This window comes from Magnolia sinica, chromosome 16, assembly GCF_029962835.1.
Source record: "Magnolia sinica isolate HGM2019 chromosome 16, MsV1, whole genome shotgun sequence".
NCBI lineage: Eukaryota > Viridiplantae > Streptophyta > Magnoliopsida > Magnoliales > Magnoliaceae > Magnolia > Magnolia sinica.
In genome coordinates, this window is record NC_080588.1 from 12,403,141 (window position 1) to 12,475,229 (window position 72,089).

A 72,089-nucleotide genomic window follows, 5' to 3' on the forward strand; every position below is an offset into this window, starting at 1 on the left:
TTGTGGATGGTTGTAATTTTCCTTTTTACATTTGTGAAAAACGTTATAATCCTTATGTGGATGTGTGGGAATGTTGTAATAGATTAGATTTCCTTTCTTGCTATTTATTTCTTTATTCCTCTATATCAATTTGAGTTTTTGATTCACAGACCTTTCTAGGAATCAAGTTGTCCTACCATAAACCTTGGTTTTTAGTGTAAGGTTGTCCTTAGAACAATATCTGTATTAATCTCTCAATACTCTCACATTTAAGGTTGTATTTAAATTAAGCATTGTGAGATTGTTTATGTGCTATTGTTATTTATTTTGTTTAAATTCTGCTGTTAAATTTTAAATTTGGCATAGTCCTATTCACACCCCCCCCCCCCTCTAAGACATAAAGCTCGGCTTTTTCATTCATGACTTATGTCGTCCATATCAACACGAGTATGGCCATTAAGTGCTACTTATCGTTAATTCGAGGTGGTGTGTGGTCCACACCCATGCTCAGCTCATCTTGCTAGTGAGTCACCTAGGGCCACTATTTATTTAAACTGATATTATTTTAACCAGATGGGTCACACAATGTTTTCTCCTAGGTTCAACTATGATTTTCATCCAACCGACGGTCTAATCGCTCCCAAACTAGACCATCAGTGATCCTTGGAGGTTGATATTGACAGTGGATGCTTTAATCTATCCATTAAGGTGATTTATAGGGATGGATCGCCCAAATATTGGTTGTAGGTCTAAGAAATGGTGAATGTAGTGACTTAAGTCATGCAACCGACTCTCCACCGTTTAATCAGGCTAATAGGACGTCATCTAACGTTTTACCCCAATTAGGTTCCTAGAACTAAGCCTCATGAAATTCAATGCGGGTCTTCAGGTGATGTGATGGTCCAACTTGAAATTTTATGGTAGGATGATCCATCTTAAAAGACAACAGGTGGATTTAAGGGCTGATTCTTATAGTCCAGTCGTATATCATTTACCCTCAAATTTCTTAGACTAATGGTTAAAGGATTCAACGATCTGACACCGAAGCCTACCAATGGATGGTTAGGCTCATCTATGAAGGAGGTAAAGTCCTAAAAATAGGTTTTTCAGATTAGTGGATGATTAACTTAATATATGGATGGGATAATCATGGTTGGATTTAAATTGGAAATCAGGTGAACATTCAAGTAAACTAGGTTAGTGTTTATACTACGTTATGTTACGCGGTAACACCTGAGTATGGAAAAATACGGGGTGTTACACAAGATTTAAGAAAACCAACTGGAGAAGGAAAGAAGTCGAAAGAACACGTGCAGTATTCACATTGACTGTGTCATCGATCACCGTTCGATGACATCAAAGCTACCATTCAATGACATCAAACACGGGTCGATGACATCGAAATTATGAAAGAAAATCGAGTTGGTTGCTAGACGAATTGAAGATGTTTTTTGATGACTCGAGGACTTGTTTGATGACTCGAAGCTTTGCTCGATAACATCGAATTTTCTGTGGATTTTTGGCAAAACTCACTGGACTGTTTTGGACGCATTATCGATTCCTCGAACAACGTTCGATGACATTGAAGGTAGGTTCGATGACATAGAAGATTACGCAATCCGGATGAAGTTACGCAGCGTGGAAAAAGCATGTACAAAAGACACCTTTGATGACATCGAAGGCAGTTCGATGTCATCGAACGACTTATGCAAAGTTACGCAGAATTATGCGGAGTGCGTAAATTTGAGGCAGTTACTATATTTTTTCAAGGAGGTGTTGCACATTTATAAATAAGAATCCCCAAGGCATTCCTAGGCATCTACCTAGGGTTTAAAGGAGCAAAGCACGTGGGTGGAGAGCCGTCGCCAAGCATTTTCTTCTTTCTTCCTTAGTTTTTCATGTTTTCTTTTAGGGTTTTAGATCCAATCATCTCTATGGTTAGCTAAACCTCTTAGCTAGGGTTAAGAGGTGAAGCTTGTAGCGTGATGGGATGTTTCTGTTGCTTTGATTCATGTTTATGTTGAATTCTCTTTGATTCTACTTTGATATTTGAGGAACACTTTCAGTTTTTAATGGTTTGTTGGATCTGCAATAGCTTTAAGTATCTTCTTTACATGTATTGAGATTGTAAAGTTAGTATATCCTATTGTTCACTATCGTCCCTTGGTGTCAGGCCCCAGATGTGGCAATCGGACTCATAAGGAATCCGATGGCCGGTTCTGACCGCAACAACCTCCGTAGTACCCAATTTTTGGCTCCTGTGATAGTTTCCTTTCCTAGGATCCTACAGGGAGGATTTCCATATCAATATAATCATTCCGATACGAGTATAACCAAGATCACAGCAAGTATATCTGAGAATAACGAAGGCACACACCACAAAATCCACTATGAATTTGAACTTTTACAACTTCCAGAAGGTCTAAAAGGACATACAAAAATGATAGGAGATGGAAAATTAGCGACATTGGGTCCTCAAGCTCAACTCAACTCCACACTCAATAGATACGATGCCTGCCTAAAGTCTCCTGCACGCATCAATCCTACATAAGCTTATAGAAGCTTAAAGGGTAGTGAAAGTGTGTGACAATGGTGCACAGAAGAATAGTATGAGGTACAAGGAGAGAAGCATGATCAATGCGAATGTCACTAGCCTTACCAGGGCTTATCATGAATATGATGCAATGAGTACTGGACGCTATACTAAGGTAATGCATGAAGGGCTTATACGGCCAATGCTAATGCAATGCAAGTAATGCTAGTACTCATATCCAAACCACATATCAAGTACATTTTCAATTATAAGGAAATCACTGAGGTCCATTACACTGCTGAATGACCGCCGCTCTACAGACTTGCACAGTCGAATGAGCATAAGAGACCCACTACCTGCCTATGGACAGCCAATCACTAACAAGGCCAGGTGGTAGCGGACCCATTTTATGAGTCGGTCAGACTCAGCTTAATAATGCCTTCCCTCACAGGTGGATAAGGCCACATCCCTACCCAACTGACTACACGACAGTGGGAGTCACGGCCTAATGGTATAAGGCCCTCGTGCGCTCATAATTTCCACTCGGTCACGACGTTAGGGCATTCCCTTGGTACCATGGAAGTTTTGAAAATTTCACCCATGGGCATCCTATGCACCTGGTATGCTCAATTTATATTTCCAGTGTCCACACATATGGTCATCCACGAACATCCCTGTGGAGGCAAGCCCTGATGAAGCAAGGGTAGTATCATCATGAAATGCGATGCCAATACATGAGTCACACATACAAATCATGCACTAGCCACAAGCACACAATGTGCACGGGGGGAGAAACTCCATCCCTCAATGACCACCATATAATGCAATCAATTCATACAAATGATGCGTATGGATCATTTAAGTGTGCTACCTATAAAATATAAAATCCTCTGTCCTAAGGAGGGACAGGGTCTAGGCACATAAACAGGTGTTCTAAGGAGAAGAGAAATCCTCTAGTGGGGGCCCATTAGTCAAGGACGGCCCACAAGCTAAGAGAGTCATGATCCTGAAGAGGAACGGTCTTAGCCTAGCCCAAGGTGGGCCTTCAACCACCTATAAGGGCCTCTATGGGCCAACCTTAGGGCCACCAAGGAGGACATCTAACCTCAAGTGGGTCCTAAAAGGTAGCCCACTATGCATATAATGTAAGGTCTAAAGCCTAAGCAATGTATGGTCTAATGGGCCATACTCCAAGCCCAATCTCATAGGCCATATAGTGAGCCCTAAAGTGAGGTTTGGGCCCAACCTTAAAAGTCTTAAATCCATTATGTTGTGGTGGGCTTCATGGGCGGCCTGGTAGTTCATCTGCATGGGCAATTTTCACATTTAACACAAGTGAGTTGGGCCTCACTTTTTAGCCCAAATATAGGGTCAATTTTAATGGGGGGCCAAGGGCCCAACTTTTTGCATATTCTTATCCTAAGCCCATCACAATAGATGGGAGAGTATAGGCCCAAGATCAATAGGCCTATCTAAAGGACTTAGTCCACAAGGCCTAATTACCAACACAAAAGGGCGGCCATGCATATATATAATATCACATAATGGGCCTTGAGGAAATAGCCCAAAAACAAAAGCCATTCAATTCCTACATTATGATGGATTTTAGGGCAGCTCATAAGCCCAAGAATACACATGGGCAAGACCTATACCGACAAGGTGGGCCTTGCCACATCAGCCCAAAGACTTAGCAAGGCCCTTCACAATATGCATTTATGTGGGCCTTGCAAGTCAACACATAATTAAGCATTTCATGAGGGCATCAATGCTAATAGATCCACATGATCAGCTTGCAGATGGCCCATTGGGCCTGTAAAATAATAAGGCAGGACCTGCACGATCTTGGGCTCAAGGAATAGATTTCCAGCCAAAAAGTCCCATAAAACTACCAAAAATCTGGTTAAGGTTAGCCCATATTATCACCTCAAAGATGGGCCTGAAGAGCCACTAATTATGCCTAAAAATGTCTAAAGAAAAAAGGCAACGAGTGTGTGCAACACTCCTTTAAACCTAGTGGGCCACAACAGTTTCCAACACAATCAATCATATAACAATTTTGGGCCCCTTGTTGGAAATCCAGCCCACCCACTTCCTGAGCCTGTTGGAGTCCAGAAATCTATCTAATTTGGATGAGTTACTGACCCATGGTGACCCACACTCATCACAGTGGGCCCCACCAGATGAATGAGGTGAAGAAAACACATAAAACAGGGTGGGCCTGCTACTAGATTGAAATTCTAGCAACGCCCAAAAAATCCTGGATGTCCCAAGGGCCTAGATGGCTGCCCCTTTGTAACCTCATGGTGGGCCCCACTTGTGGGCATCCTTCAAGAGAGGTGGACCACTTCTAAGGGAGGCCACATGGTGGAGGACGGCCTGGGGAAATACATACATCATAGTGGGCCACAGACATGGGATGGCCAACCCATCCTTGGACGTCCCAAGGGTGGGACGGGTGGCCCATTTTAACCTCAAGGTGGGCCCAAAAACTCCTAAAATCTGATGGTTCAGGTGGCCCCCATGCACCTGAGATAGACCCCCATAAGGTGGGCCATAAAATGGGTAAAGGGGAAGGCCATAAATATTTTAAATAAATTTTTGTACAAATGGACAGCAAGGTCTAGATTTTATTTTTCTGCTGCAGCAATGCTGTTGTCCCTAACTTTTGCACCCCGTTTGAGTGGGCCCAGGTCTATGTAAATTTTGAAAAATGCAAGGCCAACCTTCCTATACAAGTATACTGCAAGGTGAGGTCCACAAAGGTGGCCCACCATTTCAAGATCAGGCTCCTAAACCCAATTGTTCATATACTGAGAAAGGAATCAAATTAACACTCGCTCCCAAGTCAAGAAGTGCATGCTTAATCTGGTGATTTCTAATTATACAGGTGATAGTTGGGCTACCAGGATCTTTATATTTTTGTGGCATATCTTGATTAAGGATGGTACTCACTTTTTCTGTCAAAAAATTTTTTTCTTTTAAATATTTTGTCATCTCTTGGTTATACATAAGTCTTTTAGAAATTTGGCGTAAGAGGGGATTTGTTTCACACCGTCCAGCAGAGAGATGTTGACTTTCACTTGTTTCAACACCCCTAGAATATCCTATGAGTTAGCTAGAGGTTTTGGTGCAATCAACCACTAGAGGAATGACGTAATCGGCTTACTCACTTTTTTCAGTTCTTCCTTATGTGGGGCATTGCTAGGTCTATCATTCTCAATTTCTTTCGGATCCATAGGCTTTTCGGCCTTCACCGGAATGGTTTGGTTAATAATCTTCTCACTCCTAAGAGTGGTGATAGAATTAGCCTGCTCCATCTAATTTGAAGAGCTTGGATCACTTATTTTATATTGCGGTTTTGGATTGGGGAGAGGCTGAGCTGGAAGGATCCTTTTCTCCCCAATCAAATTTTATGTTTCAAGCCCTTGTATGGCCTTTAAAGGGTCTTGAAAGGCTTGCAACATACCTGGACTAAAAAGCTCTTGGTTTTGTATATGTTTTAAGACCGGATCCTCTTAAGGTTTCCTTAGATTTAGAAATTGGTTAAGGATCCCTTAAGGAGTAGCAGTTTGTCCATTCCTCCAACTGAAATTTGGATGGTTCCTTTAACTTGAGTTATGTGTATTTGAGGTGGGTCCATTAAAAGGTCTTTGGTAATTGTTTACGACATTTGATTGCTCATTCAATATCTCTTGAAAAGCAAGAATTGTTAAATAATTTTCAGTTACATGTATGTCACAAGTAAAAATTCCACAAACAACTTCCATAACCTTTTCGGGTTCTGCCTTCTTAAGTTCCATAGCCTCAACTTTTCCTGTAAGTTTGGCCACTCTTACATTTATATCATCTTCCTCTTTTAAAACATAAATTCCTTCCATTTCCTTTGATTGAGTAGGTTTAGAAGTGGTGGTTCTTGAGGAGGTATCCCATGATTGCGTGTTTTCAGCGAGTTTATCAAAATAATCCCACGCATCATCAGCTTCCTTGTTCATGAATTCTCCATTACACATCATCTCCACAAATTGGCGCATGGATGAGGTCAATCCTTCATAGAAAAAGCTCGTTATTCACCATGTTTCGTAGCTATGTTGTGGACATGAATTTATGAGATCCTTAAATTGCTCCCAACATTGGAAGAAGGTCTAATCTTTTTTTCTTCTTTTTTTTGCAAAATTCATGATTGTTTTACTTAAGGTATTCATTTTATGATATGGGAAGAACTTTTTAAGGAACTCCCTTGTCATCTCAGCCTATGTGTCAATGGACCGTGGTCTTAAGGAATGTAATCATGACTTAGCCTTTTCTTTCAAAGAGAAATGAAACAATTTAAATCTTACTATGTCCTCAGACACGTTCGGGAAGTGTAATGTAGATAGTATCTCATCGAACTCTTTCATATGCAAGTATGGACTTTCAAATTCTAGTCCATAAAACTTAGAAAGGAGTTGAATCCCCTCGGTTTAACATCCATGGTTCTTGCATTCAATGGAAATATCATGCAGGAAGGTGTACTCACCCCCGCCAGTTGTAAATAATCACGTAGAGTATGAGGCGGGTTGCATTATGTATCTCATTCTCATCCTGGCCTCCTCAACTGGGTGTTGAGGTTGATGTGCAGCCATAACTTCTACTGACTCAAAGGATCTTAAGTGGTATCTAATCTGGTAATGGATAGGTAACCCTTTAATTAATCCTCTTTCACTCTAGAGACAGAGAGTGCTATTACGAACCCACTTGGGCATAAAACACTCGCGGCCCTTAAACAACTAAATAATTAAAATCTAAGAAAAAGAAAGCTAAAACCTACAACAAATAAGAAATCTAAAAAGATAAGAGAGAGTTGGAGAGAAGTTACCCGATTAGGGTTGCCATCTTAGGATTCTACAAAATAGAAAACAAACTTAGTTTCTAAAAACAATTTTAGAAAAATCATAACATAAAAATAAAAACTTAACCCTAATCCTAAGCTAATTATAATACTAATTAATCTCAAAAAAATGCAGTAACAGTCCCTGACAACGGTGCTAAAAACTTGTTCACAACGCCAAGTGTAGGGTCGTGATGTAATAACTCGATGAGATCGTGGTCGAATCCACCAGGACTAAACTTGTACTTATTCTGAAAATAACTACAACTAGAAAAAAAAAAGATCTAAATTGAAATCTAAAATAGTTAAGAGAAATTGTGAATTAAGTATCAATAATAAAAAGAAAACTAGAGCGCCAAGGATCCACTTGTAGCTATCAAGATGCTAATTTACTTGATTCAAGAAACACAATTAGAATCGGAATCATATCCTATCCAATTAGAAGATGAAGTAATTAAACCAAATCTGAACTTTTCATTGACCTAGTCACACATGATAGAGTATTGTGATGATTGGAAGAGATTCCATCATCCTACCATGCCCAGTAGATGATGTTGAACAACTGGATTTACCGATCTCACAATCTCATAATAGAAAAGAAGATATTAAAAGCTATTATAACATCTATTGTAATTTGAGTCACAATAAATCATAGAAAGCTGAAAATATTCCTTAAATTCAAATTATAAATCAATGAGGTTCAAGAAAAATAAAAATTAAATCAAGAAAATCATCCCAACAAGCTACAAGCTTCACCTCCTAGCCCTAGCTAAGAGGTTTAGCCAGCCATAGACATGATTGAAACTAAATCTCCTAAAGAAAACATTAAAAATAAATAAGAAAAAAAAAACTCTTGGGAGGCTGCTCCACCCTTTGGTTCTACTTCTTAAAACCTAATTCATGTTTAGAACTCCTCAAAGAACCCATATTTATAACCTTAGTCCGACCGTCTTCGAAAATCACCTCAAATTTACAGACTTTGCATAACGCCTTCGATGTCATTGAACATAACTTGAATCTAGAAGTCGCGCCTTTTCACACTACATAACTTTTCATGTCATCGAACATAATTTCGATGTCATTAAAGGGTGTTCGAGTAATCAAGAATATGTCTAGAGTGTTCCAACAAGTTACTCCGAAATTCTACAAAAATCTCAATGTCATCGAACTGCCTTCGATGTCATCAAGCAGGTCTTCGAACAATTGAACAAGGCTTCGATGTCATCGAGAACTGCATCCAATTTGTTTAGCAACCAAACTTGATTTTATGTAATTCTTCAATGTCATCGACCTGTGTTTGATGTCATCAAACACTGACTTCAATGTCATCGAACAGTGGTTGATGACATAGATAGTGAAGTTTAGATTCTTTGAATTTTTGCACTTTGCACTTTCGACTTCCTTCCTTCTTCACTTGGTTTCCTTTAATCTTGGGGTCTTGAAATCTTCAATCTTGGTCTCCTAAGATCCACCCCTTTCCTTGGTGATTCTTTAGCATCCAATCCATGCTTTTAACATTATTTTCAATCCAAGCTCTTAAACTCACATTGCAATACAAACATGTATAAAATATGCCCATTAAGCATTATCATGTTCATAAAACTAAGATATAAACATGGGAAATATGCAATATTTGACACTCAACACTTTGGTTATGATAAGTCTAGACTTCACTATGCACCTATAGAAATCAATGTTTAGAGTTTTTCTAATTAGAGGATTAATAATTTGAACTTGATTAGGATATTTACCAACTACTAGAGTTTAGGACAAAGTAGTGCTCAACATTAATGTATTTTAGAATCTGGATTGTTTTTAGAACTGCTCGAGCTTATGGAAATTATCATTTGTTTTCAAAATATTTTTCGCATGTTTTGCTCGAGACTAGTAAAATCTTTGTTGGGGGTGTGTTAAGACTCAAATATTTCATATTTAACCCTTCAATCCATTAGTTATTCTTGCATTTAATTGATCATTTGATTTAATTATATATATATTTTTTTCATGAGAGGTGATTCAGAAGCCTGTGATGAATATGTGATTATAAGGATGGATTTATAGCTCAAAAGAAGATAATGAAGAATTAGAGATTTGGAAGTCATTAATGAAGAATTCACGTGCCAAAGATCCAAGGAAACCAACTGAGTAATGAAGAAAATCGAAGATTTGAAGTGAAGAAAAGGATTCCTAAAAATTGGCAAAAAAATCATATTCTGAAAAGTCTAAAAAGAGAAAGTCTTGAAATAATTTCAAAAACAAATTCGGTCGCACCGAAGTTCGGTTCAGTCCAACTGAAATCATACAAAACAGTTTAACAAGAAAGAGAGATTTTTCAGCCTTAATTTGGTCCCACCGAAGCAAACTTCGATCCCACCAAAGCCAACTTCGGTCCCACCTAAATTTAACAAATTTTGCACAACTTTTTCATATGCGACTTCGATACGACTGAAGGTAACTTTGGTGCGACCGAATCTTAATGTAAGTGCATAAGTCCAAGGTCAGTTTGCAAAATCTCCAAGTTGGTGAGAAGTTAGAGTTCCACAACTATAAATAGGAGTCCTTAGGATGTTCCAAAGCATCATCTAGGGTTTGGAAAGGGAGAGAAGGCCTACGTGGAGTGCCAATAATGTTCTTCTACTTCCATTTCTTCATAGGTTCTACTAGATCTTTTAGTTTTTCTTTTATTTTTGAGTTAGCTATGACTAGCTAATCTCTTAGCTGAGGCTAAAGAATGAAGCTTGTAGTTAATTTCAGTGTTTAGTTTGTTGAATTTAATGTTATTACTTTGAATGATGATAGTAGATTGGTTTGGTTTGAATTTACTTTGAAAGTCTTTAGGTTGTTTATTTCTGGATTCATTATGTACTCTAGGTATAATTAATGCTCCAATTTAACAATTGTTTAACCTTGATTTAGAGAATGAATCAATCTGTATAATTGATTGATCCAATGATGCCTAGGGGTGTATTGGATGCTTTCGCTGCGATTGATGTCCAAGTGCTTAATGGAAGAACCAGTCAATTGAAATTAATTCATCTTAATTCTTGTGAATGGTTTAATCTCTTTTAATCTCTCTATCATCCAAATGGATAGATTAGAACTTTGATTGCAGTTGTGTTATTTTATATTGAAGTAACAAATTGATGTTAAGATTGCCACAAGTGGTGGATTCTTGGATCCTTAATGTTTTATCTTTATTATTTATTTTTCCCTTCACATCACTAGACTAAAATCCAACCAACCAAGTTAGATTTAGATTAGTTTTAAACTGTGTTCACTATTCCCTGTGGATTCGACCTCGGTCTCACCGAGTTATTACTGCCTTGCGACCCTACACTTGGGGTTGTGAACACATACTCTAATTTATTATTATATCTTGATCGAGCATTTAGTTTGAATTAAATATACATATGCACTCCCTCTTATTGTTAAAATTCTCTTAAGTAGATTTTTTTGCTTTGAATGACTATTTGTTTCTACACTCTAACATGTTTTAAAACTAGTTAGGTGTGGGACATTTGGATGGAAGTTAACGTGGAATTTGCATGGAGTTTTGTGGTATTTGTATGGAAGTTAGTGTGGCATTTGCATGGAGTTGTGTGGTATTGTATGGAAGTTAGTATGGTATTTTTATGAAGTTAGTGTGACATTTGCATGAAAGTTAGTGTGATATTGTATGGAGTTGTGTGGCATTTGCATGAAAGTTAGTGTGATATTGTATGGAGTTGTGTGGCATTTTTATGAAAGTTAATTTGATATTTTTATGGAACTGTGTGGCATTTCTATAAAAGTTAGTCTGGAACTTGTGTAAATTTGGTTTGATATTTGTATGAAAGTTAGCACTGTGGCATTTGTGTGGAATGAGTGTAGCATTTGTATAGAGTTTATGTGTAAGTAGTGGGGCATTGTATGAATGTGGTGTGATATTTGTGAATTGTGTGCAAGAAATGTAGCATTGTGTGTAAGTGGTGTGGTATTGAATACAAGTTGCATGAGTATTTGAGAATGTGGATTGATACATGATTTGGATTGTCATATGAAGGAACTAAGTGAGTATGTGGATTGCTACATTTTTTATTGATGATGTTATCAGAGAACCTATTGTTATATGAGTGTGGATATATGGTTTGGGATTTTATCTTGAACTATTGACCCTTGTCGTATAAAATCTAAATGGAAGTGTGTGTAGAATTACCATCATGGAATCAAGTTGTGATAAAGTGGCTTGTGGGTTGAATCCCTATTTGGTGATCTTGGTTGGACTTGTGCCCAAGAGGGCTTATGGAATAAATCTTGTTGATGTAGTCATGGATAATCATGTGATGATAAAACTACTTATCAGATCATGGAATGGGGATGCCACTAGTTGTAAGGACTTACATAAATAAATTACTTGTAAACTAAACTAATAAAGGATGTGTTAATCATGCATTCATAGTATGAAGATTTTCACCAGTTGGCTATTAATTGGGAGCATATATATGAGGCCTGTATCCTAGACCATACTGTTCCGTAGGCTTCACGGTCCTCCCGGTCGAATTTCGGCGACTAACGACACGTAGATAGCGTTTGCGCACATCCCTGAGTCATACCCTATCAATCTGAGTTGGCTCAATCCAAGACTTCCACCCTTACGACTGCACTGTCGCCGCGGTTCTGATGCCGCGTCCCGCACGTCGATGCGATACCCATGCCAGGAGATGTGGGCCCGCATTTAGTTCAAGAAAAATGCCATGCATTTTCAAATCCTAAGAGAATATCCCATCAATCAATCACCTCACATGTCAAGTACAAGCAACCCCAAAGTCGACTCTCTCTCTCGTTCTCTCCACCCATCCCTTTTCAAGTACACCCACCACTCACTCACCCATCCCTCTCTCTCTCTTACAACCTCTATCTCATTTCCTCCCAAGCAAGAGAGCAACCGTCCATGTCTTTCCAAGGAGAGGAAGAAGCTAGGTGTGGCCCACCTTCCTACCACCATTGAAGGAGCTTCTTAGGAGCCTTGGAGCACTAGGGAGGAAGAAGAATGAAAGGTGAGTGTTCATAGGAATAGATTATGGTTTTTGATTTAGGGCCCACATGATTTGGGACCCATTTTGATGTATGTATTGTATTTGTATGGCCCACCTAGGGAGGGCTCATAGTAGCGGAGGCCCCCCCCCCCTCCACACGTCTCTCTCTCTCTCTCTCTCTCTCTCTCTCTCTCTCTCTCTCTCTCTCTCTCTCTTTCTTTGTTGATGGCACACCTTGATGATGTACATATTTGTATCCACATTGTCCAATTAGCGGACCGCATTCGCTATCCAAATTGGGGGCCTACCTTCCTACCGCATCCAACTAGGGCCCGCCCTTGTTGCCCATTTGGATGGACCCTGATGAAGGGAAATCACAAATATCAGTTTGATCCGTGGGCCCCACCATGATTTTTGTGTGATGCCAACACCGTCTAGTGATTGGACATGGGACCCACATAATACAAGTGTTTTTTCCAGGCCGTCGTCCATGGGCCTGGATGTGGATGTATTTTATATTATATATATACACAAATATATAATATAATATTATGGTGGGCCCCATGTGGGACCCACCTTTACTTTATTTATTCCATCCATCCGTGGATCCCATCCACGTGGCCCACCATTCCATGAGACATGATACAACCGTCCATCATCGAGATGGTGGGCCTTGCCCTGATGTATGGTTATATCCATACCATCCGTCCATCCTTCTGGTGGACCACACATGTGGACCCCACCATGAGGTATGGGTTATATCTCTACTGTTCGTCCATTTGTTGGATGGATGACAGCAAGTTCTGGGGGTATGATCACGAGGTATATGTTTCATCCCACCGTCCTTCTGGATGGTACGGTGGGTACCACTGTGATGAATATGTCTTCCATCCACACCATCTAATGCTTTGGATGGTGCTGGACGCCATCTGGAAGGTGCTGCTATGGACCCCACCTTGATGCAGGTGCCGTATATCCCTACCGTCCATCCGTTGGGTTGCCACCTGATGTATGTGTTGTACATACATGTTGTTCATCTGATGGGCCCATTTGGAATGAGCAAGGCCACCCCAACATAAAGTATATGTGGCCCGTACGAGAGGCCCGATCTGACGTATATAAGGCCCGTATGTGAGGCCCAATCTGACATTTATGAGGCCATTGGTGTGGCCCGTTAATACAGCCCACCTGTTGTATGAGGCCCATTGTGAAGTATTTAAGGACGAAAAATCAAGCCCATGTGATGTATTTATGGCCTTTGAATGAGGCCCAAATGAGATGTATTTAAGGCCCATGAGTGAGGCCCATTATGATATATTTGAGACCCATGGATAGAGGCCCATTGTGATATGTTTGAGGCCCATGGGATGTAGCCCATTGTGATGTATTTAGGGCCCATAGGTTGAGGCCCATTGTGATGCATTTGGGGCCCTTTGTGATGCATATGCAACCCGTGTATGAGGCCTATTGTGATGAACACACGGCTCGTATGTAGGGCCCATTGTGATGTATTTGAGGCCCCTAGGATGTGGCCCATTGTGATGTACTTGAGGCCCTTGTATGAGACCCATTTGATGTATATGAGGCCCATGTATTGCGGCCCATTTGATGTATATGAGGCCCTTGAGTAAGGTCCATCGTGGTGAACATTAGACCCTTTATGTGAGGCCCACTATGTTGTGTATGAGGCCATAAGCCCCACTATATGTTTCGCTCTATGTGGGCCACTCCTTGGGGGCAATGTTGGTTAAATGTCCACATTGATGGGCAATGATGGTCCACATTGTGACCTCCTCTTAGGCCTTGTTAGGCCCATTCTCACTAGTTCCAATTGTCGAGGCTGATTATTGAGGCCGAGGCCAATTATCGAGACCGATTCTGATTGTCGAGGCCGATTCCGATTATTGAGACTAATTCCGATTATTGAGGACGATTGTCGAGGCCGACTATCGAGGCCGATTATCAATGTCGATTATGAGTATGTTATAGCATAGCATCATGATACATGCCCATACACATCATCTATATGTTTGTTGTGAGATGTGGTTAACCGTTGCATATGTCATTGGGTAAGTTGTTATGAGACTCCCTGATAGGCAAAGATTGTCTCACATGAGTGCACTGTATGTGCAGGATTGATGCATAACTGGATTGTATGACTCATGCATCTTGCATTGTGTGTTGTGATTACTGTACGCCCTAGCGACATCAGGGCCGTAGCCTTCACAGGTATGTCATGGATGGCCAGATGGGACACTAAAAATCTGTTACTAGCATCGGGGAGCTATAGATGTCCCTGGGTGAAAATCCTTAAACCTCCGTGGCCAGGAGACGCTCCAATGTCTAAATCGAGTGGATACATGAGCATCCGAGTGCCGAATACCAGTAGGCCACGTCTCCCACTGTGTCGTGGTCGGTTAGGAAGGGGTTGCGGCCTTACCTGCCCGAGGGTAGTGTGCATAGCTAGGCTGAGTTTAACCAGCTCGTAATTGAGTCCGCTATCGACGTGCCAGGTAGATATTGGCTAACTACTGGCCAGGCAAATAGTGAGGTCTCTTCCACTTGCATGGTTGCACATCTAGTGGGTGGCGATTACATGTAGAGTATACTAAACCCCGATGATGATCCTAGAGATGTACAGTACTGATATGTGGACTTATTGAGCAAGAGTTGCAGACTCATTCATTCATTCATTCACTATCCACTTAGGCTAGTGGTTCACAACTAATTGATATGTGTACCTTCGCAATGGCCAGGACTTCGGTTGGGGTGCATGATCAATCTGAGATTAGGAGTTCACCACATTGAGTGTGATTATCCAAATTTAGGTATAGGACTGGTTTAGATAGAAATCCTTTATGGTGGACCTCATAACCTATGATACTACATACTATCATCCCGACTTCATACTCCAGCTTGGTTATTTCATTCGCACTGCATATCGCATACTGCATCCGCGACATATGGTATTTTAGGTTGATACGTTTCTGCATCACATAGCCTGGATAAGGCTGATGGTATTTATAGACTTACCAGCATATTTCTGCATTACTTTGTTATTGTACGATTTATAAATTGCCAGTATTTCCGCTTACTCTGATATCTATATGCTTAGCACGTGCATCATACACACTTTCACCACCCTCTAAGATTTCTATAAGCTTATGCACGATAGATGCATGTAGGTGGTGTTAAGTCGTAGTAGTGTTGAGCTTGGAGCATGCGGTTGTCTTCTGGAGCTTTGATTATTGATATATGTATTTCCCCTTCATATACTGTATTCAACTGTTTATATTAGTGGATATGTAATGATGATGTTGCCTTTGTGATTTGGGTAAACTTGTGGTTATGCTTATTACGAGTTAAATGTACATTGGAAAACCCTCCTTGCAGGATCCCAGGATCAGAATCTGGCATATGGGCATTGGGAGTCGAGAATGGGGTACTACGGATGTTGTCGGCACCGGATTCGGTGATCAGGAATTTTATAAGCCCAATTTCTGAATTTGGGGCGTGACAATGTTATTGTATTTTAGTGGATGATTAGCCAATGGTGGATGTATGTTGTTGTTGGGATTTTAGCCGGGTGACTAGTCATTGTATGCATGTACCCTTGGGTATTTTAGCGGATGACTAGTCATCGTGTGGCCATCCTTCTTTTTGGTGTCGTGGGTTTCATGAACATTTGCTAGCTAGATGTGCATCCCCTAGTCTGAAGAACATTTCATACATACATGCATTTAAATAAGATTGCACTTATGGATTTCTATTATGATTATAAGTTTCCTCTTAAAATATTCGTAAACAATTATTATGGATTGTAAATCTTGGGGAATGCTTCTCATTGAGATGGCCACTCATGGATACTATGACCAATTACACCAATAGGTGGCATAAAGGATAAGTAGGTACCTGCAGATGTGGAGTAGGGTGATGTCACTAGGGACAAGTGGTCATACTTATCCCAGGAAGAGCTTAGCGACATTGTGGCACAAGATTAGATGTTTAGTTTTCCTTTCTATTCTGAGAGACCTAGTTGTTATTCCCTTTATTTGGACTTGAGTACTTAGTTTGTATAAGCCCTGTGGGCAAGTTATGTTTGGATTTTGATTTGGACATCACTCAATGCATGATTTTTCTTTACTTATATTATGGTGCTCACTTGAGAACGTTAATCAAGTTTATTTGCAAAAGGAAAATTTTCTCTAAAGATAGCACTCAAGAATTTGTACATGAGTACCAACTTAGGCTAAGAAATCCAAAGCATTAGGAGTCGTTTGTTAAGATGGATTCCATGTGAATTAGAATGCAAATCCCAATTACTGTGAAATACATGTGAATTAGAATCATAAGTGGTGTTTGGCACCATGCACATGGATTGCATGTGAATCTAAAAATTTTGTGTAGCACATTTCTCCATGCATGACATGGATTTCACTATATTCTTAATAGTGGCCCATTGTAAGTTTTATATGAAATCCATTACGATCACCAAGTGTGTCACTCTATATTAGCCATAGGGCACAAAATTCAGCTCAATCCGTGATTCAGTTGAACCATTTGAATAGAAACAATATACAAGGGCTACCTCTCCCAACTGTTTCCCTTCGTATGGCCCACCTGAATCATGAACTAGGCCACTTTTGGGGATCTATAGTTAAAATGGAGTGTCACATATAATGATCAGAGTTAATTTCATGTAAACATTAAGGTGGGGTATTCCAATTCTTGAACCCAATAAAGTTATTTTCATGCAGGGAACTTGGCGTGAATGCATCTAGTCCTTAAACATATCGTGGGACATGGCCATCATGATGTTTATGTAAAATCCACCCCGATTATTAAGTGTATCACTTAATTTGACCCATAGGGTCCAAATATCATATTGCTTTGTGATTCAAGTGAACCATATGAAGGGAACCCATAGCCCTCAATCTTAAAATTGTTTCCTTTCATGTGGCTCATATGAATTAAGGATGGGCATTTTTTTTTCTATACGCCTACATTTTAGCTTCGGATCTAACGGTTGGAGTGGATTTCATATAATCATCACGGTGGACCCTGATAAAGGTAAAGGGCAAGTGTCTCTCTCCCAACTTTCTCCTTAATATGGTAGACCTAAATCACACACTGAACTGATTTTTAGGCTCTATGGTTAAATTAATGGGACACACTTATTGATCTGTAACGCCCTGAAATTCGGGGGTCGAGCATAACTCAGCTCCCGAGTTCCAAAACATCACTTATGCAACATATTTAATGATGGATGTATGTTGCCTGTATTAATGCATAAAACATGAAATAGATTAAGCCAAAACACAGATATAATTCAGGGATAAGTGAATAAAGCAAGCAGAAGACTTATAGAAATATATGTGTACAAGTGTAAATCCCTGAAGTACATTCACTAACCAGGTCGTATGAAAGTGTTTCTTAACAAAATTACAAGTATCAAGTTACATCATTTAAATTCCCAAAAATAATCCCAGAGTCCCGCGCATCAGAACAAGCTCGCTAGAACCTGTCTGAAAACTGCATATAAGAGAAAGCAGCCTCATCATCATCCATCTCTCGCTCTGCCTCAGAAGTCGCATCCACATCTGCAACATCAGAACCTAAGACAGAGTCTAGTGGGTGTTTAACACCGCCCCAGAACGTGGGAGTGAGTGATCAACTCAGTGGAACAATAAGGCACTGGTTAACATGTTATCAGTTCAATCAAGCAGTAATGATAAAGCAAAAAATTAAATAAATCCTAAGTACTCTTGTTAATGCAAGGATGTATGCAAAATGATGCGTGCCCTCACACGTACACCCTCAGCGTCTTCATCTTACATTACGCATGACACCACCTCAAAGTGTGCCACATCTACAAAGCACATGTAAATGCAGTGCATGGATATGATTACCAAGTTGTTATTAGTCCTTTTCATACAGCAGGATTGGGAAGCTAAGATACCTTCCTCATATCACCATCCAAACAGTGATCCATTCTAGGGTCGTCAATCCTAGACATCTCATACGATCATATGGTTTCAGGTCGTAGCAAAGGGCTCATCACCAATCAATGCACGCCTTTCATACCTTTGTTACTACACCAAGGCTCGTCACCTCAATGCGGTATCCAGGCATGCTCGAGGTCACTAAAAGGGCTCGTCACCAATCAATGTAGGCTGACAGCACGAATATAGTGTCTCATACCACCATAATCGGCTCATGAGTTTAGTTGCTCACTGGTCACTACGGGGAGGCTTGTCACCCCAGCGTAGGCCGACAACTCGACCATGGTGTCCCATACCACCATGTCTGGGTCATGAGTCTTAGCGGATCAAGGTACAAAGGTTAATAGGATTTCATTGGTAAGTTCGGTACCCTAGATTCAAGCAGTAGCGTCCATACATGGTGAACATACATCGAATAATCGGGTTACTTGACGAACTCGACAAGCACGAGCGCACGTTGGGTTGAACGACATAGAGTGCGCAAACACTCTGCGTGGCCAAATCACTGCTGCCAACTCTACTACGGCTCAGGTTCGTCTAATTACATCCACTGTGGCGAAAGCAATCTCAGCCACAACCTTAAGGCAGATTACCGATTTCCTGGACTATTCATAGTCCCAAACACATTACACTACAACAGATAATGGTATTGAATGTAAAACAATAAAGGAACAACAACTTTAATCATGTGATACTCAAGCATCTAAAGAATATCAACTTAACATAAATGAAAGCATAAGTAATGCTTGAAATTAAATAACAAGGAATGTAACTAGCAAGAAGGAAATCACACACACTAGTGGGAGAGTTGAGAATCGCTTCTCCACGCCCATACTAGGTTGAAACATCACACTTTAGATCATTCAGACATTTCTACAAACACTTAGAATACATGAAACAACACACATGACGTATGTTGAGAAACAAGCATTTGGACAATTCCTTTTACCAAGGAGTTGTCATACACACATCTAGCATACATACATGACAAATAATCATGGCAAACACAAGTGCATATTTTATACGTATACGGTACTTTATACATACACATAGAATACACAAATCTCAATATAACACATGCATATCAGGAACGCAACATAACCACAATATTTGGCATGTGAAATCTCATCCATAACAAGAATAAATCATTAATTGGCATTGAAAGCCTTGAAAACCATAACCTATACACTTAAAGTCCACACCTTAAGCCAGAAAAGAAACACCGAACTGATTTAGACGAGTTGTCTTCATCAACGGCGATAGAATGCCCTAAAACAAGGATAGAAATGAGATACAACAACACCAAGACTAATCTAAGCTCTAACACAGATTAGGGTTAGGTTAACTTACCCAAAGATGAACTCAGAATCGTCAGAATAACGATTCAAAGTGAAGGTTCAAGGATGCAGAAAACCAGGAAAGAATCCAAGATGATTCACCAAACTTCTCTCTCACTTTCTCTCTTTTCCACTCTCTCTCCAAGCTAGGGTTAGAGAAAATTCGTATGGAAAAGAGAGCTAGGGTTTAAGGACTATAAATAGGCCTATCTTTGATGAAAATAACCCCAGGGACAAGGTATACTTAGGTTATAACCAAAGTAAGCCTCTCACGATCTAACGAAGCACTTCTAGTGGGCCTATAACCACGAAAGGTCGGACTTAAGCTCACTGACCATGGATCTAGGTCAGGCCGAGTTTTCATACCGACCGGCTCTTCAGATCAGCCGTGGCAGACCACACTCAATTCAACGGTCACAGAATCTCGATCAGGTCCACAAGCACAAGGATATGCCTGGGCCATCTTCCCTGATCAGAGGGTGAAATTGGGTTAGAATCCAACGGTCAGATAGCTTAAAATCATCGCGCAAGCGACACGACTCAGATTTATTAAAAGCTTATTAAATTTCCAACCGTTCTCACACTCTCCACTCCAGACTCAATCAAATCGACCCAGAACATCACATGGACTTGATTTTCGAGGTGATGGTCAAGCCCAACATGGTGACCGCAACATCCTAAGATCATCGCTATCGGACTTTCGACGCACGGTCCAGGTCCGATCCAGAACTTCCAAAAATTTCCCAAAACAACTGGATTTAGCGATGGATCCCAGATTTCAGAGTAACATAGCGCTAACTAATCTACAAGTTTTGAGTCATGCAGATCGAATTTAAAGTGATTAATGCGAATTTCACAAGCAATCGAGTATAGCGCTAATTACCCCAAAAACAACTACTTAGGGAAAGATAAGCACAAAAATTCCAAGGTCGTTACATGATCGGGGTGGATTTCACACAAACATAATAGTGGGTTTAAGTTCATTGATTTTTGTATCTTATTTGTTAATCACATGAGTCCTCGTGTCACGTAGTCAGTTGAGCCCTTGAAAAGTGAAGACCGAGGACATAAGCGAAGATGGAGCATCGAGGAGCAAAGAACAGATAAATGAGATTCCTTGGTGACCCTAACCCTTGACCTAAAACAACCATTATACCTCTAGATGATCTAGGATTAATATGAATAACTAATTGATCATCCCTTAGCCTTAGAAAACCAAGTAAAACAGATATATGGGTTGCATCTTCATCGTCCAACTGTTGGACAATGGGACGCACCATGATGTATCTATTTTATCCATGTTGTCTGTCCACTTCAGGACATGGGACCCACCCTGCACGTGCTGCATGTATGGTGTGGGGCCTACATTGATGTATGTATTATATATTCAATCCTCTGTCCCTTGGACGGTGGGACCCACCCTACATGTGTGGGGTCTCCACCGTCCAACTAGACATGAATCCCACCATGATATAGGTGCAAAGCTGCTATAAAAAAATATTTGAAAATAATAGTTTTCGATGGTTGTTCGATGACATCAAGCTACCATCGAAGGGCCTTTGAAGGCATCTAAGGCCCTCTTGATGGAATCGATCAAGAGCCAGACTGTCTAATAAGAAAATGACATTTGTTCTGATTTTCTTGATGGCATCGTAGGTTAAGTTCAATGGCATCGAAGGACCCCTTGATGGCATCGATTGAGAATGAGAATTGTCTAACAAGAAAAAGACATTTATTTTGATTTTCTCGTTGTGATCGAGGACACCTTCGATGGCATCAAAGGTCGCCTTTGATGACATCAAAGGTCCATTGATGGAATCAAACAGAAAAGTCAGAAAGGTCTACTTCGATACCATCAAAGGTGCTTCGATGACATCAAAGCCACCTTCGATGGCATCAGTAGAACAATTTTCTGCCCATTTTTTTTACCATTGGAGCTCAAATTTTTTATAAAGGGCATTTGGTTCTTGGACATTTTGATGGGTTTTTGTGCAATAGAAGCTTAAGTGAATCCATATTTATATCCATCATCCCAATCCTCTATACCATTGAGTTCTACGCAATCTTCCTTGAGATTAACAATCTTATGAGGATTCCAACCTCCACCTTGAAGATGTGCTTGAACTCTTCCATTTTCTAAAAATTAGACTTAAGTTATCATGGCATACCATTGTCTAAATCTTATAGAAAATCCATCTAGGTGAATCCCCTAAGAAAAATAACTTCCCATTAGTTGTAGGAGATTTAACCAACCTCCCATCACCTTGGTCACCTCGAAGGAGCATCAAATGCAAGATGGTTGATCTTAGAGTTAAGGCCTTAACGAAGTAGTGACATCATGATTGGGGGAGCATCGAGGAGCTGATTGAAGCACAGGAGAGCGACGATGAAGCGACCCAAGACGGAGCAAATGGACTCAATCTAACAAGTAAGTTGTCATATTTAGAAGTCCATTTTTACTCTCTGTCCTTATGTAATATTGATGGTAAGAGTTTGTGATCCAAACTCGAAATAAGTTCTTGTGTAGGACCTTGACTCTTGTGTAGGGCCTAAATTCCTAGGTTCTTGTGTAAGACATTGGCTCTTATGTAAGGCTTAAATTCCTAGGTTTTTGTGTAGGACAATGACTCTTGTTTAGGACCTTTACCAAATCCTTATGTAGGTCACCTGGAATGATTGTTTACATGTTAGTCTCCGTGGGAGCCTTTGGCAAGAGTAAACATAGGGCCTTGGGTTAAGACCGTGGTTGTTGGATAGCCTATAGAAAACCAACGAAAGTCTCTTGCCAGAGCCTCCGGCGGGAGTGTACGTAACTAGTTCTTGTGTAGGACGTTGGACCTTGTGTAGGGCCTAAATCTAGGTTCTTGTGTAGGACCTTGGCTGTTGTGTAGGGCTTAAAACTCCAAGTTCTTGTGTAGGACCTTAGCTTTTGTATAAGGCCTAAATTTTCAAGTTCTTATGTAGGACCTTCGTTGTTGTGTAGGACCTAAAACTCCAAGTTCTTATGTAAGACCTTGGCTCTTGTATAGGGCCTAAAGTTTAGAATCCTTGTGTAGGGCTATAAAGGGTTATAGGTTAACCTGATTTAAAATCTCCTATAATGAAATCCGGTACACTCATGGGTTGAGTGCGCCCGCCGTAAGTGAAGTTGGCAAGTAGTTAAACCATTATATATAATTGTTTTGGGATTGTCATTTGTGTACTTGTTTAATTATGATTGTGAGCTTGAATGCTTAATTATGTATGCATGATTAGATAAATGCTTAGTGTTAATAGTTAGCACATCCCACAGACGCATATACACTATTATAGACTAGTTGCTTACTTGCAAATCATTCGTAGTCTGTGTGATTGGACCCTCTATTGGCTTGGAAGTTGAAAAGGCCAAGATATATGCCCTAGAGTGGGGGGGGGGGGGGAGAATAGGACTATGCCAAATTAAACTTTTAACAGCGGAAACTAAAGAATATGATAGCCAACAAAAGAAATGAAACAAATCACAATACAGAAATATAAAGCAACCTCAAATTCAAGTCTTAAGAGGCTGATACAAATGTTGTTCTAAGGACAACCTTGCACCATAAAAACCAAGGGTTTATGGCAGGACAACCTTACTAGAACGATAAGTATCAATATCCCAAACTGAAGAGGAATAATAAAGGGAAATAGCAGAAAGTAAAGTCTAAACTATTACAACATTCCCACAATGCTTGAAATGTAAATATTACAACATTTACATCCACACGTACATCCCACAATTCTGAATGATAAAAGATAGAAAATATTAAACAAACATTCAAACCACAAGACAAAGATTTATAGTGGTTCACCTATGTGTACACCAACTATTAAACAACAGCCACACAGCTACTTAACTCCTAATATCCTCACACAGGGGATATTAGCATTCACTATCAAAATAAGTTTCACAAGTTCTCCTAAAACCTTCACAATTGTGTCTTTTATATGGGCTTACACAATTCAAAAACCCCACTTTCTGAGTTTTCTTGCTCTCCTCAGATAACTAACATAATGAGATTTTTCTGGCTTAACCTCAAACAAAACCAAAATATTTGAATTTACAATAAATGTAAAATACCTGGATTTCTCCTTTTTGTTGTAGCCCGGAAGAACCAATAAGAGTAGAAGTTCGAATGTGAAGTTCAATGTCCAATACTCACTTTGATATGGTTCTAAGTTCTAATTGATTTTAAATTAAACCAGTTGGGCTAGCTATATTTGATTTTGATTCCAAGAAGAAGGAATACAACAATTCCTCTTTTCAATTTAGATTGGAATAAAGAAACAAAATCAAATTAAATAAGCTAACAAAAGAGAATATTAAATAAGCACAATATAGCTTAAAAATAAACACAAACTTATCTCAAAGTGATGCCTTGATTTTACTTGAATTGAGTTATCAATCTCTGAAATTCGTCGTCTATTTATAGATGCAAAAATCACGCCTACGACTAGTCCTGAGTACTCCACAACTAGTCGTAGATGAAATGGATTTTTGAATTTTTAAGCGGGATTGAAACAGATGATTACACGACCGGTCGTAGGGTGTCTACGACTGGTCGTAGGACCTCTACGACTGGTCGTAGAAAACCCACGACTGGTGGTAGGACTTAAGGATTCGTTGTTGTAATTTGAGTCGAAGAACTAGGACCGGTCGAATGACTAGTTGACACTATTCACACAACCAGTCAAACAGAGTCCAGGACTGGTCGTAGATGAACAGAAAATTCTTAATAATTGCAACAAACTTAGGACTGGTCCTAGATTTTCTAGGACTGGTCGAACCAATGCTAGGACTAGTCGAATAAGGTCTAGGACTAGTCTTAGAACAGACCAAATACTTATAAAGTGATTTAATATGAATTATGTATTCAAAATGACTTACCTTAAGATCAATCTAAGGTTTATCATACCTGAGATATGAAGTATGAATATTGAAACTTCATTCAATCAGATGAAGGTTGACCTTTGAACCTTATGAAGCTTAAGATCTCTACTTAATGTAGCTTGATCTTGAGATCTTCTACAGCTTGGAATGTACTTCATTTTTAAACATCATCTTTAGACTTGAACAAGCGCTCTTCTGATTGACGTAGTTTTAAACATTGAAGCTTACAGAAGAGGATCAAGTACATGACCTTACATTTCTTGAAGTAGATCACCGTACTTGACATGAAGCATTGATGCAGTGTCTTGAACATCCATTCAACAACAAACTACACAAGACACATATAGAGGTTTTGGCACCACAAAATTTGACAACCAAAGGAGCATGAGACCATAGCACTTACAATCTCCCCCTTTGTCAAATTTGTGACAAAACACACTCCAAAGAAGAGAAGCACAACTCATATATAAAAGAACCAGTTACAGCCTGATTAAAGAATCATGCACCAGTTGTTAACTTAACGAATCATGCACCAGTTGTTAATAAGTACACCAGTTGTTAACAAGCACAAATATTACTCCCCCTGAGTAGCACATATAAATCCAAACGAAATGCTTATGCTACTACTTCCACAAATATCAATCTATATACCTAACAAATTCTCCCCCTTTTCTGTCACAATATGACAAAGGAAGAAATAAAAGGATAATTAGAAGGAGAGTAAGTAATGGATGAACTAGTCAAGATATAAGCAAGTTAAAAAGTCCACACACCATAAGCTAGTTCAAAAAAATAAAAACAGTTACTTACGGTTCATACACCACCAAAAGTAAAAGGTAATAAAGTTAATACAGACCAATATAATCACTTAACCAGATCCTGAAGGAGTAGGAATAGAAGGATCAAGTTGATGAAGGCCCTTGTTTATACGCCTTAGATACTTGCGCATATATTTAAACCTTAAATCATGGGCAACATTCATATTTTCTACCTTCTCTTCCAAAGCACGTAAACGTGCATCAAACTTAGATGGCTCATAATCAGGATCATTTCCAGAATCAGATACTATCTCATCAAAATGTCATCCATGTTAATATTATCAGGAGGAAGATCACTAGCATCTTCTTCATTCCCAGCTTCAGCTCCACTTCCACTAACATCCACTTGGCCAGGAGCTGATCCCAATTTCATCTTGTTTATATTAGCATTGTTGAAAATGAGATGATGGATAGGAGCCTCTCCAACAGGCATAACTACTAGCATATGATTAGCTAAAATAGTCATAAGATATGCAAACGGAATATCACTATGACCTGGATAGAGACGAAACTGAATAATTGAATGACATATCAAGGAAGACAGACAAACTTTAGTACTAGAAATGACAAAATGCAAGACCCGAACCATAAAAGAAGTTAGTTCAGTTTTTTTACCTGAATGAGGATACATATTTGAAATAAAAATTCTATAGAGCATCCTGTATCTAGGTAACAAATACTTTGTAAGGAGTGCATTCCCTTTATGCGTCCATTGCACATTCATATTGCATAGATCACTAGTTAGCATACATTTCTCTGATTTAGAGGGTTTTTCAGTTCAAGTATGAATATAAATACGCTCATCATTAACAGGAATATCCATAAGGCTAGATATCAAATGACGATCTACATCAAATGACCCTTCTCTAGCATCAATCTTAAATGATAAATTTTCAGTAGAAAAGTCAGAAAGACATGCAAACATGGCTTGTGCAATAGATTGGAATGCTGGCCCACCCCAATATAAGATGTTATCCCATCCTACAGCTTGGAGTAAAGATAGGATACCAAACTGAGCAATATGATTAAGATCAACTGGACGTTCGACAATGACATTTTGCATACGCAAATCCCACACATATGAGGGATCATCTTCGGGAGACCGAAGATGTCGCCGAGTTAAATTCGACCTGGAAGAGGAAGCACCACGTGTTGTTTTCTTTTTCCCTCTGGAGTCCATTTGCAATAAGAAACTCAAGGAAACAAGAAGATACAAAGGATGTAGAGTGGGGTTTTGCTGGACCAGATTTTTCAAAATAAAATCCCAAAATTGCAATGAAAGATCAAATAGATTACTCTAAGAGTGAAAATGAAGTAATATAGACTAGAATCTACAAGAAAAACATAAATAACGCACTAACCTTAAATATCTAAGTTGGTGGCTTCGACTGGTCAGGCGTTGGCTCATTGGAGAGGGAATAGGAAATGAGGAAGATGAGATTTTTTTCAAAATTATAAAAGACCCAACGCGCTCCACGACTAGTCTTGAGCTGTCCTCAACCGGTCATACCACGACTGGTCAAGTACAACCACGATTGGTCGTGTACAGGAAAAAACATGTATTTTTTCATAAAAATTTATAATTTAACCATATAAAGTATCAAATATATATATACACTATGATACATACATGCATGAATAATCAATTTCGAATGTACATACCAAGATCAAATTTTAATTTATTAAACCTACTTTTGTCGAGCGATTTAGTGAAAATGTCAACAAGTTGAGTCTCAGTCGGAATGTATTCTAAAGGTATTATTTTTTCTTCCACTAATTCACGAATATAATGATACCTAATGTCAATGTGCTTGGTACGTGAATGTTGGATTGGATTTTTTGAAATATTTATCACACTGGAATTATCCCAATATAATATCATTGATTCCTGTGCAATTCCATAATCGCTTAACATACGTTTCATCCAAACAAGCTGAGTACATGCATTTCCTACTACGATGTATTCAGCCTCAGTAGTAGAAAGCGATATAGAACTTTATTTCTTGTGGAACCAAGAAAATAAACAATTTTCAATATAAAATAACCACCACTAGTTGATTTCTTATCATCGATATTACCAGCCCAAGCAGCATCAGAGTACCCAGCCAATTGAACACTAATATCATATGGATACCAGAGACCCAATTTAGTAGTACTTACAACATATCTCATAATCCGCTTGACCGCAGTTAGATGTGACTCTTTAGGGTTAGACTGATATCTAGCGCAAATACCAACACTTAAAGCAATATCAGGTCTACTAGTAGTTAAATAAAGTAGACTACCAATCATACTTCTATATAGTCTAGGATCCACATCTTTACCTATAGAGTCCTTCGAGAGTCTTAAAGATGTACTCATAGGAGTATCAAAGTTCTTACCATTCTCAAATCCAAACCTTTTAATCAAGTTCAAGGCATAATTGGTTTGAGAAATAAAAATACCATCAGGTTGTTGTTTTACTTGCAACCCTAGGAAATAGTTTAATTCCCCAACTATGCTTATTTCGAACTTAGATTTCATTAAATTTGCAAACTCAACAGTCATGGTAGTACATGTTGATCCATAAATAATATCATCAACATAGATTTGAACCATTAAGATATCATCATTATGTTTCTTAACAAAGAGCGTCTTATCGACACTACCCATTTTAAAATTATGAATTAGTAAAAACTTAGTCAATTTTTCGTACCATGCCCTGGGAGCTTGTTTTAAACCGTAAAGAACCTTTTTAAGGCGATACACATGATCAGTGTTCTTAGGGTCTTCAAAACCCATTGGTTGTTCCACATACACTTCTTCATGTAGATCACCATTTAAGAAGGCACTTTTTACATCCATTTGATAAATTTTAAACTTCTTAAAGCATACAATGGATATAAAAAGTATGATTAACTCAAGACAAGCTACTGGGGCAAAGGTTTCATTATAATCAATGCCTTCTATTTGAGTGTACCCTTGTACAACCAGTCTAGCCATGTTTCGAATAATATTACCAAGTTCATCAGACTTATTTTTAAAAATCCACTTAGTTTCTGTAGTCTGTTTATCTTTAACTCTAGGAACTAGACACCAAACATCATTTATCACAAATTGGTTAAGCTCTTCTTACATCGCAACTATCTAGTTTTCGTCAGAAAGAACTTCTTTTACGTTAGCCGGTTCTATCTGGGATGTGAAGCACATGTAATTACATATGTCTTCTAGTTGTCTACGAGTGCGCACACCAGTGAGAGGGTTTCCAAGAATCTGAGTAGTTGGATGATCTTTAACAGACTTCTGTTCAGTATTAGTTTGATTTGATGAAGTATCTGGTTTGTCAATTAAAAGAACTTCATTATTATCTGAACTTGGGGTAGGTGTATTCAAATGATTGTCTATGACCACATTTATAAATTCTTGAATCACACCAGTCCTTTTATTCAGTACGCGATATGCACGACTGTTTAAAAAATATCCTAAAAAGATTCCTTCATCACTTTTTGTGTCAAATTTTTCAAGATTTTCACAGTCACACAAAATATAGCACTTGCTGCCAAAAACTCGAAAGTATTTGACAGTAGGCTTCTTATCAAACTAAAGTTCATAAGTAGTTTTATTATTAGATTTACATGCATAAACTCGGTTAATAATATAGCACACAGTATTTACGGCTTTAGCCCAAAGATTTAGGGAGCTTCATACTATTCAACATTACATTTCCTATTTCTTGAAACACTCTATTTTTTCTCTCCATAATTCCATTTTGTTGTGATGTTTTGGGAGCAAAGAATTCATGCGATATTCCCTGATTGCTACAGAATTTCTCAAAACTGCTATTCTCAAATTCAGATCCATGATCACTACGAATTTTACTGACTTGAGAACCTTTTTCAGTTTGAATCCGCTTGAGCACTCTTTTTACTTCATCAAGGGTTTCTGATTTATCCCTTAAGAAGGCTATCCATGTGAATCTGGTATAATCATCCACGATCACCAGAATGTATTTTTTGCCACCTCAACTCTCCGACCTGGTTGGTCCTATAAGATCCATTTGAAGAAGTTCGAGTGATCTTGATGTGGCATTGGAGTTCACTTTCTTATGAGGGCTCCTTGTTTGTTTGCCAATCTGGCATTCGCCACATTTTGTCTACTTTATGTATTTTAGATAGACCTCTTATTAGTTCTTTTTTGCTCAATCTATATAGATTACACTAGTGTACTTGTCCAAGGCGTTTATGCCATAATTCCGTTTCATCGGTATGGACCATGTAACACAATTGATTATATAAGCTACCATCGCATATAATATAGCAGTTTTCATAAGTCCTGCGACCAGTTAATATAACAGAACCCTTTTTGTTTAAAATTTCACAACCTTGATTTGAAAATTTCACACTATGATTGTTATCGCATATTTGAGATATGCTTAACAGGTTGTGTTTTAGTCCCTCCACATATAAAACATTCTTAAATAAGGGAAGATTATAGAGTTGAACCATACCTTGGCCAATAATCTTGCAGTTGCTACCATCACCAAATGTGACTGACCCATCAGTCGTATCTTTAAGATCGGTAAATATAGCCTTGTCGCATATCATATGCCTGGAGCATTCACTATCTAGGTACCACTTTGAATGACTTGTTGCTTTGAAAGCAGTGTGAGCAACCAAGCAAGTAACCTTAGGAACCCATTTCATAACAGTTTTAGGTTTAGGAGAATTGTTGGTCTTCTTCTGTCTGTTGTTGTAAGAATGACCTACTAAGATTTTAAAAGCTCTTTAAGCAAATCAACTATTTTTTCAGCTAAAGGGTTTTGGTTCTGATTTTTATAATTGACAAAGTTTCTTTTAGGTTATTGAAAAGTTTTAGCATTTTTAGAAAAACCTTGAATAGTACTTTTCCCTTTTGAGTTAGGGGTTTCTCCTTTCACAAACTTAGGAGGAGTATTCTTTTGTTTAGAAGGTATATTCTTAGGATCTGTCGCCACATTTTCTAGATCCAGATAAGAGTTTTTCAAACTTTGAATCTCTTTGGGCATACTTTCATGTATCCTTTAAACTTAAAAGTGAAGAGTTTTCAAGTTTAAGTTTGTCATTTTCAGATTTAAGATTTTGAATCAGGGAGGTTTTGAATTCTAAATCGCATTTAGTCTTTTCAAAATAATCTGAAATATGAGATTTTTCTAAACAAGAGACTCATAATTTTCTTTAAGCTTCAAAAATTTTTCTTTTTGAAGTTTAAGTTTGATAGCAATTTTACAACTTTCCTTGTATAGGGCATTGTAAGCATCTTGAAGATCATCTTCATTTTCACAATCACTATTTAGATTTTCTTCACTTGTTAAATCATCACTATTTGAAAATGTGAATTTGGCTAGAGTCATAAGAGCTTTAACGTCATTGCCTGACTCGGTTTCAGAATCTTCTGATTCAGAAGAGGCTTTAGAATCAAAGGATTCATCCCAAGTAGCCAACATACCCTTCTTTTTGGGTTTGGCCTTTTTAGGACACTTGTTTGCCAAATGCCCATATTCTTAGTAGTTGTAACACTGACTGTCTTTTAATGATTTCTAAGATTTAGGTTTAGGTTTAGATCTTTTCTTATTATTAGCTTTTTGAACATCAACCTTCTTTTTTACTTTTGAAAATTTTGTAAAAATTTTTTGCCAAAAGGACCATATCATCTTCAGAGTTTTCTAAATCAGAATTTTCTTGAAAATTATTTTTAGAATATTTAAGAGCAATCAATTTTCCTTTTGGAGCTTTAAAAGTTAAGTCATAAGTCTGTAAAGAGCTAACTAATTCATCTACCCTCATATTGTCCGTATCACGAAGCTCCTGGATCGCGGTTACCTTAGAATTGAACCGTTCAGGAAGTGAGTGTAGTATCTTTGCACACACTTTACTTTCTAGGATTTTATCACCATGACCCCACATAGAGTTCACAATGTCATTTAATCTAGTGTAGAAGTCCATAAACATTTCATTTTCCTCCATATGAATTTCTTCAAATTTGGTAGTGAGGATTTGGACTTTAGATTTCTTAACGATTGATGTACCCTCGTGTGTCATTCTAATATATCCCAGGCTTGCTTTGCAGAATCATAGGATATAATTCTTTTGAACTCATCAGGTGATAGTGCGTAAGTGATTGCATTTAGTGCTTTTGCATTTGCACTACTCTCACTTTTCTAAAGTGTGGTCCAAGAAAAATAAGTTGTTATTCTCATTGTTTTTGAACCATCGATACCAGTCACTTCAGTGGTAGGAGGGGTCCATTCATTCACTGTGGCTAGCCACACACTTTCATCCATGGATTTAAAGAAAATCCTCATCCTGGCTTTCCAATAGGCATAATTGGTGTCATCAAATGGTGGAGGCCTAGTGACTGAAAGGCTATCAAAATTTGACATTTTATAAATAACTTAGATCGTTAGCTCAAGAAATGAATCCAAGAATAAAGAATTAAAAATGAGCTATTAGGCTCTGATACCACTTAAAAAGGCCAAGCTATATGTCCTAGCCGGAGGGGGGGGGGGTGAATAGGACTATGCCAAATTAAACTTTTAACAACGGAAACTAAAGAATATGATAGCCAACAAAAGAAATGAAACAAATCACAATACAGAAATGTAAACTAACCTTAAATTCAAGTCTTGAGAGGCTGATACAAATGTTGTTCCAAGGACAACCTTGCACCATAAAAACCAAGGGTTTATGGCAGGACAACCTTACTAGAACGACAAGTATCAATATCCTAAACTGAAGAGGAATAATAAATGGAAATAGCAGAAAGTAATGTCTAAACTATTACAACACTCCCACAATATTTGAAATGTAAATATTACAACATTCACATCCACACATACATCCCACAATTCTGAATGATAAAAGATAGAACATATTAAACGAACATTCAAACCACAAGACACAAAGAATTATAATGGTTCGCTTATGTGTACACCAACTGTTAAATAATAGCCACACAGCTACTCCACTCCTAATATCCTCACACAGGGGATGTTAGCGTTCACTATCAAAATAGGTTTCACATGTTCAGCTAAAACCTTCACAATTGTGTCTTTTATATGGGCTTACACAATTCAAAAACCCCACTTTCTGAGTTTTCTTGCTCTCCTTAGATAACCAACATAATGAGATTTTTCTGTCTTAACCTCAAACAAAACCAAAATAATTGAATTTACAATAAATGTAAAATACCTGGATTTCTCCTTTTGTTGTAGCCCGGAAGAACCAATTGGAGTAGAAGTTAGAATGTAAAGTTCAATGTCCAATACTCACTTTGATATGGTTTTAAGTTCTAATTGATTTTAAATTAAACCAGTTAGGCTAGCTATATTTGATTTTGATTCCAAGAAGAAGGAATACAACAATTCCTCTTTTCAATTTAGATTGGAATATAGAAACAAAATCAAATTAAATAAGCTAATGAAAGAGAATATTAAATAAACATAATGTAACTTAAAAATAAACACAAACTTATCTCAGAGTGATGCCTTGATTTTACTTGAATTGAGTTATCAATCTCTGAAATTCGTCGTCTATTTATAGATGCAAAAATCACGCCTACGACTGGTCCTGAGTACTCCACGACTGGTGGTAGATGAAACAGAGTTTTGAATTTTCAAGTGGGATTGAAACAGACGGTTACACGACCGGTCGTAGGGTGTCTACAACTGGTCGTAAGACCTCTACGACTAGTCGTAGAAAACCCACGACTGATCGTAGGACTCAAGGATTCGTTGTTGTAGTTTGAGTCGAAGAACTAAGACTGGTCGAATGACTAGTCGACACTGTTCACATGACCGGTCAAATAGAGTCCATGACTGGTCGTAGATGAATAGAAAATTCTGAACAATTGCAACAAACTTAGGACGGGTTCTAAATTTTCTAGGACTGGTTGAACCAGTACTAGGACTAGTCGAACAAGGTCCAGGACTAGTTATAGAACAGACCAAATACTTATAAAGTGATTTAATATGAATTATGTATTCAAAATAACCTACCCTAAGGTCAATCTAAGGTCTATCAGACCTAAGACATGAAGTATGAACATTGAAACTTCACTCAATCAGATGAAGGTTGACCTTTGAACCTTATGAAGCTTAAGATCTCTACTTGATGTAACTTGATCTTAAGATCTTCTACAGCTTGGATTTGTCTTCTTAGAATGTACTTCATTTTTAAACATCATCTTTAGACTTGAACAAGCGCTCTTTTGATTGACGTAGTTCTGAACATTGAAGCTTACAGAAGAGGATCAAGTACATGACCTTGCATTTCTTGAAGTAGATCACCGTACTTGACTTGAAGCATTGATGCAGTGTCTTGAACATCCATATAACAACAAACTACACAAGACACATATAGAGGTTTTGGCACCACAAAATTTGACAACCAAAGGAGCATGAGACCATAACACTTACAGAAGCATTAGAATTGAATTGCCTTGCCTTGCTTAGTTTAATTGTTAATTAGTTTAAGATAAACAATTAGTTCCCCCCCCCAAAGGACATAACATTCATTCCTTAAGCTTCCACACGTAGAGCCATGGTAATCTTATTACACCACGGGCAAAATTTCAATGGGCCCCACTAATGCTTAGAGCAAGCATAATATTGATTTTGATGTTCACGTCATCCATGGTAAATTGTGGTAATGAGATTTGAAAACATAGCTTCTATTAAGGAATCCAAAAATGGTGAAAGGATGGTAAATGAAATCCATTTACCACCTCCGTACCACTCTCCAAACGCACTTATTTTATGTATTTACCATCAATTCCCACCATTTCCTTAGTGCTAAACAACCTCTTGCACAACAATGTGAGATATACAAATATAATGAATTTTAAAATCCACCAAAAATCCCACTGCATCTCCTACTAAGATGGTAGGTTTGAGTACGTAAGACCTGAAATTAATCCAATCATTACCATCCATTTCAATCCCCCAATAAAATATATATCCCATACCTGAAATTAATCCAATCATTACCATCCATTTCAACCCCCGAATAAAATATATATCCCACCAAACCCATCATTGAGGCCTGTTTGGTATGTGGGCTTAAAAGGGATTAAGTGGGATGGAATTGCATTTGGTCCATTTTAAATTTCATCCGTCATTTGGGAAGGACGAGAGTGGTTGAGATTAGGTGGGATGGAATTACATTTGATTTCATGATGGATTTTCGGTGGATTTTGAAATATACTAAACATGTGAGCCCACATCGATGCATGTGTTTTATCCATGCCATCAACTCATATGCGCCTTTACATGTGACATTACAAGTGATCGACATCCATAATGAATCTGGCTCATTGATTATAATTTCATGGTCCACCAAACATGGTTTTACTTAATCGAGTGTTTTTCATATGGTAAGAATTTTATCCCAAACATGGTATTAGATGGCCAAAATATAGGGTTGAAACTAGGTCGGGTTGGGTCGAGTCGATGCTCAACCCTAGCCCAACCCAAGGTTCCTATACCTTAACCTTAACCTAACCCAACCCAACCTCAGGTTACTAATTCTCAACCCAAACCCAACCCAAGCAAGCTTTGTCGGGTTGGCTAGGTTGATATATGCTAATATTTTCATTATTACATTAGTCTATTATATTTTCAAAATACATCTTATTTTTTGTACCTAAGATTTCATTAATTATATATGTAATTATTTATCGTAAAAAATTTCATTTTTATAAACAAACAAGCTAAAATATTTATAGGACAACTTTTTTAAAAGTCCTATTATGTAGCACACAATCTATTTGGGAGATATATTCAGTATATGTTGTTGAATTAAGTCATTGGAACTGACATGGACCAATGAAATCTGACGACGGCATTGGAATTTTTTGTGCATTCATCACAGATGATCCATACTTAATTATAACTAATTATAATTTATAAGTAACTTATATATCATATAGATTAGGTTCAATCCAAAAAATCAAGACCTCAACTCAATTCCAACCCAAATTTTATCAAGTAATCGTTCGTATAGTCCACGTCTAAGACTTTCGGCCTGACTTTCGGCCCTATCAAAATACCATGGTATTTATTACAACGTAGTAATGGTGGTAATCCCATGTAATACAATTCCATATTATTTTATCCCACGGATTAATTGTCCTATGGTGTAATATGCCCGGTGAACTTTCACTCCTAACTGTCATCGAATTTTCCGTAGATTTGGTCCGCTCAGAAAAGAAGACATAGGCGCAGCAGTAATGTTAAATCATGGAACCCCACCAGGTCAGAGATATTTAAGGCGCCGCACGGCATTCCACCGTGACTGGTACAGCCACAGAGCTAACATGGGTCCAAATCGGGAACGGATTGGCTACTCCCCATGACACCAGCCCGGTGGCTGGTGTTTGGTGGTCTTTAGGCCCCAACATGATGTACGTGTTTCATCCATTCTGTTCATCCATTTTTAAAGATCATTTTATGGCTTGACTGTAAAAATAATATGGATATAAATCTCAGGTGGATCACACCACAGGAAAAAAAAGTGATTGGATATCCATCATTTAAATCCTCCTAAGGCCCACTGTACTGTTTGTCTGACATCCAATCTGTTGATTAGGTCATAAAGATCCAGATGAAGGGAAAAAACAAAGATCAGCTTGATCCAATACTTTTATGGCCCCCAAAAAGTTTTTAATAGTCGACGTTCATTCAACATTGTTTCCTTTAATGTGGTCCACTTGAGATTGGGGTATACCTCATTTGTTGTATAATATTATAAAATGATCTATAAAAATAGATAGACGGCATGGATGAAACACATACATCACGGTGGGGCCCATAGACCACCGAACACCAGCCATTGGCTGGTGGCAGGGGGAGTAGCCAATCCGTTTCCGTCCAAATCTCGGTTCCTGACAACAGTGCCTTAGCTCACCGATGGCGACACGTTTCGCCTCCCTACAGTTTGGTGCAGTTGTATGTTATTATATACGAGACATCTCCATGAAGGCGAAATAGCTGGTATACGGCACACGAGCGAAATGGCTGGTCTAGATAGGTGTCGTGCGAGGACGAGCGCTGACGCTCCTCGAGCTCCAGCTGAAGTTGTACGATCGGTTCAAATGAGATCAAACTTACATGCGCTTAAAATGTAGTTATAATATCCATATAATTCATGGATACTGTGGGATCATAACGGAGGGTGAAACGAAAAATAATTCACATAAAAGGTTTAAGTGAACGACATCAGAAATAGCAATAGGATAATGATTCTCACCGCCAAAACATATATAGGGCCCACCCTAATGTTTATTTTTCATTACCTTTGTTTATAAGGTCACACATGTCCAAATCAAGAAGAAAAACAAATATCTTAGTAATCCAAAACTTAACTCCCAAAAAAAGTTTCAATATTGGTATTTCAAAAGGGTTTCAATATTGCTTGGACGTTCATTACCCCGCAGCCTTTTTGCAGTCTGGTTCATTTTATCTTTACGTCAATTGTATTTTTAACTTCTTGCCGAGCTCTCCAAATAAAAGTACGTTGGGGGAGATAACGCATACCTCGCGATGGGACCGATAGAAGCTGTTGACTTACCAGGTGTAGGAGATTGGTGGTGGCTGGTACACTACAAGAAATACTAGTATCAGGGGCGTTTTTACCACAGGCGGCTATAACAAACGCCGTTGTAAATGGAAATCAGGGGCGTTTTTATGTGGCCGCCCGTGTAAGATGAATCCACCACCGCACCTTCCAATTTTTATTTTTTATTTTTTTTAAAAAAACCTAAAATCTATTTTACCCCAAATCGCGCGCCCGAAATCCGAAATCGCGCTTCTTCTCCCGCACGCCCGAACTCCAAATTGCACTTCTTCTCCCGCGCGCCTCCTCTCCAAAACCCTTCTCCCCTCTTTCTATTCCTCGTTTGTAGCACTCCCTTTCTCATCTCTCCCTCTTGTCTCCTGCGCTTCTCCCATCTTTGATTTGAAACTATCCATCTCCCATCTCCAAATCTCATTCTCTCTCTTATTTCTCTTCCTTTCTTCTCATTCTCAGGGTTCTTAGATCAGATCTACAGCTACAGATCGAGTAGGCCCAGTAACCTACGGACGTGGTCATCAACGGTAAAGAGAAAAGAAGAAATCTAAGAAGGCACTTGAAGGTACTCTCTCTTTCTCTCTATTTTCCTCTTTTGATGACCAGAAATTGGGCAGCATCCATGGCAGCGGTAGCCATGTCCGCCACTGTCCATGGCCCCCTATGTGTTTGAAGAAATGCTTCAACCACGATTGGTAAATAAATAGGCCCTCACACCCAAAGCAAATATGTTGGCTAGACCTGGGGCACCTTCTTTCGATTAACTATTTAGTCCTGTCAATCAATCGTATCACCTTCCCTTTAGGTTTCGTAACATTGATTTGCAATGGGGATGTAGATCATACAAAGCTTTTCTTGCAGAAGCCTTTGTCCATGGACGTCTACAAATCACCCATTTTCAATCATCAGTTTGTCCCTCTGCGGATTTATTGTCTTTTATTCAAAAAGGTCCATTGGCCACTCATCATGTGGGTGATCGATGGCATGTGCAAACATATTGTGGCTTTGCTTTGAGCCTTTCTCCAGTAGCCGGGTGCAGTGCCATTATCTTCTGATTTTCTACTCCCCTGTTTTTCTTTTCTTTTTCTTTTTTTTTGGTCTGATTTTGTCCTTTTTCATATGATAGGAGTGGCATGCTGTTTAGGTGGGCCCTCCCGAATCATCATATTGTATACTTGTCCATATCAATATACAACTGGTTAAAAAAAAAAAAAAAAAAAAAAAAAAGAAGACAAAATCACACTTAACATAATTATACACAGGTATTCCATAGAAAAACTATGTATGCTTTCTTTAACTAAATACTGATGTGCTTGTCATCTATCTGTATATTATCTTAGAGCCCTGGCAGGGTTAATCATTGTAGGAATTTGGTTCTTACTCCCAAAACATGCAAGTGTGGCAATATGTATGAGTTTGGGGCATTCATTAAGTGGACCCCTCCATGTAGCCAAAAATCAGGTTGATGAGGTCTCTAGTGGGTCTCATGTAAAAGAAAGATGGATGATTAAAGGAACTAGCAAGGCCGGGGAACATTAGACATTCCATCTTCCGAAACCAACACTTTGGATATTATTTGACATACAATAATCTCTATATGCCTATTATGGATCTTTAGAATGGATGAATAGGATCATCAAGCTTCATTATGATTAGGGATTTTGTAGGAATTAGTAAGTATAATTTTTTTTCCCCTCTCTTCTTCTTTTCTATCATGAATATGTAAAACAAGCCCTAAAAGGCAAATGCTATTTTTCTTATACTCCATCTTCCTTGTAAGAAGACAGCCATAGTGTAAACATTTTACTTTTTCCATAGTATAAGCTGTTTACTTTTTGGTTAGTTGTTTGTTTATACTTTGCATGCTTACACTACTATAACAGAAACTAGCAAACTGATGTAGAACATGGCACAGATACATTCCTGGCATGGTTGGACTAAAAGAAGGTGGAATCTAAATTGATCATAATTAAATCTCTTCTCCTTATAAATGATTTTGCTAACTCCGGCAAAACAGCGAGCTTGCAACTGATGTTGCACCCATGGGCTCAGTTATTTCCTGAAATCAGCCAACATCTTTCCTCTAAAAAAAATATTATTTTGCTTTTAACCATTTCATCGTGTCATAATTGTTATTGTTTTTGTTGTTAACACCATGTAATTTTACTTCTAGCTCATGTAGATTTTGTTCAAATCTGGCCCTATGATAACTCATTTATTTCGTGCTGTTATCATCTTGGGTTGCTGCTATTAAGGCAATGCATGATGTTATTTATCTTCGCCATCATCTAGAGAAGGCAAGTTCAGTCCCTTCACCTTTTGGTCCATTGTATGAACTCATTGTAATAGATATTTGGTTCCTAGAGAGTCAAGATTTCAGAAACTGTGGATGCCCCACTCTATATTAGGTAATTGTGCCCTATTTTAATGGCAAAAATGCACCCAATTCAGAAACTGTGGAAGCCCCACTCTATATTAGGTGGAAAGCAGAAAGTCCATCAAACTGGCTTCAAATGACAAGTGAGCTCATTTATCAAAACAGAAATGAGCATGTTGCAATCACTTAATAATGTCTCCCTTGCAGGTTCCATTCTTGTTTCGACTTTGGCATCACCACTTACTACTACAAGAAATATCATAATCAGCGGCAGATTCTTACTGGCGGCCCCAACGAAATGCCCGTGTAGATACAAAATGTGCGGCGTTTTTACGTGGCAACCCGTGTACGGATAAGCCACCGCCGCTGGAATTAAAACAAAAAAAAAGAGGGTCCTTTTGCATTTGTTGCTTAGCTAATGAGTGGGCTGGTCTGATTTTCATGATAGAAAGGTATGCATTGAGAGGAAACCACCCTATGAATGTCTGGATCTTAAGCATTTTCAACCTTAGCATGTGTGTTGCATTCTTATTTGGTGATTGAAGAAGACATGGTATGTGTAACGAGCACTCCCCACTATCTAATATATGCATGTAGGTATCATTTTTGATCAAAGAAGACATGGTGTGTGTAAGTAGCACTCTCCACTATCTAATATATGCATGTACATATCATTTTTAAAGAGGTAGATGAATTTCTTTAAGGAGGGGAGTAATTTTGCTATATAACATTGATTTCTTTGTGACGTTCATGAGGAAGTAGGACTTATTTACATGAACAAATCAACTGAGTTGTTGAACATCTAATTATAATTTATAGTTGTTAATTGATCTTGCTTAATAATGTTTTTATTGCTTTATTTATAGTTGGTTGGATGATGAATATACTTGCGATTGAGAATAGAAATAAACAACTTACAACATATATATATATATATATATATATATATATATATATATATATATATATATATATATATATATATCTGGAGGATTTATTTTTTAGGGAGACATGTTATTATTATAACTTGGCTTCCTTTGCTAAATGAACGGATGATAATGGGGCTTGTTTAAATTATATTAGGAAGCTTTGTCAGGCCCAGAGTGTATTTTCACTAACCCGTCTGAGTGGCTAAGGAAGATACTTATGGATAAGAGTTGGATTCATCTGCCAAGGTATCCATTTAGAAACTTCTCATTTTAGTTGTTGTGGCTTAGTGGTCAAGATGCGTTCTTTTGGCATATCCTCTAGTTTCATTGTCTGATTTAGGGTCAGCGACGCATACTTAAATGGAGCTGCGAAATTTATAGATTTTGCATTTGCAAATGCAAGTAATAGAGGGAGGATCCGATGTCCATGTAAGAACTGTAACAATAACTTCTAGGTGTCTCGAGAAGCAGCATATGATCATATTGTGTGTGACGGATTTAATACAAGTTACACCTACTGGCGTTTCCATGGGGAGGTTACGTCTTCTTCCATGCCTACTACCACAAATGTCGTAGGCGATAATCCAGATCCACATGATGATATGCACGGATTGTTACATGATGTGTTTGGTATTTCAAATCTAAATGGTGAAGAGAGTGATGCGGGCCACATGTCATATGGACCTACACAGGGACAGAATACTGAAGCACAACAATTTTTCAAATTGGTAGAAGATGCTGATCAGGAATTATACCCAGGTTGTAAGAAATTCACTAAGCTTTCTTTCGTTGTGAAACTATATCACATAAAGTGCCTTAGTGGATGGAGTGATAAATCATTCACCATGTTACTTGAATTGTTGAAGGAGGCTCTTCCCGAGGGTGAAATGTTGCCAAAGTCTTTCTATGAAACCAAGAAGATTATTGGGGAGTTAGGCCTCAGATATAACAAAATTGATGCATGTCCCAATGACTGTATGTTGTACTGGAAGGAGGCCATCAATGATCAATCATGTGCTATATGTGGTACTTCTAGATGGAAAGTAGCTGAACATCAGTCAGATGATGAGGGATCTTCTTCATCTGCAAAGGATCGAAAAATTCCAGCTAAGATATTGCGTCATTTTCCCTTGAAACCAAGGCTTCAAAGGTTGTTTATGTCATCAAAAATAGCTTCCTCTATGAAATGGCATGAAGTAGGACGCACCGATGATGGAATATTAAGGCATCCTACTGATTCCCCAGCGTGGAAAACTTTTGACCACAACCACCCAAGTTTTTCTTCGGACGGTCGTAATGTTAGACTTGGGTTAGTAACTGACGGTTTCAATCCATTCAGGACAATGAGTATTGCTCATAGCACATGGCTTATTATTCTGATACCATATAACTTACCACCATGGATGTGTATGAAGCAACCTAATCTCATGTTGTCCTTACTTATTCCTGGCCCTTATGGACCTGGTAATGACATTGACGTGTATATGCAACCTTTGATAGATGAGTTAAAGGAATTGTGAGAGGTTGGCGCAGACACTTATGATGCTTCAAGCAATGAGACGTTTCGATTACGTGCGGCATTGTTGTGGACTATCAATGACTTCCCTACATATGCAAACTTGTCTAGATGGAGCACTAAAGGATGTCTCGCTTGTCCTTGTTGTAATAAGGACACTTCGTCTAAATGGTTAAAATATGGTCGAAAGTTTTGTTATATGGGTCATCGTCGATTTTTAGAATATGATCATAAATTTAGAACTGATAGCAGATCCTTTGATGGCATGGAAGAATTTGGCGAGGCGCCAACTCCATTATTTGGTTCTGATGTGTTGGCCCAGTTGCAGGGAATTAATGTCACCTTTGGGAAGACTGTAGGCAGTCATGAACATAAGAGAAGATGAGAAGACAATGAGGAAGAAAGATATAACTGGAAAAAGAAGAGCATTTTCTTTGATTTGCCGTATTGGGAGCATAATCTATTACGTCATAATTTGGACGTGATGCATATTGAAAAGAACGTATGTGATAATGTGCTTGCAACGCTGTTGAATATTGCAGGAAAACAAAGGATAGTATAAAGGCATGTCTTGACGTACAAGATATCGGTATAAGACAAACATTACACCCAAAGCAGCTTTTATTTAACAAGACCTATTTGCCACCCGCATGCTTTACTATGTCACCAAGTGAGAAGGATGATTTTTGCAAAATCTTAAAGCGGGTGAAAGTTCCAGATGGTTATGCAGCCAATATTTCACATTGTGTGCATCTCAAAGAGCGTAAAATTTCAGGACTCAAGAGCCACGACTGTCATATTATGATGCAGCAACTACTTCCAATTGCGATACGAACAACATTACCTAAGAACGTAACCTCAGTCTTACTTGAATTGAGCGGATTCTTTAGAGAATTATGTTCCAAAGTTGGTCGAGTAAGAGACTTTGACTGATTGGAATCTCGAATTGTGTTAACACTTTGCCATTTAAAAAAGATCTTTCCACCAGCTTTTTTTGATATTATGGTGCATTTGACCATTCATTTAGCGGGCGAGGCAAAAATAGCTGGACCGGTATAATATCGATGGATGTACCCCATTGAAAGATGCGTGTTAATGTTTAGAAATTAAAATTATTTGCCATGCTATGCTAGTCATGCTAATCGACCATATATTTTTAAACTTTTTAATATTTGTGATCACAGATATCTACTCACATTAAAGTCGTATGTGCGTAATAGAAGTTGGCCCGAGGGATCAATTGCAGAAGGGTACTTGGCAGAAGAATGCTTAACATTCTGCTCGAGGTACCTGCATGGTATGGAGACAAGGTTCAATCGGCCTATACGGAATGATGACTATGGTAACACTATTATAGAAGAACAATCCTCTATTTTCCCACTAGTAGGTCGTGCATTAGGGAAGTCTGAGGATTGTGTACTAGATAACGTTACATCCGCACAGGCACGTCGATATGTCTTGTTTAACTACCATGAACTCAGCCCATTTCTTGAGTAAGCCAACTATAAGACTTAATTTATACATAGATAAATTTACTCTCTTTTTTTTGCTAAAACTAATGACTTTTACAGAGAACATATGAATGTTATTAAGCGGATGAATCGTCGTGCACGGTCAAGGGACATAGAATGCATTCATAATGATACATTTTATAAATGGTTTAGTGATCGTGTAAGTAGTCGATTTGATAAGTTTAAGGACGTATGCATGTTTTTTTTAATTTTTTATTATTCAAACATGTGCTTTTGAATGAATATTTTTGGTATCTAAATAGGTTGAACAGTTGCGCCATGAAAGGAATGAGTAGGTTTCAGAAGACCTTAGATGGCTAGCTCGTGGTCCTAGTATGGCAAGAAGATATAAAGGTTTTATTGTAAACGACTTCAGATTTCACACCAAAGATCATGAGAAAAAAAGAAAAACTCAACATAGTGGAGTTGTTGTGACTGCAAAGACATCAAGCTTTGCAAGTGCCAATGACAGAAATCCCATTGCAGGAGATGTAACATACTATGGTGTATTGACGGACATCATAGAACTGGAATATTGTGGTACTCGGAAGGTTGTATTATTTAGGTGTGATTAGGTTGATGTTCGATCTCAAGGCAGGGGTGTTAAGAAGGATGGGTTGGGGTTCACGCTTGTGAATTTGAAACGATTATGCCATACAAGTCAACATTTGTCTGATGAACCATTTGTGTTTGCATCTCAAGCTGAGCAGGTGTTTTACGTACAAGACCTCATTGAGAAGGATTGGCACGTTATAGTGAGGACGAAACCTAGAGACTTATTTGAGATGCATGGGCAAGAGTTTGCAGATGATGTTGATACATTCTTAGGCATGTTGCCCTGCGATGATCAATGTTTGGAGGACCCGAGTGATGACATTGTTAGCTGGGAAAGGACAGATGTCGATGGTACAACAGTTGTCACATGTTTACTACCCACCCAGCCGATGGTAGAAGAACAAATAGATGATACTGAGTTATCTGATCCCATTGGAGACGACATTTTGTACAATAATTGATTTCTTAAGTACCATGTTTTTCTAATGTATGAAGTAGAAATTAAAATGTCTTTTTTCATATAGTTCTGTTATTTATTTATTCAAAATTGAATCGTCTTATCAACATGCATTTGTTCACTAATGTGACTCAGGTCCTTCTTAAGACATGAAACGTGCTCTTTCTAAACGCATGACTAGGCTACCGATAAGCCTTATGACTAGTGGCATCAATCAGCCTCAACTACTCGAGACTGATGTGGGTCCCTCTCAGCCTCAGTTGCCCCAGCCTATAGCGGGTCCCTCCCAGCATCAGCCTTCCCTGGCTACATCAGGTCCAGTCCAGCCTTTGTTGCCCGAGTCTACAGTGGGTCCTTCTCATCCCTAGCTTCCCGTGCCTACGGCGGGTCTCTCCCAGAGTTTGCCTCAAGATCCACACCAGACAATTGATTCATTAGAGGATACTTCTAGTGGTATGTTATGCATTGGTTCTAATATCCTTAAAAATTTAATGTATTTTTTGCTAATGAACTATACAAGTCTGCATATTATTTATGTGCATTTTTTTTCAACAGAGTTGTTATTCACGAAGAGAAGGAGTCGAGGCCCCACACGATGCCATCAAGTTTGGAACATGTGTGAAGGGCAACGCATTTTTATTACCACCAACAATCTAGGGTAACCCGTTAATGAAAATGTTAGCAAGCTGACAAACTTTTTGGGGACAATAGCACGTAATGGGGATTACGCACCCCTTAAATATTCTAATTGGAGGGTAGTGCCAAACGAGAAGAAGGATGATATGTACGAACTTGTCATGGTAATGGTGATTTGTTTTATGTATTTTATTATTTTATTATTTATTCTTTGTTCAATATGTGATTGTCTACTTTGTTCATGTGATGCAGTCCAAGTTTCAGTTTGATAAAAAGATTAAATCTTGGGTGTTGATGTCGATTGGAAAAAAATGGAGGGACTGGAAGTGCGAACTGAAGAAATTCCACTACTCGCCTCATGATAATGATGAGGCACGGCTAGCATACCTCAATGAGCGTGTCCATATGGATCAGTGGAAGGCCCTCATTGAGTTTTGGAACTCTGAAGAGGGAAAGGTATGTGATGAGTAGCTACTAAAACCTACACGTTATGAAATTACACAACTATCTTAAGCTGAAATTTCATAAATTACTTTATTGATGTGTCACATTTTAGGCCCGTAATAAGATAAATATGGAAAATCAGAGAAAACAACGCATTGGCCACGCTGCAGGCACGAAGAGCTTTGCGCGAATATGTGAAGAAGAGGTAATTTTTTTATTAATCACCTAATAATTTGATGTCAATCTATTTCTCATATATAACTTATTTAAATAATGATAGAGAAACAAGAGGGCCAATGGGGAGGATTTGACCCGAGTAGATATGTTCTTATTGACACATAGACGCAAGAATGGGATGCCTGTAGATGAGGCCTCAGCAAGAGCAATGGTATGTATATGTATCTTCTTATTTTGTTTAATCTTTTAGCAATATCAAATCTAAATTGGTGATTTTTAATTGTAGGAACAATTAAATGAACGAACTTCACAGCAGCCAGAGGCTTCACATAACAGCACTGCGAGAAAAGATATATTCTCGGAAGTCGTGGGTGACGAATGACATGGCCGTGTCTGCACTTACGGGTTAGGTCCCCCTCCTTCTGATATATGGGGCACAACATCCCACAGTGTCCAATCCCAAGGGATGACCTCCAATGCTCAGAAGATAGATGAACAATATGAGGATTTGCATGCTAAAATATCTTCCCTAAGAGAAACTATGGCTGATAGAGATGCTCAAATATCTTCACTAAGAGAAACTATGGCTGATAGAGATGTTCAAATATCTTCACTAAGAGAAACTATGACAACATTGATGGCAGCCATAACGAATCCAAGCATTAATCTAGCTACATTATTAGGTGTTTCAGCTAATCCTAACTTGAACCAACCCTCATCATCATCAAGCCACTTGGTTCCAACCCCTCAGGTAATTATAATATATACATGTATATTTTTATGTGTAATATGTTTTCAATTATACATAGTTCGAGTTGTATACAAGAATTGACGTTGATTTATCATTTGTAGAGAGACTTGGCGAATAAGGGGAATTCTACAAGTTGCACTAATGTGACTCAAGTTCTTCTTAAGAGTATTGTAAGGCCTGGGGATACTGTAGCTAAAGGAATCGTTTTGAGCACGGATCCATTGACAAAAGTAGGGGGACAAAAACTTGGAGTTGGTTTCTGGGAAGTAACTGTTCAAGTGGCAATGGTACGTGATGAGGATTTGATAAGAACCCATGGACGATATAAAACAATTGGGGATGCAATTGGAACGAGTATTGCTTGGCCCACTACTTTATGTATGGTAAGTTTTTATTTTTTAATTTTTGTAAAGCAATAGAACTTATTGTATGAGATTGTGAATAGTAATTGATTTATTTTTATTATTTTTTATAGGTTGCAGATAGAAATGGATGATGACTACATGAGAGAAGTTTTTATTAAGTATTTGGAACTGTAAACATCTTTTGTAAGTAGGGGTAGTAGGGATCTGTGGTTTCAGACTTTTGGATTGAGTTAGACACATCTAAACAGTTTATTTTTATCTTAGTTTAATTATAGAGGGCACATCTAAACTTATCTAATCTCTTTAATTTAATCTTAGTTTTATAAGATTATGATTTGTGATTTGAATTTTGCGTTTGCATGTCTTTAATTTAATCTCTTCTGTTTCTTTTTTTTTTTTTTTACATGTGGTCACTTAGTCATCATATTTGTAGGGTAAGAGTTCCTATCATACCTTTTAGTCTTAGGCTCCATTTGGTCATCACATCAATCTTTATGAATATAATTGTTTCTCAAACCAAATGGAGCTTAAGCCCTTTTTTAACTCCGCCAATATAACTTCTTGCATTGCCGGTCCCAAGCCCGGGTAAAGGAGGAGGGAAAGGGCATCAAGGTGAGTTGTGTCATTTTCTTCCATTTTATGTCTTTTGTGATAGTATTCAATTAAGTTTAAGTTTAATACACTCATAAAATGTTTCTTCATGGCTGCCTTACGTTGACTTGGCGAATAGCTATGGCACTGGGAAAATGTCAGAATTAGAGAGTTGTCTTGAGACAAACATGGAGAATTTCAAAACTGTGAGTTCTCTATCTTGAATTATTTTTCCTTACTTTTTGCCAAAGCTTGGTAATCAACATGTTGCTGAGCTTCTCTTTGTATAACCTCCCATAGTCACATGAGATTTAGAGGGTTGCTTTCCGTTGCCAGCATGTTAAGGCTTGTTTTCCTAAAGTTAATGTTTGCCACTTGCCTAGGGCATTGTGCACTCTTAGTATTGATGGAAAAATATCAATGCAAGAAGTGCCCCTTGGGGCCTGTTTGGTTGCCAAGGAATTCATTCCCTAGTTTTTATGTTTCCTAGGAATGGTAGAATTGGTATTTCTCTCCATTATTGTACACATTTAAGTTATAAAATGAGGTCCTTGACATCTGATTTTATAATCCCCTTCAGTTTGCAATATCCACTCTTTAGTTTTCCTTTACCTAGAAAACATGCCTATATGATCGCTGCAAGGAGCTTATTTTAAGGCATGAGCCTAAAAATGAAGCAGATACAAACCTAAAGTGGGCCACACCACAGGAAACAGTGGGGATTGAATGCATCCAAAACTCTAATGGACCACAAAACAGTGGGGATGGAAAAACTCATCATTGACACTTCCTTGGGCCCGCCATGATATTTATATGACATCCAAATAGTTCATACAGTTTCAACTATACCCGTAGGGACGAATAGAAAACACAAATATTAGACTGATACAAAACTTCAGTGACCCTAGGGAAGGTTTCAATGATAAGCGTTCAATCATCACGTTTTCTTGTGGCATGGCCCACTTCACTCTACGGTCTGTCACATTTTTGGGTGAGCTGGCCAAAGTCTTAGCCCACTAAGATGGCTTCTATAAAGGAATGGATGATACAACTTTAAGATGCACAAAAAGGAGCAGAGGTCACCAAGCTACAGACACATTTCTTTTTTCTTTTTCTTTTCCTGGTAAGCCCAATTCAAGGAATAAGAAGGAAAGAAAAAGAGTAGAAACTAGACCCTAACACTATTGACCAACTTTTGCTTCAAAGTGCTTATTAGCATTCCCTTTCTATGAAATTTTGCTTAATGTCAATCTCATAAAAGTAACAAGATTTCTATGCAGGCACATAGAAATCTTGTTACAACATTCCTATACATGCAATAAATTCCTGTTTGACAGAGCTCATAGTTGTGGCAGAATGCAATAAATTCCAGGTTAGTTTGAACATTATTGCTGGCCATTAAAATGGGTCTGTCATTTTTTATTTTCCCATTTATCAATTGGTAAGTTGGCATAGAAAATGCTTCATTTAATTGTTCATTTATCGTTGGTTTGATATCAATTTGTCAAGGTCTGTGAAAGATCCCTAAGAGATGAATTTCTTTTGCTTTTGTTTGGCAGTCACCACTGGTCTTCACCTTTGCCAATCAAGCAGGCCTAGACATGCTGGAGACAACACGGTTGGCTTTACAGGACAACACTGGTTAAGATATTTGATGAGTCTGGACAGAAAGCTCTATGCTCCGAATTTGCCAAAATAATGCAACAGGTAATGTCAAGATCCCCTTTTCCTCTAGAATCCCCCCCCCCCCCCCCTCCCAAATTTGCATCTTCATTCCTCTGTTAGATGAGCTTAGGGAGCTTTTCGGATGCTTAACTGAACTGAATGGCTGGCCACACTTATACCATTGGTGGGCATCCTATAATGACATGATGTTTAGGTTACTAAAAGGCATGCCACACTTATTCCATTGGTGGGCAGAACATGACATGATGTTTCTTCTGTTGATCATCCTATAATGCCTATTTGTATTTGTGTGTATATATTTTTATTCTGCTTTAATGGCTATTAGTTTAGAGTACATTTGGTTGCCACTAAAGAGATTTTTCTTCATAATTCATAATTTACAGAAACCTACTAAGAGCTTAAGAGTAGAAATTCCAAAGACATAAATTTGTTTTTCTATGCCTGTGAAATGCTCATGAGCCAAATGCAGCCTGAATGACTTTCTGATGTAAGATGTTAGAAACTATTCATGAAATGTAGGTTCTAGGGTGTGTTTAGCAGTTCAAAGGGTGGTTGATGGGTGCATATATATGTTGATTTCACTGTACAAGTTCTGATTTCAGTATCGAAAACCAATCCCATTCTCCAACCATCCAGCTAAGATATTATAGCATGGCAACAGTTATTGGACTGTGTCTGCGAGTTAAGATGATGTGTTGTTTCCTTCTAATTGTTGCCTTGGTCCCTTGTTGGCACTGGTAGTCTAGTCCCCATAAATAAATAAATGCGGATGCTGTCTCAGCTGCTCTCTCAAAACATTTAATTGGCCTAAATAATGTGGCTACTGTAAATGGGACTTGAACATTCAAAGAGTGAAACAGATAACGACAGGAAGAATTAAGAACTGCTTACTGAACCAAGAACTGTAGGACCTACTGAACCAGTAACTGCAGGACTTACTGAACCAAGAACTGCTGTAAATGGCCTGCTGATTCTTCTTGAAGTTAACTTTGCACAAAAGTATTTCCTTCATCGATTCCCATGAAGAGTTGTTGCTCTGAGAAGAATCAAGAACTGCTTTATATGAAGGATTTGATACTGCAGTAGCAGCTAATACACTAACCAGTTCACCAGCAAGAGAACTTCCAGGACTATTTTCGTCCACCTGTCCATACTCAAATTGAATTATAGAATTGCTGCAGAGGTTTCTCACTGTCCCATCATAACAGAATGACATCTCTAAGTGTGGCCATTAGATTTTTAAACAAAGTTCCTGGTTTAGTAAGTCCTCTGGAAGAACGGTCAACACTTCCCTGGATGATATGGAATGGACCAACTCTTCATAGGGGGTCAGACCTTGAAAAAAGGAGCTCTTAACTAACCCAAATGCCTCAGAAGGATAGTCAACACCATTAACAGAATACTTAATTTGGAAGTGGAAACTCATATCCTCAACCAAACGCCTTGAATAAAACTTCCCTCGGTCATAAAGTTGAAGCCCCAAAAAGCCAAGTTGTTGAACAACCTTACTGATAGCTAAATCATTTTTAGAATCTATCAAATTACCCAAAGCAGATAACTTTAGAATATGAGTCACGATAGGCAGTTTTACAGTTTTCAGGTAGCTTTCCACTTGCAACTCTACAAGTTTATTTTAATTTGATCTCAAATGAAGCAGCAAAGGTGATATGTCCTAAATCTTCTTCTTTATATCTTCAGTAACAGCCTTGGGAATGTCAAAATCATTCAAGCCAACACTATATCCTTCTAAAAAGAGAATCTCCATCAGCAATGGCTGCAACCTATTAAAGAACTTAACAGCCTCTTCTGTTCCCTTCTTGTCAAGAACATAAGTAACAATCTCTGTGAATGATGACTGCAGTAAATCTCTATTGAAATCAATCCTCACCGTTTCACTTTTACTGATCAAATGCCTCTCCCCAAAGCAGTCAAAAAATGCAGGTAAAGCACTATGTACTATTTGCAAAACAGTCCACAGAGGACCTGTACAGTGAGCCTTAAGCAAAGCAGGTTCTAGTAAAACTGGTGAAACACACATAGCCAATTGTTGTGCAGTTGCTTTGTTCAAGAAAAAAGTCTTAAACATGAGTTTAAGTGACAATAAAGAATCATGCACTAGTTATAAATTTAGACTACCACTATGAGAACTATGGATTTGCTTTTCAACACTAAACAGCTCCAAAACTTCTGCCTTTGCTATAGGGTGGACACCACATGGTTTCTTCATCAACAGGAATTGAAGGCGAAGCCCATGAATGTATTCATCATCAACAAAAATTAGGAGGCGAACCCACTTTTTCTTCATTGACATTTCAGAGCAAACCCTCGCAGATCCTCTTTATCAACAAAAACCAGAAGCACGCCCACACACGTATCTTCTTCATCTGTGCAAGCATACATACATCCATCCATACTCCATCCATTCATGCATGCATATACACACATAAAAACATGGATTTCATCATACAACCATGCACCCATTAAAAATTGTAGTGCACTTTGCATTTTGCAAGTTACTTCCATTTTCTGTTTTTTTAAGACTGAGAATTTATTCCTCATTGTGGCAGACATACACGAACAAGCTAGAGAACAAGGTTTCACGTCTGGAAGAAGAGAATGAAAGGCTCAAGAAGCAGAAGGTCGACATTTCATCTCTCATTGCGATTTTTTTTCTAAATGGGGTTGCAGGACCATGCAGAGTTGGTTATATCTAAGTTTTGGTCGGATATTGCTAGAGAATTAGATTTTGTTTGTTTTCCTTTTAGTTACATTTTAAGGCATCTTATGTTAAAAAAGCTAGGATTCAGTGGCCTTATTGTTGTTTTTTGTTTGTTTTTCATTAGTTTCTCATAGCAAGTTGCGATTTTGGTTCGTTTCCTTTTGCTATTGAAATGCTAGGAATTTACTTAGCATTTAGAAACTGCGGGCTGCTCCTTGTTTAATTTTCTTTGTTGGATAGACTTAGTAAAAGAGAAGTATCTTGTCCCAGCTTCTTAGGGTCTGCTTCATGGATCTTTTTTTTTTCTTGGTGGCCAAAATTATATTCCTATCTAGGACCCTATCTTGTGTGAGTGAAAAAGCCATCTTGTCCATTATCACCACCTTTATCATGGTCCTGTTAAAGTATCTAAGGGCCCGTTTGGCCCGGTGGATTGGAAGGGATTGAATGGTATTAGGATGGATGGCATGGATTTCTAGGTAATGATGGTGTTGTCAGTGGATTGTCTTGAGATCCATGGGATTGCTATATCCCTGGATTGCTATATCCAGTCTGTTTGGCATGCCTGGCCAATCTGGGGATTAAACCTTCCCATCCCTTCCAATCCCATGAACCGAACATGTCCCAGGCAAATTTGAACAGATTAGGGTGGATTGGATGGGATTTAAAGGTAATGATGGTGTTGTCAATGGATTGTCTTAAGATCCATGGGATTGGGATCAGATTACCGACTCTGTTTGGCACACCCGGCCAATCCCGAGATTTAACTTCCAATCCCTTCCAATACCATCCAATCCCTTCCAATCCGACCGGCCAAACGGGCCCTTAACTGTTACGAATATGAATGAACTAAATCAATCATATTTATCATTTACATTCTGACTGTTGAGTTTTCTTATTTCTTCAGGTTTTGGATGCTTCTTGTACATGCCTGACTAGCAACGAAATCCACTTCAAGAATATTAGGTGATGACTTTTGTTTGCTTTTCTTTCTAAACTTCTTCATACTTGGTGTGTTTTTCTTACTGGTTTTCTTTTACAAGGCCAATTTTTGTTTCCTTTGTTGCTTATGATTTGCAATACCTGCCAGCAAGCAATTGAGTATGAGTTGTATTGTGGTGCTTATAAGCCTTGTAGCACCGTATAGTTTGATACAATGACAATTTATTAATGTGATTGAAGTTCCAATTGAAGGTAAATCATTAAGAAAAAAGGAAATGAAAAAAAGAAAGAAAAGAGAAGAAAAGTTCCAATTGATACAATGACAATTTTTTTTTACTATGACACTTTCCCAACTATAGAGGTGACTTGTGAAGCTGATTATCCTTTTATTTTCTTGTTTATCATGGGCCTTGATTGTTTATAAAGGTTTAAGTCTTCAACAAATAGAGGGCCTAGTTCTGTAGCACTCTACAGCTCCAAGAGGTATAATCTCAATGATGTGCCACTTACCAAATTAGCTATGCTTCTCAGCCAATTGCAGGGAAACTTTCAAGGGAGGAATTTAAGCTCATTGCAAGAAAAGGGCTTACATCACACATAGTGGACATGTGATCATGGCCAGTGAGGATTGGTGCTGTAGACATTTGCCAGAAGATGTGGCTAGGAAAGGAAGACATTTATAGTTTGTTTTGAAAACTTTAAATAGACTATTAATTGTTTTGTTGATATTGTGCTAATTGTTGTCTTGATGAATGTTAGATTTTTTGGGTAATTCAAATTCTTGTCATTCAATCATAGGTTTTTGATAGTTAGATCGATGGAGATTTGATTGTAGGACAGCAATTACAGGAAAGGATTAGTCAGAATCAACAGGAATTTGTAAAGAATCAACAGGAATTTCTATTTATCGGCACTTTTGAAAAGGCCTAGCTATATGTCCTAGAGGGGGGGTGAATAGGACAATGCCAAATAAAACTTATAACAGCGGAATTAAAAAGAATATGATAGCCAAAGTAAATCACAATGCAGGAAAGTAAAACAGCCTCAAAATTTAGATCTTGAGAAGTTGATACAAATGTTGTTCTAAGGACAACCTTACACCAAAAACCAGAGTTTATGGTAGGACAACCTTATTTCTAGAAAGATCTTTGTATCAAATCTCAAACCAAAGAGGAATACAGAAATAAATACAAACTGAATTGAAATAAATTGTAATCACAAATGTATTGTTCTAGGGACAGCCATACACCATAAAAATGGCAGGGCAACCTTGCTGGAACAACTTTTAAAGGAAATTGAATATCAAGCTGATAAAGGAATAGCAGAAAATAAATTCTAAACTATTACAAAATTCTCACAATGCTTGAATTAAATGATTACAACATTCACCACCATACATACATCCCACAAAAGAATAATTAAAGATCAGAAGTATAAATCATTCAACCACAACACAAGGGATTATAGTGGTTCGCCTGTGTGTTCACCAACTGTTAAACAACAGCCACACAGAATGCTACTCCACTCCTAATATCCTCACACAGGGGATATTAGCGTTCACTAACAAAATAGATTTTCCCAGCTTCACCCAAAACCTTTGCAATTGTGTCTTTGTCTGTGGGCTTACATAATTAAAAAACCCCACTTCTGAGTTTTCCTGGCTCTCCTCAGATAACCAATACAACAAGATTTTTCTGGCAAATCTTGAAAGAAACCAAAACAGAAAGGAATTTACAATCAAATGTAAAATACCTGATTATCTCCTTCGTTGTAGCAGCCCGGTAGAACCAAATCAGAGTAGATGATTGAATGTCCAAGTTCAATGTCCAGTCCTCAATTACAATGGTTATAATTCTAATAGATTTTAGATTAAACCAAATAGGGCTTGCCTTAATTGATTTTGATTCCAAAGAAAGGGAATAACAATTCCTCTTATCAAATTAGATTGGAATAGCAGAAACAAAATCAATTAAATAAAGCTAAGGAAAAGGAATATTGAATAAGCACACTTAGCTTAGATGGAGCACAGAATTATCTCTCAGAAGTTCGACGAAGATTGGCTTGAGTGGATTACTTAATTTGATGATTTCTTCTGAGATTCATGCCCTATTTATAGGTGAGCAGATCGCGTCTTCGACTGGTCTAGGGAGCTCTTCGACTAGTTGAAGCAAAACAGATATTTGAAAAATCAGGCACGATAAGCTTTGACCGTTCTTCGACTGGTCGTAGGTCACCTTCGACTGGTCGAAGAACGTGAAAACATCGCTGGATTTTGAGTCGAAGATTTTCGACTGGTCGAAGATGCAGTCGACACTGTTCCTTGGTCGAACAGATTCCTGGACTAGTCGAAGCCTAACAGATTTTATCCGAAATTTGTAACAAACTCACGACTGATTGAGAAATTTCTTAGACTGGTCGAAGCAACTCTAGGACTAGTCGAAGAACAGACCAAACTTATGTAAAATAAACATTCAATTTATGTATCTAAAATGATCTACTTCTAAGGTCAACCTAAGGTCAGTCAAACCTCAACCATGAAGTAAGGACATTGAAACATTAGGAACTAGTGACCTTGAAGTATGAGCCTTGAAGTCTTGATGTAGTTCAATCTTGAAATCTTGATGTAGCTCAATCTTGAAAGTGTCTTGAGTTCTTTACAAACTGCCTTGTACTCTTCTTGAAGTCTTGCAGCTTGAGTCTTGTCTTGTGAGCAGTTCTTACATTCAAGATTGATCCTTGTACTTGTGAGCTTTGCTTGTTGTGAGCTTAGCTTGTTTATGAATGTTGATCCTTGAGAGAGCTTCACTTATGCAAGTTATGTATAATAGTGATTTTGGCACCACAAATTTGACAACAGACAGGGATATAAACTATAGCACTTACAACTTTTAGCGGCGTTTTTCAAAGCTTATAGCGGCGTTTCTACAATCCATTAGCAGAAGTCGTTGCATCTTTTAGCGGCGTTTGTAGTAACTTTTAGCGCGTTTCTAACAAAATTTACGTGCGTTATTATCACTTCTAACGGCGTTTTAGCAGTTTTTAGCGGCATTTTTTTACTTTAATACGGCGTTTGTAGGAATTTTTACCGGCGCTTCGATGAGTTTTAGCGGTGCTTTTATAGTTTTTGCGGCAGTCACAGAAGCGTCGGTAAAGTATAGTATGCGCCGGTAAAAGTTGACTATGGCGGCGGCCGTTAAAAATGCTGCTAAAAATTTGTGACCGCCGTTAAAATATACAGCGATGCCCCTTTTAGTGGCACATGCCCGACCGTCGGTCATTCTTATAATGACGATTTTTTGGACTTTTAGGGGCGGTTTTGGCCGCCGGTAAAGGTCATTTTTCTTGTAGTGGTACATCAGCCAATATGCTTGTTCTTACTGAGCTCCGATGGAGCACTTTGGTGGGTAGGGGATTGGCTGGTGTACCACACACTACCAACCTAGCTGGCTAGTGTGTGTACGTTTCATCAATGTCAAGTACTGACACTCCTTGAGCACCGAGCCATAAGAACAGTTCAAAGGGAATCGGATCAGCTACTACCCCTGCCACCAGCCAAAGGCTGATGGTCGGTTCTATGTGGGTCCACCATGATGTATGTGTTTTATCCATTCTATCCATCTATTTTTATAGATCATTTTATGGTATGAGACAAAAAATGAGGTATATCCCAATCTCAAGTGGACCACATCACAGGAAACAGTGTTGAATGAACATTGACCATTAAAAACTTTTTGGGGATCATAAAAGTTTTGGAACAAGCTATCTTTGTTTTTTCCCTTCATCTGGATCTGTATGACCTAATCAACAGATTGGATGTTGAATAAACAATATACTAAGCCTTAGGAGGATTTTAATGGAGGATATCCAATCATTATTGTTTTCCTGCGGTGTGGTCCACCTGAGATTTTTATCCCTCTAATATATTTTGTATCGAGCCTTAAAATAATCTGTAAAAATAGATGAACTGCATGGATGAAATACATACATCATGGTAGGGCCCACAGATCACCGAACATCAGCCACGGGGGATGGTGGCGGGGAGTAGCTATAATCCGTTTCCATTCAATGGGGAAGTCGATTGGCTGGTGTAACCTAACTAGTGAGTTGACGTGGATTGGCTGGTGTAACCTAACTGGTTAGTTGACATCACCAAGTTTTGTGGGTCTCCTATGAGTTATATCCAAACTGTCTGTCCACTTGGTGAGCTGGTTATAAGGGTTGAGCTGAAAAATAAAACAGATATAAGAATCAAATGGACCACACTGTAAAAAGCTGTGAAGATTGAACTCATACCATTAAAATCCATCTGGAGGTTATAAAAATTTTGAATCAATATGATATTTGTTTTTTCTCTTCATACTCGTCTATGTGACCTTGCGAACAAAATAAATGGAAGTTAAACGTCACGATGGGCCTTACGAAATTTTCAATAGTAAGAATCATTATCCCACTGCTATTTGTAGTGTGGTCCATTTGAGCTTTGGAAATTACTCATTTTTTTGAGAAATATCTAAAGCGATCTCACCAAGTGGATAAGCGGTGTAGATATGATAAATACATCATTTGGGGGCTATGTAACTTTGATCTCCTTTGAACCGTTCATACAACATGGAGCTTGAGTAGCATCAGCTCGTCTTCTCCCGACAGGTAACCACACCAGCTAGGTTGGTGGTGTGTGGTATACCAGCTAATCTTCTTCCGTTCAAAGGAGGTATTTATTATTTCCACACCGTTAATCCATTCGGCGATGTCATTTTAGAGCATGAGTTAAAAAATGAGTCGTATCTGAAGCTCAAGTGGAGCACACCATGATTCTCGCTATTAAAACATTTGTAAGACTTACTATAAAGTTTATTTTCCATCCAATCTGCACTTATCTATTCATAAGTACACTAACCTAGACGAAGAGGAAAAATAAATATCATCATATTGTTCTGAAACTTCCGTTACCCAAAAGGATTTCAATGGTATACATTAATCCCCTGTTTCTTTTTTCAATGCGGTCCATTTAATCATTGGATCTGTCTTATTTTTCAGCTCAAGCAATACAACGAGTTCTCCAAATGATAGGACGGTTTGGATATAAGACAACTTATGGTAGGACCCACAGAACTTGATGATGTCGACCCACCGGCTAAGTCGGTGGCGTGTGATACACCGGCCATCCGTTACGGTGCTCCTAGTTGCATCAAGACATTTAGACAATCCAATTAACAGATCTGAAATGTCCTTTCAAGCATGGAAGCAGATTGGCTGGTGTACCACGTACCACCAATGTGGCTGGTGTATTTCCATTACGGTGCTCCTAGTTGCATCGAGGCATTTAGACTATACAATTAACATATCTGAAATGTCCTTTTAAGCATGGAAGCAGATAGGCTAGTGTACCACGTGTTGGGGATTTGGGCTGCGAAACCACACAGATCTAGATCTAGGATAGCAATACAATGGCACTAAGCAATCACAGAAGAACACAAAGTTTTAACGTAGAAAACCCTTGCAGGAAAAAACTATGGCACAAAGCGACAGAAATCCACTATGAAATAAAAATTACAAGAGAAAGGACTTACCCTATTCGAACAACCTCAAATCTCACCCTTGTTACACCCTTTGATAACCCTAGAACCCTTTAGAAAGCTTTTTCATCCTTTAGAATAGCCCTAGGGACCCTTATTTATAGTTTTAGGAAACTCCCTTCTTCATCCTTATTGTGAAAGGACTCAAATCCGCAATCCGTACAAATTCGGAAATGAATCTGTGTAACTATGACTGGTCGTAGGATGGCCACAACTGGTCGTAGGACCCCTACGACCGGTCGAGAAATCCCTACGACCGGTCGTGAATCCCGAACACCAATGAAGAGAGCTCCCTAGACTTTAAGTCGAGCGGGCTATGACTGGTCGAGACGACCCCTACGACCGGTCGAGCAATCCTTACGACCGGCCGCAGGCGGTAAAGACTTTCTGACAACAATCTCCACCAAGTCTTCAACCTTCAACCGTGTAGCACCTTGACCTCTCCTCTTATCTCTTCATCGCATCATAGTTTCAATCAACGCTTCTCATGCACACTGTCCTTCTTTTATGCCATCGCCAAGCCCAAAGAAGTTGCACAAAACTTGAACTTCTCTGTAGGAACGACCTTGGTGAGCATGTCTGCTGGATTCACGCTGGTGTGAAAGTTTTCCAATGTGACGCCTCCTTCCTCAAGCACTTGTCTGATAAAGTGGTGACGAACATCAATGTGTTTAGTACGTGAGTAATAAACAGAATTTTTAGCCAAATTGATAGCGCTCTCGCTGTCACAGTTAACCGACATGGCCTCCTACTGAAATCTTAACTAATTTATCATGCCTCTGAGCCAAACACCTTCTTTAAACGCTTCCGTCACTGCCATATATTCTGCTTCGGTCGTGGAAAGAGCCACCACTGACTGAAGCTTCGACATCCAATTGATTGCTTCACCCGATAGTACAAACGAGTATCCTGAAGTAGACTTCCTGAAATCTATACTGCCTGCATCGTCAGAATCCACATACCCTACCAACTTTGTCCCTGTTTTTTCAAAAGTTAAGACGTAGTCTTTCATACCTCGAATGTATCGAAGTAGCCATTTCACTGCCTCCTAATGTTGCTTGATGGGGTTTGTATTATATCTGCTCACAACACCAACTGTGTAAGGCCTGTATTCTAGCCGGTACTGCTCCATAGGCTTCCGCGGTCCTCCCGGTCGAATTCTGATGACCCGCGATCTGTTATCGGCAGTTGCGCATAACCTTGAGTTATGTCCCGTATTCTAGAGTCGACTTAACCCAAAACTTGTACCCTATCGGCTGCACCGTCGTCGCGGTTCTGATGTCGCGTATTACGCGCCGAGGTGATACCCAAGCCAAGAGATGTAGGCCCGCGTTCAGTTCAAGGGAAACACCGCGCGTCGCAATTCCCAAGAGAATCTCTACCCTAAACATCACATCAAGCCATCAATGAAAGTCAAGTACACAACCTTACCTATCCATCCCTTTTTCACCAATAAGGAATGACACCCATTCCTTTTTCCACCCAAAAGTCAAAAAAAAAAAACCATTACCCATCACACCCACTCCTCTCCTTTACAACCTCTCTCTCTCTCTTCTCTACCCACTTTTTCAAAGCACCAAATAGCCTTTGGACATCCAAGCTTGGAGACTTAACACCCCATTAAAACAACCCCTTCCTTGCAAGATCCCACTCAATCCAACCCTTGAATCGCCATCTCCACCATTGAAGGAGCTCCATTGGAGCTTCGGAGCATTAGGGAAGAAGGAATGTGGATGCTTCTCTTTCTCTCTCTCTCTCCCTCTCTTTCATTTTTCCTTGGTCATGATGAGTGGCCCACCTATAATATATGTATTACAACCATGCCGTCCACCTAGTGGGCCCACCTAGTAGTCTGATTAGGCGGGCCTAGTTGGAGAAAATACACAAATATCCATTTTTAGCAAAGGCTAGTGTGTCCCATACGTGTGGACCCACTCCAATGTAAAGTACATAGTGTCATTGTGGGACCCACCTTGATGAAATATGATTCACACCGTCCAAGGACGCTGAAAGTGATTCTGTGAAGCGTGAATAGGCCGTGAGATGCACTACAGTGTCTACATGATGCTGTGTAGAAACAAAGATATCAGCTTGATTCCAAACTTTTGAGTGGGCCGCTTATGCAGGCTCCACCTTGATGTATGGATTTAATCCACACCGTCCATTTTACTCCTCAGCTCATTTCAGGCATTGAACCAAAAAATGAAGTCAATCCGACCCCCCCGATGGGCCATATCATTGAAAAGAGTAATTTTCACCGTTAAAATGCACTCTAATCTTTCTACATAGCGAAACATGTCAAACAATAGGCTTGTTTGGCTTGTCTTGAGCCATAGGAGCCAGTGGATGGGGCGGATTCTCCTGATGCAGGCCCCACCTAAGAAAATCTTTAAAAAGAACCCCTTTAAAAAAATGTGCAGGGGCAGCAGGCACTGCCGCTAACACCAAAGGACGCGCAGCAGCGTCCTGCTGCCCCACTGATGGACGAAAGGGCTGGGACATTGGGTCCCAGCCGTGGGCCCCACCATGATGCGTACCGAACATCCATACCGTGCATTTGATGGGCCCTTTAGTGAAGTGGGCTCCCTCTAAAAATCAGTAATGGGTGGAACTCAGGTGGCTCACACGGCAGGAAAAAGTGATGATTGAGCTTCTGCCATTGGAACCCATTTACGTTGTCACAGAAGTTTTGGATCATTATAAAATGTTTTTTTATTCATCTGGGTCTGTGTGACCTTGTTAACGGATTGGATGGAGAGATGATGTTATGGTGGGCCCCACATGAGACCCACCTACCGTGAAATGGGTTGGCTAATGTCGGTTACACAACTGTATGGCCGTAGTATTGACATCAGGAAGTTCTGTGGATTTGACAGGAAGTATGTGGGTTCATCCAACCGTCCATTCATCTGGACCATCCATCTGTGTGGACCACACCAGCCATATGGCTGCTGCACCGTCAACAGGTCCGTGGGATCCTAACCTTGATGCAGTGATCCATCTACATTGTCCATTCATACAGAGCCCACCTTAATGTAAATATTTTATTTACACCATTTTTCCAGGGAGCCCATCACACGTGTGGTGTCCACACCATTCGTGAGACGTGGACCCCACACGATGGGTGTTTTTATCCAAGTCGTCTAGCCCCTTAATGTGGCCATGATGTGTGTGTTGGTCTAATGTTTCTGGACGGTGGGGCCCGCCCTGATGAATGTGCCCTGTATCCACTTCATCCATATTTGGACGGTGGTGCAGCCCACCATGACTCGTGTATTTTATCCCTGTCTGCCCATCTGGTGGGGGCCCACCTTATGACATGTTGTATATTTGAGCAATCTTGCTGTTGTTGACATCAGCAGCTGTTGGCTGACCATGAGACATGTGTTTCTCCAACCGTCCATTACTATGGAACGCACTCTGATATATGTGTTTCAACCATGTTGTCCATGGGTCCCACGTGGGGACCACAGTGATGTATTTACTTCATCTACACCGTCCATTCATCTGTGAGGACCCCACCGTGACATATGTTTTGCAATCCACACCGTCCATCTGTTAAAAGACCCACTATAATGTATGTTTTGATTCCACACACGTCCATCTGAACAGGTGGTGTGGGACACCACCATGATATTTGTGTTTCATTCATGCTGCCCTGTAGCGTGGGCCCCACACACGTGTGAAACCTACCATGTTGTATGTACAGTGTGTAGCCTGCCTTGATGGACCGTCTAGATAATGGACTCCACCATGACGTATGTAATATATACACACCATCTGTCCATTTATGGTGGGACTCACCCTGATGTAGTGTTGTATCCACTCCGTGCATCCATGGGTCCCATGTGAGGCTACCTTGATTTATGTCAACCCACTTATCTGGGACAGTGGGGTGCCACACCATTCTGTATTCGTTCCATCCACACCATCCAAATAACGCGGGACGGTGCTGAACAATATTTGGACGATGTCGTGGACTCCACTGTGATGTACGTTGTACCCATGCTGCCCATCTGGTGGGGGCCCATTTATTGCGTATTGGGGCCCACTTGTTATGTATATAAGGCCATTGGTGCAGCCCATGTAATGTGACCGACTTAATATATACGAGGCCCATTGGTGCGGCCCGTGGACGCAGTCCACTTGCTGTATTTGAGGCCCATTGTGATATGTTTGGGGCCCATGGGTTGAGACCCACTGAGATGTATTTAAGGCCCAGATATTAGGCCAGGTGTGATATATATATAGGTCCATGTGAGTGGCCCATCTGCGACCCATTGTGATATATTTATGGCCTGTTGGTGCGGCCCATTGATATAGCCCATGGTGATTGTATGAGACCTTTGTGTGAGACCATGGAACCACTATATATTCGGCCCTATGTAGACCACTTCTTGAGAGCAATGTAGGTTAAATGTCCACATTGATGGACAATGATGGTTAAAGGTCCACATTGTGACCTCCCTTTAAGCTTGGTTAGGCCTAGTCTCATCATCCTTTAGTGGGTTAACCCAAACGAAAGGGTCCCCATTGATATTACTTGGGCCATCATTGGTTGTCCATCTACGGACCCCTCCTTGTGTCAAGGCCGATTACGGATTCTGATCTATCATGGCTGATTGCTGAATATTGATCGAGGCTGATTATCAATCGAGGCCGATTACCGATTCTGATTTGTCTTGGCCGATTGTTGATTATCGATCGAGGCCAATTTTCGATTCTGATTTGTCTTGGCCGATTGTCGAATATCGATCGAGGCTGATTATCGATCGAGGCCAATTTTGATTGCCGAGGCCGATTGTCGAGACCTATATGATGTATATGTGATCCATAGTTGAGGCCCATTGTGATGCATTGGAGGGTCAGGTGATGGAGTCCATTGTGATGTATGTTAGGCCCATGTGAAAGGCCCATCGTGGTGTGTATTACGCTATTGAGAGGGACCCATGGTGTTGTATATTTGGCCCTTGTGTGAGGCCACGGGTCCACCATTCCTTGGGGGACAATGTTGGTTAAATGTCCACATTGTTGTGATTGATTGTCGATGCCGGATATTGATACTGATTATGAGTATGTGACTGCATAGCATCATGATCATGCATATATGCATCATTTGCATGTTTGTTATGAGATGTGGTTGACCATTGCATATGCCATTGGGCAGGTTGTTATGAGACTCCCTGATAGGCGGAGGTTATCTCACATGAGCGCACGATATGCGTAGGATTTATGCATGACTGGATTATATGACTCATGCATCTTGCATTGTGTGCCCTAGCGACATTAGGGTCGTAGCCTCCACAGGCATATCGTGGATGACTAAATGGGACACCGAAAATGTTGGTTCTAGCATACAAGCGCCATAGATATCCCTAGGTGAAAATCCCTAAACCCTCTTGGTACTAGAGGACGCCACAACGTCAAGACCGAGTGGATACATGAGCGCCCAAGTGCCGAATACCAGGAGGCCGCGTCTCCCACTGTGTCATCGTCGGTTGGGAGGGGGTGTGGCCTTACCCGCCAAAGAGTAGGGGGCAATACTAGGCTGAGTTTGACCAGCTCATGAATGGGTCCGTTATCGACGTGTCGGATAGGTATTGGCAAACTATTGGCCAGACAGATAGTGAGGTTTCTTACGCTCACTTGGACTGTGAGGCTGGGAGAGCGGCAGTGCCATTTGGAGTGTACTAAACCCCAGTAATGATCCTAGAGATGAATTGTACTGATATGTGTATTTAGTGAGTAGGAGTTGCATACTCATTCATGCATTCATTCATTCACTATCCACTCGGGTTGGTGGTGCGCAACTATTTGTTATGTGTGCCTTCGCAATGGTCAGGATTTCGGTTGGGGCGCGTGACTAACCTGAGATCAGGAGTTAACCACATTGTGTCTGACTATCCAAATTTAGGTATGGGACTAGTTTAGATAGAAGTCCCTTGTGATGGACCCCATATCTTGCGATACTACATACTATCATCCCAACTTCACACTGCAGCATGCTCTTTCCATTCGCACCGCATATTGCATTACATCTGTGGCATATGACATTTTAGATTACTGTGTTTCTGCATTATATGGTTTAGATATGACTGATGCTATTCGTGGACTCATCAGGAATTGCATATTGCATCGCATCCTTGGCATCTAATATCTGGCTCTTTATGACTCATTTGCATAGTTGTTCTATATTATGTATTCTTATATTGATTGACTCATGGAATTGTCTATATTTTCGCTGACTTTATTATCGTATGATTTATGATCTTGTCAGTATTTATGTTTACTCTGATAATTCATGATCTTGTCAGTATTTCTGCTTATTCCGATATTGTACGATTTATGGATTACTAGTATTTCCGGTATTGTATGATGACGACATTGCATTGAATACTTGACACTTACCTTGTGCATAAACTTACACCACCCTCTAAGCTTACTATAAGCTTATGCATGATAGATGCGTGTAGGTGATGTTAGGTTGCAGCAGTGTTGAGCTTGGAGTGTGCAGCGGTCTTCTGGAGCATGATTTTCAATTGATGTATTTTCCTTTCAGCATTGTACTCAAATGATTATATTAGTGGATATGTGATGATAATGTTGCCTTTATGATTTGGGTATACGTGTGGTTATGCTTATTACAAGTTAAATGTACACATAAAAAAATCCTCCTTGTAGGATCCCAGGATCGGAATCTGGCGTATGAATGCTAAGAGCCGAGAATTGGGTACTACGGAGGCTGTCGGCACCAGATTCGGTGATTGGGATTCCTGTGAATCCAATTTTTGGGTTTGGGGCGTGACAAACTGCCTGTGAAATATCCGGTCTTGTACAGACCATGGCATACATTAAGCTATCAACCACATTTGAATAGGGCACATGAGATATAACTTACTTTTCCTCATTAGATTTAGGACATTTTTCTGAGGAAAGCTTGAAGTGAGCCGCGTGGGGAACGCTTACCGACTTTGCCTGATCCATCCCATACTTGATCAATACCTTTTCAAGGTATTCTTCCTGTGATAACCAAAGCCTCATCCTCTTCTTATCTCTATGAATATCTATACCGAGAACCCTTTTTGCAGCCCCCAGATCTTTCATCTCGAATGTCCCTGATAACTGAGTCTTTAGTACGTTGATTTCAGACATATCATGACAGGGGATCAACATATCATCAACATACAGTACTTGGATGATGAATTTTCCATTACTCAGTGTCTTGTAATAGACATAGTGATCGTATTCACTCCGAGTTAATTTCTGACTCACCATAAAAGAATTAAATTTTTTATACCACTGCCTAGGCGACTGTTTCACGTCATACAACAACCTCATTAACCTGTAAACCTTTTTCTCTACACCTTTAAATTCGTAGCCCTCTAGTTGCTTCATGTAGATCTGCTCTTCCAATTCCTCATGCAGGAATGCAGTCTTCACATCCATCTGTTCTAGTTTGAGATCGTATCGGGCAACCAGTGCCAACATGAATCTGATAGATACCTGCTTAACTACCGTCGTGAATATCTCTGTGAAGTCGATTGCTTCTCTCTGAGTATAACCCTTTGCTATCAACCTTGCTTTGTATCTATCATGTTTCCTTTTGAATAACCACTTGCATCTGATCGCTTTTCGGCCCACAGGAAGCTCCACCAGCTCCCATGTGTGATTTTTGTGCAACGAGTCCATCTCATCATCCATCGCCGCCTTCCACTTTTTTACATCAGGCTCATTAAGAGCCTCCTGAATAGTAGACAGGTCCCCCTCGTCTATAATGAGGGCATATGCAATATTAGAGTCGTCCCTGTATCTTATCGATAACCTGCAATCACGCGGTGGGTTCCTTCTCACAGGTGGCTGCTCCACCTGATCTTGTACCTCTGTCTTCACATCTGTCTCTACCTGAGTATCATTTGTGTCAATCTAGACGTCTACGATCACCCTTCCTGGTTCATTTTGCTCCTCTTGATCATTCTTACAAAATAGAGAGATTTCATCGAATTTGACGTCACGGCTAGTGATGACCTTGCGTGTGACCTTGTTGAATAACCTGTAACCTTTCACACCAATGCCATAGCCAACAAAGATATACTTTTTGGCACTATGGTTTATCTTATCTCTCTCAACTGACGGTACATGAGAGTAAACCTCACAACTAAATATGCGTAGATCTGCGTAGTCGAGTTTCTGACCACTTCATATTTCCTTTGGGATTTTACATTCAATTGCCATTGAAGGAGAACGGTTTACCAAATAACAAGTCGTGTTAACGGCCTCAGTCCATAAGTCCTTACCCAATGCAGCATTACTTAACATGCATCTGGCCTTCTCCAAGAGAATCCAATTCATTCGCTTAGCCACACCATTTTGCTCGGGCATGTGGTGCACTATGTTGTGCCTGATGATCCCTTCATTCTTGCAATACTCATTAAACTCAATTGAAGTAAATTCTTCACCATTGTCAGTCCTTAAAACTTTTATTTTCCGCTCTGACTGTTTTTCTACCATTGCCTTCCATTGCTTGAATATGGTAAAAACTTCGAATTTACGTTTCATTAAGTAAACCCAAACTTTCCTAGAGTAGTCGTCAATGAATGAAACAGACCATGACAACCCCCCAATGACTTCTGGTGATGGCCCCCATACGTCAGAGTGCACATAATCAAGCACTCCCTTACAAACATGTTTTCCAAATTTAAAAGACAGTCGAGATTGTTTACTATATATACAATGCTCACATATATCTAAATCAAAAATTTTAAAAACTGGAATCAAACACCGATAAAAAAGTACCTTCATGCCCCGCTCGCTGATGTGGCCCAGACGAGCATGCCACATACATAGAGACGTGAAATCTGTAATAGTTGCTGCCACTCCACCTACCGAAGTGCTCCCAATCAACCTGTAAAGGTTTCCATGCCTTTGCGCTCTCATAACAACGAGTGCCCCTTTTGAAACTTTAAGGACACCATCAATACCAGTGAACTTGTACCTTATAGCCTCGAGTGCACCGAGAGAAATCAGACTTTTCTTCATATCAAGAACATGACTGACGTTAGTCAAGGTACGCTCCATCCCATCAAACATCTTGATATTCACTGTGCCAATAGCCACAACATTACAGGCATTATTATTGCCCATAAAAACCTGTCCACCGTCACATTCCTTATAACTGGTAAACCAACTCCGATGAGAAGTCATGTGATAAGATGCTCCTGTGTTAAGTATCCACTTGTCTTTATGATTGTCATATAAGTGACCAATCATGGAAACAGATAGAACGTCATCACCACTTGATTCTTCATCAGATGTGACCACATTGGCCTCTTTGGAAGAAGTCGCTGAATTTTCTTTCTTCGGTTTAGGATTTCTACAATCCTTCTTCATGTGTCCAGACAACCCACAATTCTAATACTTTAATTTTCCTTTACCCTTGCCCTTGGATTTGGATTTAGGTCTTGAGGATCCTGTACCTTGCTTAGAATCTCTGCCCCTCATAATTAGTGCCTCGGAAGATGCCCCCATGTCACCGTTTAACTTTCTCATAGCCTTTCCTTAAAGGGCTGAGATAACGGTGTCAGCACTTAGGGTTTTATTTGCGGTGCACATCGTGTCCCTGAAAAACTCATATGATGCAGAAAGAGAATTCAACAATATATATACTTGTTCCTCATCTTTGACCACTTCCTCCATATGCAGCAATTTGCACATCAATTTATTAAAGTTGCTGATATGGGCTTCTAGATCTCCACCCTCTGTCATCTTGAAGGAATAACACTGTAGCTTCAAGTGTAGGTGATTTTTAGAGAACTTCTCTGCATAGATGTTCTCTAACTTTGCCCACAAACCAACTGCGGATTTCTCCCTCAAAACATTATAGAGAACCTAATCTGTGAGACATAAACAGATAGAGGCTAAAGCATTGCTATCAAGGTTTTCCCATTCATCATCTTTCATGGTAGATTTCCACTCCTCAAGAGCCTTAATCTCGCCTTACTTAGTTAACAGGCTAATCATCTTAACCTTCCATAACTCAAAATTATTTTTGCCTGAGTACTTAATATTAAACTTGTCGTTTCCCATTATTACTAATCCTTCAGATTCAGATCTGTGCCCCAACGATTGCTCTGATACCACTTGTTGGGGATTTGGGCTGGGAAACCACATAGATCTAGATCTATGATAGCAATACAATGACACTAAGCAATCACAGAAGAACACAAAGTTTTAACATGGAAAACCCTTGCAGGAAAAAACCATGGTACAAAGCGACAGAAATCCACTATGAAATAGAAATTACAAGAGAAAGGACTTACCCGATTCGAACAACCTCAAATCTCACCCTTGTTACACCCTTTGATAACCCTAGAACCCTTTAGAAAGCTTTTTCATCCTTTAGAATAGCCCTAGGGACCCTTATTTATAGTTTTAGGAAACTCCCTTCCTCATCCTTGTTGCGAAAGGACTCAAATTCGCAATCCACACAAATTTAAAAATGAATTTATGTAACTACGACTGGTCGTAGGATGGCCACGACTAGTCATAGGACCCATATGACCGATCGAGAAGTCCCTACGATCGGTCGTGAATCCTGGACACCAAAGAAGAGAGCTCCCCGGACTTTGAGTCGAGCGGGCTACAACCGGTCGAGACGACCCCAACGACCGGTCGAGAAATCCCTACGACCGGTCCTAGGCGGTGAAGACTTTCTGACAACTCCACGTACCACCAATGTGGTTGGTGTATCAACATTACCAAGTTATGTGGGTCCCATCATGAGGTATGATTTTTATCCAAATCTGTCCGTTCACTTGGTTAGTTCGTTGTAATGCTTGATCTGAAAAATAAAACACATCCAAAAATCAAGTAAACCACACTGTAAAAAGTAGTGAAGGATTGAATGCCTACCATTGAACCCTTTTTGAGGTCGCATTATTTTTGGATCAATATGTATTTTTTTTCTCTTCAACCAGGTCTGTGTGACTTTATGGACAGATTGGATGGAAAGTAAACATCACAGTGGGCCCATGATTGTTTTAATGGTGAAAATCATTGTCCCACTACCATTCGTTGTGTGGTCCACTTGAGCCTTGGAAATTACTCATTTTTGGGATTAACATCTAAAATGATCTCACCAAATGGATGAACGGTGTACATATTATCAATACATCATTGTGGGACAATGTAAATTGATCTCCTTTAAACCATTTGTACATCTCGGAGCTTAAGGAGCCTCAGCGCTCATCATTACAAGACACTTACCCACACCAGGTAGGTTGCCTGTGTGTGGTACACTGACCAATCCGCTTCCCTTAAGTATATGGTTAGTAGTGTTGATGCAAAAATTCGGTCTACCCTCCTAGGCTTCACGGTATCAACACAAGTAACACAACAATAAAGACCCTGGCTAAGCAAGGGATCCTCCAATGCCAAAATCAGGCAAATTGAATCTTAGTAGGGAGTATTCAGATGTATCATTGCATACCTTTCATAGTAGATGGAGGGCCCATTTATATGCCTGGAGAGAGTTGCGTGGGGAGAGACGTCTCCTGAATCACAAGTTGGATTGCAGGCGTGCGTGCGTTCAGTGGATGTTTCTCAATAATTTCGCGAGATCATCGGTGAAGATAAGATCAAGTGGTCGAGATCAGGAAATGTGGTAGGTGACCGAGGTTAACCATCCGAGCTACCCTCTATAGCTGCTCTAAAGGAGAACGTCCTGAGCTGGGCTCTCTAATGGCTTATGGTCTGGTCTTCCTCCAACCTTCATGGTTTATACCATGGAGTCAAGCCCCTGACGTCGGATCTTTAGGTTCCAATCAGAATATTGACCTACCTGTACAAGTCATACCCAATCATTGAGACCGAGCTCCCTGGATGGAGCTTAGATGGCTTTAGGGATGACCAACCTCTTTATCTTATCGCATGGTGTAGGGCTTCCCTGAGTGTATCAACTCGACGTCTTGCCCCGTACTCAGTCATACCTCAGGGGCCCTTACCAAGAGATGATCTAAACAATAGCTTGGAAATGGATAAGACCATGGAAGAGCTTAGTGTCTGATGGAACTAGAGATACTTCATCTTTTAATGGTTGAGCTTGAGGAATAGGTGGGTTTCCCAGCAGTGGATTATTGCTTTCTGGCCGTTGAGGAGCTCCTTGGTCATACTCAACATTAGTTGACCATGCAACGAGCTCATATGTCTGAGCTGACCTCTTCCCCTTGGCCAGTCCATTTTTTACTAGTATTAGTAATGACGATCAGGATCATTTATGAAAATAGGTCCAATCAATAATATAATTCATATATTTGTTAGCATACGCTGTGGATTGCTTAAGATTGTAAGGGATAGTTATTTTAGCCAATCGTAACAATTCCATCCAGAAGGATGCCTAGAAAACAAAAATTAATAATGAAGTGGATCATCCGATCATTGTTATTTTTGCATGGTCATGCATGGAATGTGTTATGTATCTAATGGACAATTTAGATCAATGATTGAATCATCCAAATAACTTATACAACTATGAGTGCTTGACTAATGGTGATATGTGTTCGCCATTATTTTTGCATTAGGTGTGCTGGCGTGCCAGAATTAGAATTGCATCTCCAATTTGAACTGAACAACAAAGACCTCATGCGCCAATATAGGTAGACACGTAGAATATAACCGAGATCTTGTGAGATCGGTCGCCTATTCGGCCACTCGCTTAATGTGTAAATTGGATCAGGCGATAGTCAAGGGTGTGGTTCGTCCTCTGATTGTGGGTTACACTTTTACCTTTTGTACAAAAGGAATTTTCAACACAGATAAAATAAAATAATAAAGAAATCCTTACAATTAGTCACGAAGTGTAGCTGAAGAACACCTTTTTAATAGATGAACTACGTCCAGTGTACGAGCGTAGACTTGGATTACGGCCAGAATTATGGATTACACTAAGGAATGTAAATCAACAGGCTTGGAAAGTAAAGATTATACTAGTAAATGTAATTTGTTTAACAGGAAAAGTGACAGGTTATGTTACGGAATGTAAATTGACAAGATAATTAAAAGGATAATTGAAAGATAATGTTTAGTTTATTTGGATTGATATGAAACAATTTTCCTTCTTGCTTTGCTTTGTTATTTATAGCTTAGATCCAGCCATTCTGGATCCTTCTCACATTTTAACGATTACCATAACCATTCTCCATTATTTTCTTGGATGCTTCCCATGTTTTACTTCATTTTCTTCTCCTCCCACCACCTGTCCTATAACCTCTTAGCACTATTGCCTTCTGGACGTTTCCTTACCACTTGTCCCACTAACCACTATAGGCCTTCTTGTTGACTCGATCACATTGCGCTTGGCTACTCGGTCGAGCTCCTCAATGGACATCAGGTGCTTGATCATCCTCTAGGATTGACATCGACCACTTGATCGACCTCTAGGAAGGACATTGGCTACTTGATCAGCCTCCGCGAAGTACATCGGCCGTTTTGGTTAGCTTCTTAGTTTGCTTTTGAATTCATCTCAACTACTCCCTATCTTGTCACGCTATTAGCTGTGATTTCATAAAATGCACTCTAAGCATCCTTGGAGATCTTTAGCCTGCAATATCTTTCCAATGCTATGACACATCATTTCCAATTGGGTTTCCCATGAACGGACGGGAATACGCTACAACATTACCCCCCACATCGCGTCACCTTTGGTAAAAGGTGAATGCAATGTTAATACATTGTTTGGTGCAAAAAGTGTGATTGCTCGACTATGTAAAAATATCAATTTCAGTCATCCTGGTCTAACTCGACCATCATGATCGAAAAACG

General features: G+C 39.3%; 1 protein-coding gene and 1 long non-coding RNA gene across 3 annotated transcripts; both read left to right on the top strand.

Annotated features, from left to right (window-relative positions):
- Window positions 1-40,451: 40,451 nt before the first annotated feature.
- Window positions 40,452-45,173, top strand: LOC131229294 (uncharacterized). Its single transcript, XR_009163250.1, has 3 exons — window positions 40,452-40,594; window positions 44,642-44,840; window positions 44,943-45,173. It is a non-coding gene; the product is annotated as an uncharacterized LOC131229294 (long non-coding RNA).
- A 108-nt stretch (window positions 45,174-45,281) lies between these two features.
- LOC131229054 (uncharacterized) lies at window positions 45,282-47,086 on the top strand. 2 transcript variants are annotated; one of them, XM_058224910.1, is made up of 6 exons: window positions 45,282-45,479; window positions 45,580-45,672; window positions 45,748-45,855; window positions 45,931-46,395; window positions 46,497-46,778; window positions 46,871-47,086. In XM_058224910.1, exons 1-4 carry the CDS (start codon window positions 45,318-45,320, stop codon window positions 46,024-46,026), a joined length of 459 nt encoding a protein of 152 aa, XP_058080893.1. In that variant the 5' UTR covers window positions 45,282-45,317; the 3' UTR covers window positions 46,027-46,395; window positions 46,497-46,778; window positions 46,871-47,086. The 2 variants fall into 2 exon arrangements, with proteins under 2 accessions (XP_058080893.1, XP_058080892.1); XM_058224909.1 differs by lacking the exons at window positions 45,282-45,479; window positions 45,580-45,672; window positions 45,748-45,855; window positions 46,871-47,086 and having other exon boundaries at window positions 46,090-46,395; window positions 46,497-46,861.
- Window positions 47,087-72,089: the final 25,003 nt, after the last annotated feature.

Bases quoted from the DNA above. Each gene is read 5' to 3' on its own strand.
- LOC131229054 (XM_058224909.1), top strand. From the start codon at position 46,111: ATGACCTCCAATGCTCAGAAGATAGATGAACAATATGAGGATTTGCAT. The intron at 46,396-46,496 runs GTAATTATAATA...TATCATTTGTAG, and splicing joins ACTTGGTTCCAACCCCTCAG to AGAGACTTGGCGAATAAGGG.